This window comes from Pseudorca crassidens, chromosome 19 (genome assembly GCF_039906515.1).
Source record: "Pseudorca crassidens isolate mPseCra1 chromosome 19, mPseCra1.hap1, whole genome shotgun sequence".
Classification (NCBI taxonomy): Eukaryota; Metazoa; Chordata; class Mammalia; order Artiodactyla; family Delphinidae; genus Pseudorca; species Pseudorca crassidens.
This window is the reverse complement of record NC_090314.1, coordinates 26,576,638-26,647,298: the sequence shown is the minus strand read 5'-3', so window position 1 is coordinate 26,647,298 and position 70,661 is coordinate 26,576,638.

Sequence of the window (70,661 nt, the reverse complement as noted above, 5' to 3'; positions counted from 1 at the left end):
ACCTAGGAGGCTAGCGTGGGCACCCTGTTGCCGGCAGGAACACTGAGTAGCCCCAGGCGCACCTGGGTCTGCTAAGCAACATCCAGTCCCGTAGCCCTTTAGAGCCCCTCTGTGCATGCCGAGCATAGGGAAACACACTGCACTCTCTTTTGGAGCGTCTTAATTTCCTCAGCACTCGCGCACGTTCACGAACAACATTCTGGCACATCCCACATGGCGTAGAAGTCTTAGGCGTTGCCCTAGTCTGAGCTGCACTCAGAGTAACCCTCGGCTTCGCATTCCATCCAGGACCTCCTGCCTGAAGTCACCATGCCTCCTAGAGGAAGTCGGCTTGCGTTCTGACTGCAGTTAAAGTACTGTTCTTCCTGTGGCACTGCAGGCTTTTCAATAGCCACAGGCCCAGAGGAGCAGCTACGGCGTTCCTTGGTTGAGGCAGTTCGCTTGATGCAGAACACTCGAATTCGAGAAGCTGATTCAGGGAAGGAAACACAGGGTAACCTGTGTCTCTTTGGACTTGTTAGAAACCACAGTGGGGTATGCTGAGTGTGCCCATGGAAACGGGGGCCTGCTGGAACTAGCCTTGCTTTCCCATTTTGAAGGCTGCATTCATGCTGCCTTGAAGCTGCCTGACATTCCCTGCTCTTGACAGGCCTGTAAACCCTGTAAGAATGCTTCTGGGGAGAAAATGAATTTGCTATCTACACTAGGTGCTTCTGCGCCTGCGGTGTGGTCACCCTGACAAGCTCTAGCGCTAAAAGGAAACTCAACGTGTGAACTTGCCTCCAGTTTAGGCCCTTAGTACCCATGTAGATACGGAGGCATGCAGCTCTTTCCATGAGTTCTTAGTCGCTTCTATGCTTTACTATAAAGGAAGTACACTTCTGAGGACTCCTAGGCCTCTCGGGTATGCATCATTTCCCCTCCAAGTTCACTGAGTCCCTCCAGAGCCCTGTGGGCCGGCTGCGAAACTTCGAGTCCCATTTGTTGATCCCTCGGAGGCCCTCTGTGCGTGCCTAGAGACGGGCAACACACTGTACGTTCCTTGAGGAGAGCTCCATTTCCAGAGACCTCGAACGGCCTCAGGACAACATTGCTGCTGAGTCCCAAGTGCCCAGGAAGACTTTGTCATGGCCCTTGTGTGAGCTGCCATGTGATAACACTCTGTTTTGAATGCCCCGAGGCCCTCGTACCTGGAGTCACTCTGCTCGAGGAGAAAGTCAGCATCTTGCCATGCGGTGTCGCTGACGGCACACCCAGCAGAAACACATGCCTGGAAGTAAGGCCCTGATTTGCCGTGCAGAAGCGGAGGCGTGCAGCAGTTTCCATGAGCCGGTGGCCTGTGCTCTGCGTACCTTTAACGGCAGCACAGTTTTCTGGACACCTAGGAGGCTAGCGTGGGCACCCTGTTGCCGGCAGGAACACTGAGTACCCCCAGGCGCACCTGGGTCTGCTAAGCAACATCCAGTCCCGTAGCCCTTTAGAGCCCCTCTGTGCATGCCGAGCGTAGGGAAACGCACTGCACTCTCCTTTGAAGCGTCTTAGTTTCTTCAGCACTCGCGCACGTTCACGAACACCGTTCTGGCACGTCCCACATGGCGTAGAAGTCTTAGGCGTTGCCCTAGTCTGAGCAGCACTCAGAGTAACCCTCGGCTTCGCATTCCATCCAGGACCTCCTGCCTGAAATCAACGTGCCTCCTAGAGGAAGTCGGCTTGCGTTCTGACTGCAGTTTGAGTCCTGTTCTTCCCGTGGCACTGCAGGCTTTTGAATAGCCACAGACCCAGAGGAGCAGCTACGGCGTTCCTTGGTTGAGGCAGTTCGCTTGATGCAGAACACTCGAATTCGAGAAGCTGATTCAGGGAAGGAAACACAGGGTAACCTGTGTCTCTTTGGACTTGTTAGAAACCACAGTGGGGTATGCTGAGTGTGCCCATGGAAACGGGGGCCTGCTGGAACTAGCCTTGCTTTCCCATTTTGAAGGCTGCATTCATGCTGCCTTGAAGCTGCCTGACATTCCCTGCTCTTGACAGGCCTGTAAACCCTGTAAGAATGCTTCTGGGGAGAAAATGAATTTGCTATCTACACTAGGTGCTTCTGCGCCTGCGGTGTGGTCACCCTGACAAGCTCTAGCGCTAAAAGGAAACTCAACGTGTGAACTTGCCTCCAGTTTAGGCCCTTAGTACCCATGTAGATACGGAGGCATGCAGCTCTTTCCATGAGTTCTTAGTCGCTTCTATGCTTTACTATAAAGGAAGTACACTTCTGAGGACTCCTAGGCCTCTCGGGTATGCATCATTTCCCCTCCAAGTTCACTGAGTCCCTCCAGAGCCCTGTGGGCCGGCTGCGAAACTTCGAGTCCCATTTGTTGATCCCTCGGAGGCCCTCTGTGCGTGCCTAGAGACGGGCAACACACTGTACGTTCCTTGAGGAGAGCTCCATTTCCAGAGACCTCGAACGGCCTCAGGACAACATTGCTGCTGAGTCCCAAGTGCCCAGGAAGACTTTGTCATGGCCCTTGTGTGAGCTGCCATGTGATAACACTCTGTTTTGAATGCCCCGAGGCCCTCGTACCTGGAGTCACTCTGCTCGAGGAGAAAGTCAGCATCTTGCCATGCGGTGTCGCTGACGGCACACCCAGCAGAAACACATGCCTGGAAGTAAGGCCCTGATTTGCCGTGCAGAAGCGGAGGCGTGCAGCAGTTTCCATGAGCCGGTGGCCTGTGCTCTGCGTACCTTTAACGGCAGCACAGTTTTCTGGACACCTAGGAGGCTAGCGTGGGCACCCTGTTGCCGGCAGGAACACTGAGTACCCCCAGGCGCACCTGGGTCTGCTAAGCAACATCCAGTCCCGTAGCCCTTTAGAGCCCCTCTGTGCATGCCGAGCGTAGGGAAACGCACTGCACTCTCCTTTGAAGCGTCTTAGTTTCTTCAGCACTCGCGCACGTTCACGAACACCGTTCTGGCACGTCCCACATGGCGTAGAAGTCTTAGGCGTTGCCCTAGTCTGAGCAGCACTCAGAGTAACCCTCGGCTTCGCATTCCATCCAGGACCTCCTGCCTGAAATCAACGTGCCTCCTAGAGGAAGTCGGCTTGCGTTCTGACTGCAGTTTGAGTCCTGTTCTTCCCGTGGCACTGCAGGCTTTTGAATAGCCACAGACCCAGAGGAGCAGCTACGGCGTTCCTTGGTTGAGGCAGTTCGCTTGATGCAGAACACTCGAATTCGAGAAGCTGATTCAGGGAAGGAAACACAGGGTAACCTGTGTCTCTTTGGACTTGTTAGAAACCACAGTGGGGTATGCTGAGTGTGCCCATGGAAACGGGGGCCTGCTGGAACTAGCCTTGCTTTCCCATTTTGAAGGCTGCATTCATGCTGCCTTGAAGCTGCCTGACATTCCCTGCTCTTGACAGGCCTGTAAACCCTGTAAGAATGCTTCTGGGGAGAAAATGAATTTGCTATCTACACTAGGTGCTTCTGCGCCTGCGGTGTGGTCACCCTGACAAGCTCTAGCGCTAAAAGGAAACTCAACGTGTGAACTTGCCTCCAGTTTAGGCCCTTAGTACCCATGTAGATACGGAGGCATGCAGCTCTTTCCATGAGTTCTTAGTCGCTTCTATGCTTTACTATAAAGGAAGTACACTTCTGAGGACTCCTAGGCCTCTCGGGTATGCATCATTTCCCCTCCAAGTTCACTGAGTCCCTCCAGAGCCCTGTGGGCCGGCTGCGAAACTTCGAGTCCCATTTGTTGATCCCTCGGAGGCCCTCTGTGCGTGCCTAGAGACGGGCAACACACTGTACGTTCCTTGAGGAGAGCTCCATTTCCAGAGACCTCGAACGGCCTCAGGACAACATTGCTGCTGAGTCCCAAGTGCCCAGGAAGACTTTGTCATGGCCCTTGTGTGAGCTGCCATGTGATAACACTCTGTTTTGAATGCTCCGAGGCCCTCGTACCTGGAGTCACTCTGCTCGAGGAGAAAGTCAGCATCTTGCCATGCGGTGTCGCTGACGGCACACCCAGCAGAAACACATGCCTGGAAGTAAGGCCCTGATTTGCCGTGCAGAAGCGGAGGCGTGCAGCAGTTTCCATGAGCCGGTGGCCTGTGCTCTGCGTACCTTTAACGGCAGCACAGTTTTCTGGACACCTAGGAGGCTAGCGTGGGCACCCTGTTGCCGGCAGGAACACTGAGTAGCCCCAGGCGCACCTGGGTCTGCTAAGCAACATCCAGTCCCGTAGCCCTTTAGAGCCCCTCTGTGCATGCCGAGCATAGGGAAACACACTGCACTCTCTTTTGGAGCGTCTTAATTTCCTCAGCACTCGCGCACGTTCACGAACAACATTCTGGCACATCCCACATGGCGTAGAAGTCTTAGGCGTTGCCCTAGTCTGAGCTGCACTCAGAGTAACCCTCGGCTTCGCATTCCATCCAGGACCTCCTGCCTGAAGTCACCATGCCTCCTAGAGGAAGTCGGCTTGCGTTCTGACTGCAGTTAAAGTACTGTTCTTCCTGTGGCACTGCAGGCTTTTCAATAGCCACAGGCCCAGAGGAGCAGCTACGGCGTTCCTTGGTTGAGGCAGTTCGCTTGATGCAGAACACTCGAATTCGAGAAGCTGATTCAGGGAAGGAAACACAGGGTAACCTGTGTCTCTTTGGACTTGTTAGAAACCACAGTGGGGTATGCTGAGTGTGCCCATGGAAACGGGGGCCTGCTGGAACTAGCCTTGCTTTCCCATTTTGAAGGCTGCATTCATGCTGCCTTGAAGCTGCCTGACATTCCCTGCTCTTGACAGGCCTGTAAACCCTGTAAGAATGCTTCTGGGGAGAAAATGAATTTGCTATCTACACTAGGTGCTTCTGCGCCTGCGGTGTGGTCACCCTGACAAGCTCTAGCGCTAAAAGGAAACTCAACGTGTGAACTTGCCTCCAGTTTAGGCCCTTAGTACCCATGTAGATACGGAGGCATGCAGCTCTTTCCATGAGTTCTTAGTCGCTTCTATGCTTTACTATAAAGGAAGTACACTTCTGAGGACTCCTAGGCCTCTCGGGTATGCATCATTTCCCCTCCAAGTTCACTGAGTCCCTCCAGAGCCCTGTGGGCCGGCTGCGAAACTTCGAGTCCCATTTGTTGATTCCCTCGGAGGCCCTCTGTGCGTGCCTAGAGACGGGCAACACACTGTACGTTCCTTGAGGAGAGCTCCATTTCCAGAGACCTCGAACGGCCTCAGGACAACATTGCTGCTGAGTCCCAAGTGCCCAGGAAGACTTTGTCATGGCCCTTGTGTGAGCTGCCATGTGATAACACTCTGTTTTGAATGCTTCGAGGCCCTCGTACCTGGAGTCACTCTGCTCGAGGAGAAAGTCAGCATCTTGCCATGCGGTGTCGCTGACGGCACACCCAGCAGAAACACATGCCTGGAAGTAAGGCCCTGATTTGCCGTGCAGAAGCGGAGGCGTGCAGCAGTTTCCATGAGCCGGTGGCCTGTGCTCTGCGTACCTTTAACGGCAGCACAGTTTTCTGGACACCTAGGAGGCTAGCGTGGGCACCCTGTTGCCGGCAGGAACACTGAGTACCCCCAGGCGCACCTGGGTCTGCTAAGCAACATCCAGTCCCGTAGCCCTTTAGAGCCCCTCTGTGCATGCCGAGCGTAGGGAAACGCACTGCACTCTCCTTTGAAGCGTCTTAGTTTCTTCAGCACTCGCGCACGTTCACGAACACCGTTCTGGCACGTCCCACATGGCGTAGAAGTCTTAGGCGTTGCCCTAGTCTGAGCAGCACTCAGAGTAACCCTCGGCTTCGCATTCCATCCAGGACCTCCTGCCTGAAATCAACGTGCCTCCTAGAGGAAGTCGGCTTGCGTTCTGACTGCAGTTTGAGTCCTGTTCTTCCCGTGGCACTGCAGGCTTTTGAATAGCCACAGACCCAGAGGAGCAGCTACGGCGTTCCTTGGTTGAGGCAGTTCGCTTGATGCAGAACACTCGAATTCGAGAAGCTGATTCAGGGAAAGAAACACAGGGTAACCTGTGTCTCTTTGGACTTGTTAGAAACCACAGTGGGGTATGCTGAGTGTGCCCATGGAAACGGGGGCCTGCTGGAACTAGCCTTGCTTTCCCATTTTGAAGGCTGCATTCATGCTGCCTTGAAGCTGCCTGACATTCCCTGCTCTTGACAGGCCTGTAAACCCTGTAAGAATGCTTCTGGGGAGAAAATGAATTTGCTATCTACACTAGGTGCTTCTGCGCCTGCGGTGTGGTCACCCTGACAAGCTCTAGCGCTAAAAGGAAACTCAACGTGTGAACTTGCCTCCAGTTTAGGCCCTTAGTACCCATGTAGATACGGAGGCATGCAGCTCTTTCCATGAGTTCTTAGTCGCTTCTATGCTTTACTATAAAGGAAGTACACTTCTGAGGACTCCTAGGCCTCTCGGGTATGCATCATTTCCCCTCCAAGTTCACTGAGTCCCTCCAGAGCCCTGTGGGCCGGCTGCGAAACTTCGAGTCCCATTTGTTGATCCCTCGGAGGCCCTCTGTGCGTGCCTAGAGACGGGCAACACACTGTACGTTCCTTGAGGAGAGCTCCATTTCCAGAGACCTCGAACGGCCTCAGGACAACATTGCTGCTGAGTCCCAAGTGCCCAGGAAGACTTTGTCATGGCCCTTGTGTGAGCTGCCATGTGATAACACTCTGTTTTGAATGCCCCGAGGCCCTCGTACCTGGAGTCACTCTGCTCGAGGAGAAAGTCAGCATCTTGCCATGCGGTGTCGCTGACGGCACACCCAGCAGAAACACATGCCTGGAAGTAAGGCCCTGATTTGCCGTGCAGAAGCGGAGGCGTGCAGCAGTTTCCATGAGCCGGTGGCCTGTGCTCTGCGTACCTTTAACGGCAGCACAGTTTTCTGGACACCTAGGAGGCTAGCGTGGGCACCCTGTTGCCGGCAGGAACACTGAGTACCCCCAGGCGCACCTGGGTCTGCTAAGCAACATCCAGTCCCGTAGCCCTTTAGAGCCCCTCTGTGCATGCCGAGCGTAGGGAAACGCACTGCACTCTCCTTTGAAGCGTCTTAGTTTCTTCAGCACTCGCGCACGTTCACGAACACCGTTCTGGCACGTCCCACATGGCGTAGAAGTCTTAGGCGTTGCCCTAGTCTGAGCAGCACTCAGAGTAACCCTCGGCTTCGCATTCCATCCAGGACCTCCTGCCTGAAATCAACGTGCCTCCTAGAGGAAGTCGGCTTGCGTTCTGACTGCAGTTTGAGTCCTGTTCTTCCCGTGGCACTGCAGGCTTTTGAATAGCCACAGACCCAGAGGAGCAGCTACGGCGTTCCTTGGTTGAGGCAGTTCGCTTGATGCAGAACACTCGAATTCGAGAAGCTGATTCAGGGAAGGAAACACAGGGTAACCTGTGTCTCTTTGGACTTGTTAGAAACCACAGTGGGGTATGCTGAGTGTGCCCATGGAAACGGGGGCCTGCTGGAACTAGCCTTGCTTTCCCATTTTGAAGGCTGCATTCATGCTGCCTTGAAGCTGCCTGACATTCCCTGCTCTTGACAGGCCTGTAAACCCTGTAAGAATGCTTCTGGGGAGAAAATGAATTTGCTATCTACACTAGGTGCTTCTGCGCCTGCGGTGTGGTCACACTGACAAGCTCTAGCGCTAAAAGGAAACTCAACGTGTGAACTTGCCTCCAGTTTAGGCCCTTAGTACCCATGTAGATACGGAGGCATGCAGCTCTTTCCATGAGTTCTTAGTCGCTTCTATGCTTTACTATAAAGGAAGTACACTTCTGAGGACTCCTAGGCCTCTCGGGTATGCATCATTTCCCCTCCAAGTTCACTGAGTCCCTCCAGAGCCCTGTGGGCCGGCTGCGAAACTTCGAGTCCCATTTGTTGATCCCTCGGAGGCCCTCTGTGCGTGCCTAGAGACGGGCAACACACTGTACGTTCCTTGAGGAGAGCTCCATTTCCAGAGACCTCGAACGGCCTCAGGACAACATTGCTGCTGAGTCCCAAGTGCCCAGGAAGACTTTGTCATGGCCCTTGTGTGAGCTGCCATGTGATAACACTCTGTTTTGAATGCTCCGAGGCCCTCGTACCTGGAGTCACTCTGCTCGAGGAGAAAGTCAGCATCTTGCCATGCGGTGTCGCTGACGGCACACCCAGCAGAAACACATGCCTGGAAGTAAGGCCCTGATTTGCCGTGCAGAAGCGGAGGCGTGCAGCAGTTTCCATGAGCCGGTGGCCTGTGCTCTGCGTACCTTTAACGGCAGCACAGTTTTCTGGACACCTAGGAGGCTAGCGTGGGCACCCTGTTGCCGGCAGGAACACTGAGTAGCCCCAGGCGCACCTGGGTCTGCTAAGCAACATCCAGTCCCGTAGCCCTTTAGAGCCCCTCTGTGCATGCCGAGCATAGGGAAACACACTGCACTCTCTTTTGGAGCGTCTTAATTTCCTCAGCACTCGCGCACGTTCACGAACAACATTCTGGCACATCCCACATGGCGTAGAAGTCTTAGGCGTTGCCCTAGTCTGAGCTGCACTCAGAGTAACCCTCGGCTTCGCATTCCATCCAGGACCTCCTGCCTGAAGTCACCATGCCTCCTAGAGGAAGTCGGCTTGCGTTCTGACTGCAGTTAAAGTACTGTTCTTCCTGTGGCACTGCAGGCTTTTCAATAGCCACAGGCCCAGAGGAGCAGCTACGGCGTTCCTTGGTTGAGGCAGTTCGCTTGATGCAGAACACTCGAATTCGAGAAGCTGATTCAGGGAAGGAAACACAGGGTAACCTGTGTCTCTTTGGACTTGTTAGAAACCACAGTGGGGTATGCTGAGTGTGCCCATGGAAACGGGGGCCTGCTGGAACTAGCCTTGCTTTCCCATTTTGAAGGCTGCATTCATGCTGCCTTGAAGCTGCCTGACATTCCCTGCTCTTGACAGGCCTGTAAACCCTGTAAGAATGCTTCTGGGGAGAAAATGAATTTGCTATCTACACTAGGTGCTTCTGCGCCTGCGGTGTGGTCACCCTGACAAGCTCTAGCGCTAAAAGGAAACTCAACGTGTGAACTTGCCTCCAGTTTAGGCCCTTAGTACCCATGTAGATATGGAGGCATGCAGCTCTTTCCATGAGTTCTTAGTCGCTTCTATGCTTTACTATAAAGGAAGTACACTTCTGAGGACTCCTAGGCCTCTCGGGTATGCATCATTTCCCCTCCAAGTTCACTGAGTCCCTCCAGAGCCCTGTGGGCCGGCTGCGAAACTTCGAGTCCCATTTGTTGATCCCTCGGAGGCCCTCTGTGCGTGCCTAGAGACGGGCAACACACTGTACGTTCCTTGAGGAGAGCTCCATTTCCAGAGACCTCGAACGGCCTCAGGACAACATTGCTGCTGAGTCCCAAGTGCCCAGGAAGACTTTGTCATGGCCCTTGTGTGAGCTGCCATGTGATAACACTCTGTTTTGAATGCCCCGAGGCCCTCGTACCTGGAGTCACTCTGCTCGAGGAGAAAGTCAGCATCTTGCCATGCGGTGTCGCTGACGGCACACCCAGCAGAAACACATGCCTGGAAGTAAGGCCCTGATTTGCCGTGCAGAAGCGGAGGCGTGCAGCAGTTTCCATGAGCCGGTGGCCTGTGCTCTGCGTACCTTTAACGGCAGCACAGTTTTCTGGACACCTAGGAGGCTAGCGTGGGCACCCTGTTGCCGGCAGGAACACTGAGTACCCCCAGGCGCACCTGGGTCTGCTAAGCAACATCCAGTCCCGTAGCCCTTTAGAGCCCCTCTGTGCATGCCGAGCGTAGGGAAACGCACTGCACTCTCCTTTGAAGCGTCTTAGTTTCTTCAGCACTCGCGCACGTTCACGAACACCGTTCTGGCACGTCCCACATGGCGTAGAAGTCTTAGGCGTTGCCCTAGTCTGAGCAGCACTCAGAGTAACCCTCGGCTTCGCATTCCATCCAGGACCTCCTGCCTGAAATCAACGTGCCTCCTAGAGGAAGTCGGCTTGCGTTCTGACTGCAGTTTGAGTCCTGTTCTTCCCGTGGCACTGCAGGCTTTTGAATAGCCACAGACCCAGAGGAGCAGCTACGGCGTTCCTTGGTTGAGGCAGTTCGCTTGATGCAGAACACTCGAATTCGAGAAGCTGATTCAGGGAAGGAAACACAGGGTAACCTGTGTCTCTTTGGACTTGTTAGAAACCACAGTGGGGTATGCTGAGTGTGCCCATGGAAACGGGGGCCTGCTGGAACTAGCCTTGCTTTCCCATTTTGAAGGCTGCATTCATGCTGCCTTGAAGCTGCCTGACATTCCCTGCTCTTGACAGGCCTGTAAACCCTGTAAGAATGCTTCTGGGGAGAAAATGAATTTGCTATCTACACTAGGTGCTTCTGCGCCTGCGGTGTGGTCACCCTGACAAGCTCTAGCGCTAAAAGGAAACTCAACGTGTGAACTTGCCTCCAGTTTAGGCCCTTAGTACCCATGTAGATACGGAGGCATGCAGCTCTTTCCATGAGTTCTTAGTCGCTTCTATGCTTTACTATAAAGGAAGTACACTTCTGAGGACTCCTAGGCCTCTCGGGTATGCATCATTTCCCCTCCAAGTTCACTGAGTCCCTCCAGAGCCCTGTGGGCCGGCTGCGAAACTTCGAGTCCCATTTGTTGATCCCTCGGAGGCCCTCTGTGCGTGCCTAGAGACGGGCAACACACTGTACGTTCCTTGAGGAGAGCTCCATTTCCAGAGACCTCGAACGGCCTCAGGACAACATTGCTGCTGAGTCCCAAGTGCCCAGGAAGACTTTGTCATGGCCCTTGTGTGAGCTGCCATGTGATAACACTCTGTTTTGAATGCCCCGAGGCCCTCGTACCTGGAGTCACTCTGCTCGAGGAGAAAGTCAGCATCTTGCCATGCGGTGTCGCTGACGGCACACCCAGCAGAAACACATGCCTGGAAGTAAGGCCCTGATTTGCCGTGCAGAAGCGGAGGCGTGCAGCAGTTTCCATGAGCCGGTGGCCTGTGCTCTGCGTACCTTTAACGGCAGCACAGTTTTCTGGACACCTAGGAGGCTAGCGTGGGCACCCTGTTGCCGGCAGGAACACTGAGTACCCCCAGGCGCACCTGGGTCTGCTAAGCAACATCCAGTCCCGTAGCCCTTTAGAGCCCCTCTGTGCATGCCGAGCGTAGGGAAACGCACTGCACTCTCCTTTGAAGCGTCTTAGTTTCTTCAGCACTCGCGCACGTTCACGAACACCGTTCTGGCACGTCCCACATGGCGTAGAAGTCTTAGGCGTTGCCCTAGTCTGAGCAGCACTCAGAGTAACCCTCGGCTTCGCATTCCATCCAGGACCTCCTGCCTGAAATCAACGTGCCTCCTAGAGGAAGTCGGCTTGCGTTCTGACTGCAGTTTGAGTCCTGTTCTTCCCGTGGCACTGCAGGCTTTTGAATAGCCACAGACCCAGAGGAGCAGCTACGGCGTTCCTTGGTTGAGGCAGTTCGCTTGATGCAGAACACTCGAATTCGAGAAGCTGATTCAGGGAAGGAAACACAGGGTAACCTGTGTCTCTTTGGACTTGTTAGAAACCACAGTGGGGTATGCTGAGTGTGCCCATGGAAACGGGGGCCTGCTGGAACTAGCCTTGCTTTCCCATTTTGAAGGCTGCATTCATGCTGCCTTGAAGCTGCCTGACATTCCCTGCTCTTGACAGGCCTGTAAACCCTGTAAGAATGCTTCTGGGGAGAAAATGAATTTGCTATCTACACTAGGTGCTTCTGCGCCTGCGGTGTGGTCACCCTGACAAGCTCTAGCGCTAAAAGGAAACTCAACGTGTGAACTTGCCTCCAGTTTAGGCCCTTAGTACCCATGTAGATACGGAGGCATGCAGCTCTTTCCATGAGTTCTTAGTCGCTTCTATGCTTTACTATAAAGGAAGTACACTTCTGAGGACTCCTAGGCCTCTCGGGTATGCATCATTTCCCCTCCAAGTTCACTGAGTCCCTCCAGAGCCCTGTGGGCCGGCTGCGAAACTTCGAGTCCCATTTGTTGATCCCTCGGAGGCCCTCTGTGCGTGCCTAGAGACGGGCAACACACTGTACGTTCCTTGAGGAGAGCTCCATTTCCAGAGACCTCGAACGGCCTCAGGACAACATTGCTGCTGAGTCCCAAGTGCCCAGGAAGACTTTGTCATGGCCCTTGTGTGAGCTGCCATGTGATAACACTCTGTTTTGAATGCTCCGAGGCCCTCGTACCTGGAGTCACTCTGCTCGAGGAGAAAGTCAGCATCTTGCCATGCGGTGTCGCTGACGGCACACCCAGCAGAAACACATGCCTGGAAGTAAGGCCCTGATTTGCCGTGCAGAAGCGGAGGCGTGCAGCAGTTTCCATGAGCCGGTGGCCTGTGCTCTGCGTACCTTTAACGGCAGCACAGTTTTCTGGACACCTAGGAGGCTAGCGTGGGCACCCTGTTGCCGGCAGGAACACTGAGTAGCCCCAGGCGCACCTGGGTCTGCTAAGCAACATCCAGTCCCGTAGCCCTTTAGAGCCCCTCTGTGCATGCCGAGCATAGGGAAACACACTGCACTCTCTTTTGGAGCGTCTTAATTTCCTCAGCACTCGCGCACGTTCACGAACAACATTCTGGCACATCCCACATGGCGTAGAAGTCTTAGGCGTTGCCCTAGTCTGAGCTGCACTCAGAGTAACCCTCGGCTTCGCATTCCATCCAGGACCTCCTGCCTGAAGTCACCATGCCTCCTAGAGGAAGTCGGCTTGCGTTCTGACTGCAGTTAAAGTACTGTTCTTCCTGTGGCACTGCAGGCTTTTCAATAGCCACAGGCCCAGAGGAGCAGCTACGGCGTTCCTTGGTTGAGGCAGTTCGCTTGATGCAGAACACTCGAATTCGAGAAGCTGATTCAGGGAAGGAAACACAGGGTAACCTGTGTCTCTTTGGACTTGTTAGAAACCACAGTGGGGTATGCTGAGTGTGCCCATGGAAACTGGGGCCTGCTGGAACTAGCCTTGCTTTCCCATTTTGAAGGCTGCATTCATGCTGCCTTGAAGCTGCCTGACATTCCCTGCTCTTGACAGGCCTGTAAACCCTGTAAGAATGCTTCTGGGGAGAAAATGAATTTGCTATCTACACTAGGTGCTTCTGCGCCTGCGGTGTGGTCACCCTGACAAGCTCTAGCGCTAAAAGGAAACTCAACGTGTGAACTTGCCTCCAGTTTAGGCCCTTAGTACCCATGTAGATACGGAGGCATGCAGCTCTTTCCATGAGTTCTTAGTCGCTTCTATGCTTTACTATAAAGGAAGTACACTTCTGAGGACTCCTAGGCCTCTCGGGTATGCATCATTTCCCCTCCAAGTTCACTGAGTCCCTCCAGAGCCCTGTGGGCCGGCTGCGAAACTTCGAGTCCCATTTGTTGATCCCTCGGAGGCCCTCTGTGCGTGCCTAGAGACGGGCAACACACTGTACGTTCCTTGAGGAGAGCTCCATTTCCAGAGACCTCGAACGGCCTCAGGACAACATTGCTGCTGAGTCCCAAGTGCCCAGGAAGACTTTGTCATGGCCCTTGTGTGAGCTGCCATGTGATAACACTCTGTTTTGAATGCCCCGAGGCCCTCGTACCTGGAGTCACTCTGCTCGAGGAGAAAGTCAGCATCTTGCCATGCGGTGTCGCTGACGGCACACCCAGCAGAAACACATGCCTGGAAGTAAGGCCCTGATTTGCCGTGCAGAAGCGGAGGCGTGCAGCAGTTTCCATGAGCCGGTGGCCTGTGCTCTGCGTACCTTTAACGGCAGCACAGTTTTCTGGACACCTAGGAGGCTAGCGTGGGCACCCTGTTGCCGGCAGGAACACTGAGTACCCCCAGGCGCACCTGGGTCTGCTAAGCAACATCCAGTCCCGTAGCCCTTTAGAGCCCCTCTGTGCATGCCGAGCGTAGGGAAACGCACTGCACTCTCCTTTGAAGCGTCTTAGTTTCTTCAGCACTCGCGCACGTTCACGAACACCGTTCTGGCACGTCCCACATGGCGTAGAAGTCTTAGGCGTTGCCCTAGTCTGAGCAGCACTCAGAGTAACCCTCGGCTTCGCATTCCATCCAGGACCTCCTGCCTGAAATCAACGTGCCTCCTAGAGGAAGTCGGCTTGCGTTCTGACTGCAGTTTGAGTCCTGTTCTTCCCGTGGCACTGCAGGCTTTTGAATAGCCACAGACCCAGAGGAGCAGCTACGGCGTTCCTTGGTTGAGGCAGTTCGCTTGATGCAGAACACTCGAATTCGAGAAGCTGATTCAGGGAAGGAAACACAGGGTAACCTGTGTCTCTTTGGACTTGTTAGAAACCACAGTGGGGTATGCTGAGTGTGCCCATGGAAACGGGGGCCTGCTGGAACTAGCCTTGCTTTCCCATTTTGAAGGCTGCATTCATGCTGCCTTGAAGCTGCCTGACATTCCCTGCTCTTGACAGGCCTGTAAACCCTGTAAGAATGCTTCTGGGGAGAAAATGAATTTGCTATCTACACTAGGTGCTTCTGCGCCTGCGGTGTGGTCACCCTGACAAGCTCTAGCGCTAAAAGGAAACTCAACGTGTGAACTTGCCTCCAGTTTAGGCCCTTAGTACCCATGTAGATACGGAGGCATGCAGCTCTTTCCATGAGTTCTTAGTCGCTTCTATGCTTTACTATAAAGGAAGTACACTTCTGAGGACTCCTAGGCCTCTCGGGTATGCATCATTTCCCCTCCAAGTTCACTGAGTCCCTCCAGAGCCCTGTGGGCCGGCTGCGAAACTTCGAGTCCCATTTGTTGATCCCTCGGAGGCCCTCTGTGCGTGCCTAGAGACGGGCAACACACTGTACGTTCCTTGAGGAGAGCTCCATTTCCAGAGACCTCGAACGGCCTCAGGACAACATTGCTGCTGAGTCCCAAGTGCCCAGGAAGACTTTGTCATGGCCCTTGTGTGAGCTGCCATGTGATAACACTCTGTTTTGAATGCTCCGAGGCCCTCGTACCTGGAGTCACTCTGCTCGAGGAGAAAGTCAGCATCTTGCCATGCGGTGTCGCTGACGGCACACCCAGCAGAAACACATGCCTGGAAGTAAGGCCCTGATTTGCCGTGCAGAAGCGGAGGCGTGCAGCAGTTTCCATGAGCCGGTGGCCTGTGCTCTGCGTACCTTTAACGGCAGCACAGTTTTCTGGACACCTAGGAGGCTAGCGTGGGCACCCTGTTGCCGGCAGGAACACTGAGTAGCCCCAGGCGCACCTGGGTCTGCTAAGCAACATCCAGTCCCGTAGCCCTTTAGAGCCCCTCTGTGCATGCCGAGCATAGGGAAACACACTGCACTCTCTTTTGGAGCGTCTTAATTTCCTCAGCACTCGCGCACGTTCACGAACAACATTCTGGCACATCCCACATGGCGTAGAAGTCTTAGGCGTTGCCCTAGTCTGAGCTGCACTCAGAGTAACCCTCGGCTTCGCATTCCATCCAGGACCTCCTGCCTGAAGTCACCATGCCTCCTAGAGGAAGTCGGCTTGCGTTCTGACTGCAGTTAAAGTACTGTTCTTCCTGTGGCACTGCAGGCTTTTCAATAGCCACAGGCCCAGAGGAGCAGCTACGGCGTTCCTTGGTTGAGGCAGTTCGCTTGATGCAGAACACTCGAATTCGAGAAGCTGATTCAGGGAAGGAAACACAGGGTAACCTGTGTCTCTTTGGACTTGTTAGAAACCACAGTGGGGTATGCTGAGTGTGCCCATGGAAACGGGGGCCTGCTGGAACTAGCCTTGCTTTCCCATTTTGAAGGCTGCATTCATGCTGCCTTGAAGCTGCCTGACATTCCCTGCTCTTGACAGGCCTGTAAACCCTGTAAGAATGCTTCTGGGGAGAAAATGAATTTGCTATCTACACTAGGTGCTTCTGCGCCTGCGGTGTGGTCACCCTGACAAGCTCTAGCGCTAAAAGGAAACTCAACGTGTGAACTTGCCTCCAGTTTAGGCCCTTAGTACCCATGTAGATACGGAGGCATGCAGCTCTTTCCATGAGTTCTTAGTCGCTTCTATGCTTTACTATAAAGGAAGTACACTTCTGAGGACTCCTAGGCCTCTCGGGTATGCATCATTTCCCCTCCAAGTTCACTGAGTCCCTCCAGAGCCCTGTGGGCCGGCTGCGAAACTTCGAGTCCCATTTGTTGATCCCTCGGAGGCCCTCTGTGCGTGCCTAGAGACGGGCAACACACTGTACGTTCCTTGAGGAGAGCTCCATTTCCAGAGACCTCGAACGGCCTCAGGACAACATTGCTGCTGAGTCCCAAGTGCCCAGGAAGACTTTGTCATGGCCCTTGTGTGAGCTGCCATGTGATAACACTCTGTTTTGAATGCCCCGAGGCCCTCGTACCTGGAGTCACTCTGCTCGAGGAGAAAGTCAGCATCTTGCCATGCGGTGTCGCTGACGGCACACCCAGCAGAAACACATGCCTGGAAGTAAGGCCCTGATTTGCCGTGCAGAAGCGGAGGCGTGCAGCAGTTTCCATGAGCCGGTGGCCTGTGCTCTGCGTACCTTTAACGGCAGCACAGTTTTCTGGACACCTAGGAGGCTAGCGTGGGCACCCTGTTGCCGGCAGGAACACTGAGTACCCCCAGGCGCACCTGGGTCTGCTAAGCAACATCCAGTCCCGTAGCCCTTTAGAGCCCCTCTGTGCATGCCGAGCGTAGGGAAACGCACTGCACTCTCCTTTGAAGCGTCTTAGTTTCTTCAGCACTCGCGCACGTTCACGAACACCGTTCTGGCACGTCCCACATGGCGTAGAAGTCTTAGGCGTTGCCCTAGTCTGAGCAGCACTCAGAGTAACCCTCGGCTTCGCATTCCATCCAGGACCTCCTGCCTGAAATCAACGTGCCTCCTAGAGGAAGTCGGCTTGCGTTCTGACTGCAGTTTGAGTCCTGTTCTTCCCGTGGCACTGCAGGCTTTTGAATAGCCACAGACCCAGAGGAGCAGCTACGGCGTTCCTTGGTTGAGGCAGTTCGCTTGATGCAGAACACTCGAATTCGAGAAGCTGATTCAGGGAAGGAAACACAGGGTAACCTGTGTCTCTTTGGACTTGTTAGAAACCACAGTGGGGTATGCTGAGTGTGCCCATGGAAACGGGGGCCTGCTGGAACTAGCCTTGCTTTCCCATTTTGAAGGCTGCATTCATGCTGCCTTGAAGCTGCCTGACATTCCCTGCTCTTGACAGGCCTGTAAACCCTGTAAGAATGCTTCTGGGGAGAAAATGAATTTGCTATCTACACTAGGTGCTTCTGCGCCTGCGGTGTGGTCACCCTGACAAGCTCTAGCGCTAAAAGGAAACTCAACGTGTGAACTTGCCTCCAGTTTAGGCCCTTAGTACCCATGTAGATACGGAGGCATGCAGCTCTTTCCATGAGTTCTTAGTCGCTTCTATGCTTTACTATAAAGGAAGTACACTTCTGAGGACTCCTAGGCCTCTCGGGTATGCATCATTTCCCCTCCAAGTTCACTGAGTCCCTCCAGAGCCCTGTGGGCCGGCTGCGAAACTTCGAGTCCCATTTGTTGATCCCTCGGAGGCCCTCTGTGCGTGCCTAGAGACGGGCAACACACTGTACGTTCCTTGAGGAGAGCTCCATTTCCAGAGACCTCGAACGGCCTCAGGACAACATTGCTGCTGAGTCCCAAGTGCCCAGGAAGACTTTGTCATGGCCCTTGTGTGAGCTGCCATGTGATAACACTCTGTTTTGAATGCCCCGAGGCCCTCGTACCTGGAGTCACTCTGCTCGAGGAGAAAGTCAGCATCTTGCCATGCGGTGTCGCTGACGGCACACCCAGCAGAAACACATGCCTGGAAGTAAGGCCCTGATTTGCCGTGCAGAAGCGGAGGCGTGCAGCAGTTTCCATGAGCCGGTGGCCTGTGCTCTGCGTACCTTTAACGGCAGCACAGTTTTCTGGACACCTAGGAGGCTAGCGTGGGCACCCTGTTGCCGGCAGGAACACTGAGTACGCCCAGGCGCACCTGGGTCTGCTAAGCAACATCCAGTCCCGTAGCCCTTTAGAGCCCCTCTGTGCATGCCGAGCGTAGGGAAACGCACTGCACTCTCCTTTGAAGCGTCTTAGTTTCTTCAGCACTCGCGCACGTTCACGAACACCGTTCTGGCACGTCCCACATGGCGTAGAAGTCTTAGGCGTTGCCCTAGTCTGAGCAGCACTCAGAGTAACCCTCGGCTTCGCATTCCATCCAGGACCTCCTGCCTGAAATCAACGTGCCTCCTAGAGGAAGTCGGCTTGCGTTCTGACTGCAGTTTGAGTCCTGTTCTTCCCGTGGCACTGCAGGCTTTTGAATAGCCACAGACCCAGAGGAGCAGCTACGGCGTTCCTTGGTTGAGGCAGTTCGCTTGATGCAGAACACTCGAATTCGAGAAGCTGATTCAGGGAAGGAAACACAGGGTAACCTGTGTCTCTTTGGACTTGTTAGAAACCACAGTGGGGTATGCTGAGTGTGCCCATGGAAACGGGGGCCTGCTGGAACTAGCCTTGCTTTCCCATTTTGAAGGCTGCATTCATGCTGCCTTGAAGCTGCCTGACATTCCCTGCTCTTGACAGGCCTGTAAACCCTGTAAGAATGCTTCTGGGGAGAAAATGAATTTGCTATCTACACTAGGTGCTTCTGCGCCTGCGGTGTGGTCACCCTGACAAGCTCTAGCGCTAAAAGGAAACTCAACGTGTGAACTTGCCTCCAGTTTAGGCCCTTAGTACCCATGTAGATACGGAGGCATGCAGCTCTTTCCATGAGTTCTTAGTCGCTTCTATGCTTTACTATAAAGGAAGTACACTTCTGAGGACTCCTAGGCCTCTCGGGTATGCATCATTTCCCCTCCAAGTTCACTGAGTCCCTCCAGAGCCCTGTGGGCCGGCTGCGAAACTTCGAGTCCCATTTGTTGATCCCTCGGAGGCCCTCTGTGCGTGCCTAGAGACGGGCAACACACTGTACGTTCCTTGAGGAGAGCTCCATTTCCAGAGACCTCGAACGGCCTCAGGACAACATTGCTGCTGAGTCCCAAGTGCCCAGGAAGACTTTGTCATGGCCCTTGTGTGAGCTGCCATGTGATAACACTCTGTTTTGAATGCTCCGAGGCCCTCGTACCTGGAGTCACTCTGCTCGAGGAGAAAGTCAGCATCTTGCCATGCGGTGTCGCTGACGGCACACCCAGCAGAAACACATGCCTGGAAGTAAGGCCCTGATTTGCCGTGCAGAAGCGGAGGCGTGCAGCAGTTTCCATGAGCCGGTGGCCTGTGCTCTGCGTACCTTTAACGGCAGCACAGTTTTCTGGACACCTAGGAGGCTAGCGTGGGCACCCTGTTGCCGGCAGGAACACTGAGTAGCCCCAGGCGCACCTGGGTCTGCTAAGCAACATCCAGTCCCGTAGCCCTTTAGAGCCCCTCTGTGCATGCCGAGCATAGGGAAACACACTGCACTCTCTTTTGGAGCGTCTTAATTTCCTCAGCACTCGCGCACGTTCACGAACAACATTCTGGCACATCCCACATGGCGTAGAAGTCTTAGGCGTTGCCCTAGTCTGAGCTGCACTCAGAGTAACCCTCGGCTTCGCATTCCATCCAGGACCTCCTGCCTGAAGTCACCATGCCTCCTAGAGGAAGTCGGCTTGCGTTCTGACTGCAGTTAAAGTACTGTTCTTCCTGTGGCACTGCAGGCTTTTCAATAGCCACAGGCCCAGAGGAGCAGCTACGGCGTTCCTTGGTTGAGGCAGTTCGCTTGATGCAGAACACTCGAATTCGAGAAGCTGATTCAGGGAAGGAAACACAGGGTAACCTGTGTCTCTTTGGACTTGTTAGAAACCACAGTGGGGTATGCTGAGTGTGCCCATGGAAACTGGGGCCTGCTGGAACTAGCCTTGCTTTCCCATTTTGAAGGCTGCATTCATGCTGCCTTGAAGCTGCCTGACATTCCCTGCTCTTGACAGGCCTGTAAACCCTGTAAGAATGCTTCTGGGGAGAAAATGAATTTGCTATCTACACTAGGTGCTTCTGCGCCTGCGGTGTGGTCACCCTGACAAGCTCTAGCGCTAAAAGGAAACTCAACGTGTGAACTTGCCTCCAGTTTAGGCCCTTAGTACCCATGTAGATACGGAGGCATGCAGCTCTTTCCATGAGTTCTTAGTCGCTTCTATGCTTTACTATAAAGGAAGTACACTTCTGAGGACTCCTAGGCCTCTCGGGTATGCATCATTTCCCCTCCAAGTTCACTGAGTCCCTCCAGAGCCCTGTGGGCCGGCTGCGAAACTTCGAGTCCCATTTGTTGATCCCTCGGAGGCCCTCTGTGCGTGCCTAGAGACGGGCAACACACTGTACGTTCCTTGAGGAGAGCTCCATTTCCAGAGACCTCGAACGGCCTCAGGACAACATTGCTGCTGAGTCCCAAGTGCCCAGGAAGACTTTGTCATGGCCCTTGTGTGAGCTGCCATGTGATAACACTCTGTTTTGAATGCCCCGAGGCCCTCGTACCTGGAGTCACTCTGCTCGAGGAGAAAGTCAGCATCTTGCCATGCGGTGTCGCTGACGGCACACCCAGCAGAAACACATGCCTGGAAGTAAGGCCCTGATTTGCCGTGCAGAAGCGGAGGCGTGCAGCAGTTTCCATGAGCCGGTGGCCTGTGCTCTGCGTACCTTTAACGGCAGCACAGTTTTCTGGACACCTAGGAGGCTAGCGTGGGCACCCTGTTGCCGGCAGGAACACTGAGTACCCCCAGGCGCACCTGGGTCTGCTAAGCAACATCCAGTCCCGTAGCCCTTTAGAGCCCCTCTGTGCATGCCGAGCGTAGGGAAACGCACTGCACTCTCCTTTGAAGCGTCTTAGTTTCTTCAGCACTCGCGCACGTTCACGAACACCGTTCTGGCACGTCCCACATGGCGTAGAAGTCTTAGGCGTTGCCCTAGTCTGAGCAGCACTCAGAGTAACCCTCGGCTTCGCATTCCATCCAGGACCTCCTGCCTGAAATCAACGTGCCTCCTAGAGGAAGTCGGCTTGCGTTCTGACTGCAGTTTGAGTCCTGTTCTTCCCGTGGCACTGCAGGCTTTTGAATAGCCACAGACCCAGAGGAGCAGCTACGGCGTTCCTTGGTTGAGGCAGTTCGCTTGATGCAGAACACTCGAATTCGAGAAGCTGATTCAGGGAAGGAAACACAGGGTAACCTGTGTCTCTTTGGACTTGTTAGAAACCACAGTGGGGTATGCTGAGTGTGCCCATGGAAACGGGGGCCTGCTGGAACTAGCCTTGCTTTCCCATTTTGAAGGCTGCATTCATGCTGCCTTGAAGCTGCCTGACATTCCCTGCTCTTGACAGGCCTGTAAACCCTGTAAGAATGCTTCTGGGGAGAAAATGAATTTGCTATCTACACTAGGTGCTTCTGCGCCTGCGGTGTGGTCACCCTGACAAGCTCTAGCGCTAAAAGGAAACTCAACGTGTGAACTTGCCTCCAGTTTAGGCCCTTAGTACCCATGTAGATACGGAGGCATGCAGCTCTTTCCATGAGTTCTTAGTCGCTTCTATGCTTTACTATAAAGGAAGTACACTTCTGAGGACTCCTAGGCCTCTCGGGTATGCATCATTTCCCCTCCAAGTTCACTGAGTCCCTCCAGAGCCCTGTGGGCCGGCTGCGAAACTTCGAGTCCCATTTGTTGATCCCTCGGAGGCCCTCTGTGCGTGCCTAGAGACGGGCAACACACTGTACGTTCCTTGAGGAGAGCTCCATTTCCAGAGACCTCGAACGGCCTCAGGACAACATTGCTGCTGAGTCCCAAGTGCCCAGGAAGACTTTGTCATGGCCCTTGTGTGAGCTGCCATGTGATAACACTCTGTTTTGAATGCCCCGAGGCCCTCGTACCTGGAGTCACTCTGCTCGAGGAGAAAGTCAGCATCTTGCCATGCGGTGTCGCTGACGGCACACCCAGCAGAAACACATGCCTGGAAGTAAGGCCCTGATTTGCCGTGCAGAAGCGGAGGCGTGCAGCAGTTTCCATGAGCCGGTGGCCTGTGCTCTGCGTACCTTTAACGGCAGCACAGTTTTCTGGACACCTAGGAGGCTAGCGTGGGCACCCTGTTGCCGGCAGGAACACTGAGTACCCCCAGGCGCACCTGGGTCTGCTAAGCAACATCCAGTCCCGTAGCCCTTTAGAGCCCCTCTGTGCATGCCGAGCGTAGGGAAACGCACTGCACTCTCCTTTGAAGCGTCTTAGTTTCTTCAGCACTCGCGCACGTTCACGAACACCGTTCTGGCACGTCCCACATGGCGTAGAAGTCTTAGGCGTTGCCCTAGTCTGAGCAGCACTCAGAGTAACCCTCGGCTTCGCATTCCATCCAGGACCTCCTGCCTGAAATCAACGTGCCTCCTAGAGGAAGTCGGCTTGCGTTCTGACTGCAGTTTGAGTCCTGTTCTTCCCGTGGCACTGCAGGCTTTTGAATAGCCACAGACCCAGAGGAGCAGCTACGGCGTTCCTTGGTTGAGGCAGTTCGCTTGATGCAGAACACTCGAATTCGAGAAGCTGATTCAGGGAAGGAAACACAGGGTAACCTGTGTCTCTTTGGACTTGTTAGAAACCACAGTGGGGTATGCTGAGTGTGCCCATGGAAACGGGGGCCTGCTGGAACTAGCCTTGCTTTCCCATTTTGAAGGCTGCATTCATGCTGCCTTGAAGCTGCCTGACATTCCCTGCTCTTGACAGGCCTGTAAACCCTGTAAGAATGCTTCTGGGGAGAAAATGAATTTGCTATCTACACTAGGTGCTTCTGCGCCTGCGGTGTGGTCACCCTGACAAGCTCTAGCGCTAAAAGGAAACTCAACGTGTGAACTTGCCTCCAGTTTAGGCCCTTAGTACCCATGTAGATACGGAGGCATGCAGCTCTTTCCATGAGTTCTTAGTCGCTTCTATGCTTTACTATAAAGGAAGTACACTTCTGAGGACTCCTAGGCCTCTCGGGTATGCATCATTTCCCCTCCAAGTTCACTGAGTCCCTCCAGAGCCCTGTGGGCCGGCTGCGAAACTTCGAGTCCCATTTGTTGATCCCTCGGAGGCCCTCTGTGCGTGCCTAGAGACGGGCAACACACTGTACGTTCCTTGAGGAGAGCTCCATTTCCAGAGACCTCGAACGGCCTCAGGACAACATTGCTGCTGAGTCCCAAGTGCCCAGGAAGACTTTGTCATGGCCCTTGTGTGAGCTGCCATGTGATAACACTCTGTTTTGAATGCTCCGAGGCCCTCGTACCTGGAGTCACTCTGCTCGAGGAGAAAGTCAGCATCTTGCCATGCGGTGTCGCTGACGGCACACCCAGCAGAAACACATGCCTGGAAGTAAGGCCCTGATTTGCCGTGCAGAAGCGGAGGCGTGCAGCAGTTTCCATGAGCCGGTGGCCTGTGCTCTGCGTACCTTTAACGGCAGCACAGTTTTCTGGACACCTAGGAGGCTAGCGTGGGCACCCTGTTGCCGGCAGGAACACTGAGTAGCCCCAGGCGCACCTGGGTCTGCTAAGCAACATCCAGTCCCGTAGCCCTTTAGAGCCCCTCTGTGCATGCCGAGCATAGGGAAACACACTGCACTCTCTTTTGGAGCGTCTTAATTTCCTCAGCACTCGCGCACGTTCACGAACAACATTCTGGCACATCCCACATGGCGTAGAAGTCTTAGGCGTTGCCCTAGTCTGAGCTGCACTCAGAGTAACCCTCGGCTTCGCATTCCATCCAGGACCTCCTGCCTGAAGTCACCATGCCTCCTAGAGGAAGTCGGCTTGCGTTCTGACTGCAGTTAAAGTACTGTTCTTCCTGTGGCACTGCAGGCTTTTCAATAGCCACAGGCCCAGAGGAGCAGCTACGGCGTTCCTTGGTTGAGGCAGTTCGCTTGATGCAGAACACTCGAATTCGAGAAGCTGATTCAGGGAAGGAAACACAGGGTAACCTGTGTCTCTTTGGACTTGTTAGAAACCACAGTGGGGTATGCTGAGTGTGCCCATGGAAACTGGGGCCTGCTGGAACTAGCCTTGCTTTCCCATTTTGAAGGCTGCATTCATGCTGCCTTGAAGCTGCCTGACATTCCCTGCTCTTGACAGGCCTGTAAACCCTGTAAGAATGCTTCTGGGGAGAAAATGAATTTGCTATCTACACTAGGTGCTTCTGCGCCTGCGGTGTGGTCACCCTGACAAGCTCTAGCGCTAAAAGGAAACTCAACGTGTGAACTTGCCTCCAGTTTAGGCCCTTAGTACCCATGTAGATACGGAGGCATGCAGCTCTTTCCATGAGTTCTTAGTCGCTTCTATGCTTTACTATAAAGGAAGTACACTTCTGAGGACTCCTAGGCCTCTCGGGTATGCATCATTTCCCCTCCAAGTTCACTGAGTCCCTCCAGAGCCCTGTGGGCCGGCTGCGAAACTTCGAGTCCCATTTGTTGATCCCTCGGAGGCCCTCTGTGCGTGCCTAGAGACGGGCAACACACTGTACGTTCCTTGAGGAGAGCTCCATTTCCAGAGACCTCGAACGGCCTCAGGACAACATTGCTGCTGAGTCCCAAGTGCCCAGGAAGACTTTGTCATGGCCCTTGTGTGAGCTGCCATGTGATAACACTCTGTTTTGAATGCCCCGAGGCCCTCGTACCTGGAGTCACTCTGCTCGAGGAGAAAGTCAGCATCTTGCCATGCGGTGTCGCTGACGGCACACCCAGCAGAAACACATGCCTGGAAGTAAGGCCCTGATTTGCCGTGCAGAAGCGGAGGCGTGCAGCAGTTTCCATGAGCCGGTGGCCTGTGCTCTGCGTACCTTTAACGGCAGCACAGTTTTCTGGACACCTAGGAGGCTAGCGTGGGCACCCTGTTGCCGGCAGGAACACTGAGTACGCCCAGGCGCACCTGGGTCTGCTAAGCAACATCCAGTCCCGTAGCCCTTTAGAGCCCCTCTGTGCATGCCGAGCGTAGGGAAACGCACTGCACTCTCCTTTGAAGCGTCTTAGTTTCTTCAGCACTCGCGCACGTTCACGAACACCGTTCTGGCACGTCCCACATGGCGTAGAAGTCTTAGGCGTTGCCCTAGTCTGAGCAGCACTCAGAGTAACCCTCGGCTTCGCATTCCATCCAGGACCTCCTGCCTGAAATCAACGTGCCTCCTAGAGGAAGTCGGCTTGCGTTCTGACTGCAGTTTGAGTCCTGTTCTTCCCGTGGCACTGCAGGCTTTTGAATAGCCACAGACCCAGAGGAGCAGCTACGGCGTTCCTTGGTTGAGGCAGTTCGCTTGATGCAGAACACTCGAATTCGAGAAGCTGATTCAGGGAAGGAAACACAGGGTAACCTGTGTCTCTTTGGACTTGTTAGAAACCACAGTGGGGTATGCTGAGTGTGCCCATGGAAACGGGGGCCTGCTGGAACTAGCCTTGCTTTCCCATTTTGAAGGCTGCATTCATGCTGCCTTGAAGCTGCCTGACATTCCCTGCTCTTGACAGGCCTGTAAACCCTGTAAGAATGCTTCTGGGGAGAAAATGAATTTGCTATCTACACTAGGTGCTTCTGCGCCTGCGGTGTGGTCACCCTGACAAGCTCTAGCGCTAAAAGGAAACTCAACGTGTGAACTTGCCTCCAGTTTAGGCCCTTAGTACCCATGTAGATACGGAGGCATGCAGCTCTTTCCATGAGTTCTTAGTCGCTTCTATGCTTTACTATAAAGGAAGTACACTTCTGAGGACTCCTAGGCCTCTCGGGTATGCATCATTTCCCCTCCAAGTTCACTGAGTCCCTCCAGAGCCCTGTGGGCCGGCTGCGAAACTTCGAGTCCCATTTGTTGATCCCTCGGAGGCCCTCTGTGCGTGCCTAGAGACGGGCAACACACTGTACGTTCCTTGAGGAGAGCTCCATTTCCAGAGACCTCGAACGGCCTCAGGACAACATTGCTGCTGAGTCCCAAGTGCCCAGGAAGACTTTGTCATGGCCCTTGTGTGAGCTGCCATGTGATAACACTCTGTTTTGAATGCCCCGAGGCCCTCGTACCTGGAGTCACTCTGCTCGAGGAGAAAGTCAGCATCTTGCCATGCGGTGTCGCTGACGGCACACCCAGCAGAAACACATGCCTGGAAGTAAGGCCCTGATTTGCCGTGCAGAAGCGGAGGCGTGCAGCAGTTTCCATGAGCCGGTGGCCTGTGCTCTGCGTACCTTTAACGGCAGCACAGTTTTCTGGACACCTAGGAGGCTAGCGTGGGCACCCTGTTGCCGGCAGGAACACTGAGTAGCCCCAGGCGCACCTGGGTCTGCTAAGCAACATCCAGTCCCGTAGCCCTTTAGAGCCCCTCTGTGCATGCCGAGCGTAGGGAAACGCACTGCACTCTCCTTTGAAGCGTCTTAGTTTCTTCAGCACTCGCGCACGTTCACGAACACCGTTCTGGCACGTCCCACATGGCGTAGAAGTCTTAGGCGTTGCCCTAGTCTGAGCAGCACTCAGAGTAACCCTCGGCTTCGCATTCCATCCAGGACCTCCTGCCTGAAATCAACGTGCCTCCTAGAGGAAGTCGGCTTGCGTTCTGACTGCAGTTTGAGTCCTGTTCTTCCCGTGGCACTGCAGGCTTTTGAATAGCCACAGACCCAGAGGAGCAGCTACGGCGTTCCTTGGTTGAGGCAGTTCGCTTGATGCAGAACACTCGAATTCGAGAAGCTGATTCAGGGAAGGAAACACAGGGTAACCTGTGTCTCTTTGGACTTGTTAGAAACCACAGTGGGGTATGCTGAGTGTGCCCATGGAAACGGGGGCCTGCTGGAACTAGCCTTGCTTTCCCATTTTGAAGGCTGCATTCATGCTGCCTTGAAGCTGCCTGACATTCCCTGCTCTTGACAGGCCTGTAAACCCTGTAAGAATGCTTCTGGGGAGAAAATGAATTTGCTATCTACACTAGGTGCTTCTGCGCCTGCGGTGTGGTCACCCTGACAAGCTCTAGCGCTAAAAGGAAACTCAACGTGTGAACTTGCCTCCAGTTTAGGCCCTTAGTACCCATGTAGATACGGAGGCATGCAGCTCTTTCCATGAGTTCTTAGTCGCTTCTATGCTTTACTATAAAGGAAGTACACTTCTGAGGACTCCTAGGCCTCTCGGGTATGCATCATTTCCCCTCCAAGTTCACTGAGTCCCTCCAGAGCCCTGTGGGCCGGCTGCGAAACTTCGAGTCCCATTTGTTGATCCCTCGGAGGCCCTCTGTGCGTGCCTAGAGACGGGCAACACACTGTACGTTCCTTGAGGAGAGCTCCATTTCCAGAGACCTCGAACGGCCTCAGGACAACATTGCTGCTGAGTCCCAAGTGCCCAGGAAGACTTTGTCATGGCCCTTGTGTGAGCTGCCATGTGATAACACTCTGTTTTGAATGCCCCGAGGCCCTCGTACCTGGAGTCACTCTGCTCGAGGAGAAAGTCAGCATCTTGCCATGCGGTGTCGCTGACGGCACACCCAGCAGAAACACATGCCTGGAAGTAAGGCCCTGATTTGCCGTGCAGAAGCGGAGGCGTGCAGCAGTTTCCATGAGCCGGTGGCCTGTGCTCTGCGTACCTTTAACGGCAGCACAGTTTTCTGGACACCTAGGAGGCTAGCGTGGGCACCCTGTTGCCGGCAGGAACACTGAGTACCCCCAGGCGCACCTGGGTCTGCTAAGCAACATCCAGTCCCGTAGCCCTTTAGAGCCCCTCTGTGCATGCCGAGCGTAGGGAAACGCACTGCACTCTCCTTTGAAGCGTCTTAGTTTCTTCAGCACTCGCGCACGTTCACGAACACCGTTCTGGCACGTCCCACATGGCGTAGAAGTCTTAGGCGTTGCCCTAGTCTGAGCAGCACTCAGAGTAACCCTCGGCTTCGCATTCCATCCAGGACCTCCTGCCTGAAATCAACGTGCCTCCTAGAGGAAGTCGGCTTGCGTTCTGACTGCAGTTTGAGTCCTGTTCTTCCCGTGGCACTGCAGGCTTTTGAATAGCCACAGACCCAGAGGAGCAGCTACGGCGTTCCTTGGTTGAGGCAGTTCGCTTGATGCAGAACACTCGAATTCGAGAAGCTGATTCAGGGAAGGAAACACAGGGTAACCTGTGTCTCTTTGGACTTGTTAGAAACCACAGTGGGGTATGCTGAGTGTGCCCATGGAAACGGGGGCCTGCTGGAACTAGCCTTGCTTTCCCATTTTGAAGGCTGCATTCATGCTGCCTTGAAGCTGCCTGACATTCCCTGCTCTTGACAGGCCTGTAAACCCTGTAAGAATGCTTCTGGGGAGAAAATGAATTTGCTATCTACACTAGGTGCTTCTGCGCCTGCGGTGTGGTCACCCTGACAAGCTCTAGCGCTAAAAGGAAACTCAACGTGTGAACTTGCCTCCAGTTTAGGCCCTTAGTACCCATGTAGATACGGAGGCATGCAGCTCTTTCCATGAGTTCTTAGTCGCTTCTATGCTTTACTATAAAGGAAGTACACTTCTGAGGACTCCTAGGCCTCTCGGGTATGCATCATTTCCCCTCCAAGTTCACTGAGTCCCTCCAGAGCCCTGTGGGCCGGCTGCGAAACTTCGAGTCCCATTTGTTGATCCCTCGGAGGCCCTCTGTGCGTGCCTAGAGACGGGCAACACACTGTACGTTCCTTGAGGAGAGCTCCATTTCCAGAGACCTCGAACGGCCTCAGGACAACATTGCTGCTGAGTCCCAAGTGCCCAGGAAGACTTTGTCATGGCCCTTGTGTGAGCTGCCATGTGATAACACTCTGTTTTGAATGCTCCGAGGCCCTCGTACCTGGAGTCACTCTGCTCGAGGAGAAAGTCAGCATCTTGCCATGCGGTGTCGCTGACGGCACACCCAGCAGAAACACATGCCTGGAAGTAAGGCCCTGATTTGCCGTGCAGAAGCGGAGGCGTGCAGCAGTTTCCATGAGCCGGTGGCCTGTGCTCTGCGTACCTTTAACGGCAGCACAGTTTTCTGGACACCTAGGAGGCTAGCGTGGGCACCCTGTTGCCGGCAGGAACACTGAGTAGCCCCAGGCGCACCTGGGTCTGCTAAGCAACATCCAGTCCCGTAGCCCTTTAGAGCCCCTCTGTGCATGCCGAGCATAGGGAAACACACTGCACTCTCTTTTGGAGCGTCTTAATTTCCTCAGCACTCGCGCACGTTCACGAACAACATTCTGGCACATCCCACATGGCGTAGAAGTCTTAGGCGTTGCCCTAGTCTGAGCTGCACTCAGAGTAACCCTCGGCTTCGCATTCCATCCAGGACCTCCTGCCTGAAATCAACGTGCCTCCTAGAGGAAGTCGGCTTGCGTTCTGACTGCAGTTTGAGTCCTGTTCTTCCCGTGGCACTGCAGGCTTTTGAATAGCCACAGACCCAGAGGAGCAGCTACGGCGTTCCTTGGTTGAGGCAGTTCGCTTGATGCAGAACACTCGAATTCGAGAAGCTGATTCAGGGAAGGAAACACAGGGTAACCTGTGTCTCTTTGGACTTGTTAGAAACCACAGTGGGGTATGCTGAGTGTGCCCATGGAAACGGGGGCCTGCTGGAACTAGCCTTGCTTTCCCATTTTGAAGGCTGCATTCATGCTGCCTTGAAGCTGCCTGACATTCCCTGCTCTTGACAGGCCTGTAAACCCTGTAAGAATGCTTCTGGGGAGAAAATGAATTTGCTATCTACACTAGGTGCTTCTGCGCCTGCGGTGTGGTCACCCTGACAAGCTCTAGCGCTAAAAGGAAACTCAACGTGTGAACTTGCCTCCAGTTTAGGCCCTTAGTACCCATGTAGATACGGAGGCATGCAGCTCTTTCCATGAGTTCTTAGTCGCTTCTATGCTTTACTATAAAGGAAGTACACTTCTGAGGACTCCTAGGCCTCTCGGGTATGCATCATTTCCCCTCCAAGTTCACTGAGTCCCTCCAGAGCCCTGTGGGCCGGCTGCGAAACTTCGAGTCCCATTTGTTGATCCCTCGGAGGCCCTCTGTGCGTGCCTAGAGACGGGCAACACACTGTACGTTCCTTGAGGAGAGCTCCATTTCCAGAGACCTCGAACGGCCTCAGGACAACATTGCTGCTGAGTCCCAAGTGCCCAGGAAGACTTTGTCATGGCCCTTGTGTGAGCTGCCATGTCATAACACTCTGTTTTGAATGCTCCGAGGCCCTCGTACCTGGAGTCACTCTGCTCGAGGAGAAAGTCAGCATCTTGCCATGCGGTGTCGCTGACGGCACACCCAGCAGAAACACATGCCTGGAAGTAAGGCCCTGATTTGCCGTGCAGAAGCGGAGGCGTGCAGCAGTTTCCATGAGCCGGTGGCCTGTGCTCTGCGTACCTTTAACGGCAGCACAGTTTTCTGGACACCTAGGAGGCTAGCGTGGGCACCCTGTTGCCGGCAGGAACACTGAGTACCCCCAGGCGCACCTGGGTCTGCTAAGCAACATCCAGTCCCGTAGCCCTTTAGAGCCCCTCTGTGCATGCCGAGCGTAGGGAAACGCACTGCACTCTCCTTTGAAGCGTCTTAGTTTCTTCAGCACTCGCGCACGTTCACGAACACCGTTCTGGCACGTCCCACATGGCGTAGAAGTCTTAGGCGTTGCCCTAGTCTGAGCAGCACTCAGAGTAACCCTCGGCTTCGCATTCCATCCAGGACCTCCTGCCTGAAATCAACGTGCCTCCTAGAAGAAGTCGGCTTGCGTTCTGACTGCAGTTTGAGTCCTGTTCTTCCCGTGGCACTGCAGGCTTTTGAATAGCCACAGACCCAGAGGAGCAGCTACGGCGTTCCTTGGTTGAGGCAGTTCGCTTGATGCAGAACACTCGAATTCGAGAAGCTGATTCAGGGAAGGAAACACAGGGTAACCTGTGTCTCTTTGGACTTGTTAGAAACCACAGTGGGGTATGCTGAGTGTGCCCATGGAAACGGGGGCCTGCTGGAACTAGCCTTGCTTTCCCATTTTGAAGGCTGCATTCATGCTGCCTTGAAGCTGCCTGACATTCCCTGCTCTTGACAGGCCTGTAAACCCTGTAAGAATGCTTCTGGGGAGAAAATGAATTTGCTATCTACACTAGGTGCTTCTGCGCCTGCGGTGTGGTCACCCTGACAAGCTCTAGCGCTAAAAGGAAACTCAACGTGTGAACTTGCCTCCAGTTTAGGCCCTTAGTACCCATGTAGATACGGAGGCATGCAGCTCTTTCCATGAGTTCTTAGTCGCTTCTATGCTTTACTATAAAGGAAGTACACTTCTGAGGACTCCTAGGCCTCTCGGGTATGCATCATTTCCCCTCCAAGTTCACTGAGTCCCTCCAGAGCCCTGTGGGCCGGCTGCGAAACTTCGAGTCCCATTTGTTGATCCCTCGGAGGCCCTCTGTGCGTGCCTAGAGACGGGCAACACACTGTACGTTCCTTGAGGAGAGCTCCATTTCCAGAGACCTCGAACGGCCTCAGGACAACATTGCTGCTGAGTCCCAAGTGCCCAGGAAGACTTTGTCATGGCCCTTGTGTGAGCTGCCATGTCATAACACTCTGTTTTGAATGCCCCGAGGCCCTCGTACCTGGAGTCACTCTGCTCGAGGAGAAAGTCAGCATCTTGCCATGCGGTGTCGCTGACGGCACACCCAGCAGAAACACATGCCTGGAAGTAAGGCCCTGATTTGCCGTGCAGAAGCGGAGGCGTGCAGCAGTTTCCATGAGCCGGTGGCCTGTGCTCTGCGTACCTTTAACGGCAGCACAGTTTTCTGGACACCTAGGAGGCTAGCGTGGGCACCCTGTTGCCGGCAGGAACACTGAGTACCCCCAGGCGCACCTGGGTCTGCTAAGCAACATCCAGTCCCGTAGCCCTTTAGAGCCCCTCTGTGCATGCCGAGCGTAGGGAAACGCACTGCACTCTCCTTTGAAGCGTCTTAGTTTCTTCAGCACTCGCGCACGTTCACGAACACCGTTCTGGCACGTCCCACATGGCGTAGAAGTCTTAGGCGTTGCCCTAGTCTGAGCAGCACTCAGAGTAACCCTCGGCTTCGCATTCCATCCAGGACCTCCTGCCTGAAATCAACGTGCCTCCTAGAGGAAGTCGGCTTGCGTTCTGACTGCAGTTTGAGTCCTGTTCTTCCCGTGGCACTGCAGGCTTTTGAATAGCCACAGACCCAGAGGAGCAGCTACGGCGTTCCTTGGTTGAGGCAGTTCGCTTGATGCAGAACACTCGAATTCGAGAAGCTGATTCAGGGAAGGAAACACAGGGTAACCTGTGTCTCTTTGGACTTGTTAGAAACCACAGTGGGGTATGCTGAGTGTGCCCATGGAAACGGGGGCCTGCTGGAACTAGCCTTGCTTTCCCATTTTGAAGGCTGCATTCATGCTGCCTTGAAGCTGCCTGACATTCCCTGCTCTTGACAGGCCTGTAAACCCTGTAAGAATGCTTCTGGGGAGAAAATGAATTTGCTATCTACACTAGGTGCTTCTGCGCCTGCGGTGTGGTCACCCTGACAAGCTCTAGCGCTAAAAGGAAACTCAACGTGTGAACTTGCCTCCAGTTTAGGCCCTTAGTACCCATGTAGATACGGAGGCATGCAGCTCTTTCCATGAGTTCTTAGTCGCTTCTATGCTTTACTATAAAGGAAGTACACTTCTGAGGACTCCTAGGCCTCTCGGGTATGCATCATTTCCCCTCCAAGTTCACTGAGTCCCTCCAGAGCCCTGTGGGCCGGCTGCGAAACTTCGAGTCCCATTTGTTGATCCCTCGGAGGCCCTCTGTGCGTGCCTAGAGACGGGCAACACACTGTACGTTCCTTGAGGAGAGCTCCATTTCCAGAGACCTCGAACGGCCTCAGGACAACATTGCTGCTGAGTCCCAAGTGCCCAGGAAGACTTTGTCATGGCCCTTGTGTGAGCTGCCATGTGATAACACTCTGTTTTGAATGCCCCGAGGCCCTCGTACCTGGAGTCACTCTGCTCGAGGAGAAAGTCAGCATCTTGCCATGCGGTGTCGCTGACGGCACACCCAGCAGAAACACATGCCTGGAAGTAAGGCCCTGATTTGCCGTGCAGAAGCGGAGGCGTGCAGCAGTTTCCATGAGCCGGTGGCCTGTGCTCTGCGTACCTTTAACGGCAGCACAGTTTTCTGGACACCTAGGAGGCTAGCGTGGGCACCCTGTTGCCGGCAGGAACACTGAGTACCCCCAGGCGCACCTGGGTCTGCTAAGCAACATCCAGTCCCGTAGCCCTTTAGAGCCCCTCTGTGCATGCCGAGCGTAGGGAAACGCACTGCACTCTCCTTTGAAGCGTCTTAGTTTCTTCAGCACTCGCGCACGTTCACGAACACCGTTCTGGCACGTCCCACATGGCGTAGAAGTCTTAGGCGTTGCCCTAGTCTGAGCAGCACTCAGAGTAACCCTCGGCTTCGCATTCCATCCAGGACCTCCTGCCTGAAATCAACGTGCCTCCTAGAGGAAGTCGGCTTGCGTTCTGACTGCAGTTTGAGTCCTGTTCTTCCCGTGGCACTGCAGGCTTTTGAATAGCCACAGACCCAGAGGAGCAGCTACGGCGTTCCTTGGTTGAGGCAGTTCGCTTGATGCAGAACACTCGAATTCGAGAAGCTGATTCAGGGAAGGAAACACAGGGTAACCTGTGTCTCTTTGGACTTGTTAGAAACCACAGTGGGGTATGCTGAGTGTGCCCATGGAAACGGGGGCCTGCTGGAACTAGCCTTGCTTTCCCATTTTGAAGGCTGCATTCATGCTGCCTTGAAGCTGCCTGACATTCCCTGCTCTTGACAGGCCTGTAAACCCTGTAAGAATGCTTCTGGGGAGAAAATGAATTTGCTCTCTACACTAGGTGCTTCTGCGCCTGCGGTGTGGTCACCCTGACAAGCTCTAGCGCTAAAAGGAAACTCAACGTGTGAACTTGCCTCCAGTTTAGGCCCTTAGTACCCATGTAGATACGGAGGCATGCAGCTCTTTCCATGAGTTCTTAGTCGCTTCTATGCTTTACTATAAAGGAAGTACACTTCTGAGGACTCCTAGGCCTCTCGGGTATGCATCATTTCCCCTCCAAGTTCACTGAGTCCCTCCAGAGCCCTGTGGGCCGGCTGCGAAACTTCGAGTCCCATTTGTTGATCCCTCGGAGGCCCTCTGTGCGTGCCTAGAGACGGGCAACACACTGTACGTTCCTTGAGGAGAGCTCCATTTCCAGAGACCTCGAACGGCCTCAGGACAACATTGCTGCTGAGTCCCAAGTGCCCAGGAAGACTTTGTCATGGCCCTTGTGTGAGCTGCCATGTGATAACACTCTGTTTTGAATGCCCCGAGGCCCTCGTACCTGGAGTCACTCTGCTCGAGGAGAAAGTCAGCATCTTGCCATGCGGTGTCGCTGACGGCACACCCAGCAGAAACACATGCCTGGAAGTAAGGCCCTGATTTGCCGTGCAGAAGCGGAGGCGTGCAGCAGTTTCCATGAGCCGGTGGCCTGTGCTCTGCGTACCTTTAACGGCAGCACAGTTTTCTGGACACCTAGGAGGCTAGCGTGGGCACCCTGTTGCCGGCAGGAACACTGAGTACCCCCAGGCGCACCTGGGTCTGCTAAGCAACATCCAGTCCCGTAGCCCTTTAGAGCCCCTCTGTGCATGCCGAGCGTAGGGAAACGCACTGCACTCTCCTTTGAAGCGTCTTAGTTTCTTCAGCACTCGCGCACGTTCACGAACACCGTTCTGGCACGTCCCACATGGCGTAGAAGTCTTAGGCGTTGCCCTAGTCTGAGCAGCACTCAGAGTAACCCTCGGCTTCGCATTCCATCCAGGACCTCCTGCCTGAAATCAACGTGCCTCCTAGAGGAAGTCGGCTTGCGTTCTGACTGCAGTTTGAGTCCTGTTCTTCCCGTGGCACTGCAGGCTTTTGAATAGCCACAGACCCAGAGGAGCAGCTACGGCGTTCCTTGGTTGAGGCAGTTCGCTTGATGCAGAACACTCGAATTCGAGAAGCTGATTCAGGGAAGGAAACACAGGGTAACCTGTGTCTCTTTGGACTTGTTAGAAACCACAGTGGGGTATGCTGAGTGTGCCCATGGAAACGGGGGCCTGCTGGAACTAGCCTTGCTTTCCCATTTTGAAGGCTGCATTCATGCTGCCTTGAAGCTGCCTGACATTCCCTGCTCTTGACAGGCCTGTAAACCCTGTAAGAATGCTTCTGGGGAGAAAATGAATTTGCTATCTACACTAGGTGCTTCTGCGCCTGCGGTGTGGTCACCCTGACAAGCTCTAGCGCTAAAAGGAAACTCAACGTGTGAACTTGCCTCCAGTTTAGGCCCTTAGTACCCATGTAGATACGGAGGCATGCAGCTCTTTCCATGAGTTCTTAGTCGCTTCTATGCTTTACTATAAAGGAAGTACACTTCTGAGGACTCCTAGGCCTCTCGGGTATGCATCATTTCCCCTCCAAGTTCACTGAGTCCCTCCAGAGCCCTGTGGGCCGGCTGCGAAACTTCGAGTCCCATTTGTTGATCCCTCGGAGGCCCTCTGTGCGTGCCTAGAGACGGGCAACACACTGTACGTTCCTTGAGGAGAGCTCCATTTCCAGAGACCTCGAACGGCCTCAGGACAACATTGCTGCTGAGTCCCAAGTGCCCAGGAAGACTTTGTCATGGCCCTTGTGTGAGCTGCCATGTCATAACACTCTGTTTTGAATGCCCCGAGGCCCTCGTACCTGGAGTCACTCTGCTCGAGGAGAAAGTCAGCATCTTGCCATGCGGTGTCGCTGACGGCACACCCAGCAGAAACACATGCCTGGAAGTAAGGCCCTGATTTGCCGTGCAGAAGCGGAGGCGTGCAGCAGTTTCCATGAGCCGGTGGCCTGTGCTCTGCGTACCTTTAACGGCAGCACAGTTTTCTGGACACCTAGGAGGCTAGCGTGGGCACCCTGTTGCCGGCAGGAACACTGAGTACGCCCAGGCGCACCTGGGTCTGCTAAGCAACATCCAGTCCCGTAGCCCTTTAGAGCCCCTCTGTGCATGCCGAGCGTAGGGAAACGCACTGCACTCTCCTTTGAAGCGTCTTAGTTTCTTCAGCACTCGCGCACGTTCACGAACACCGTTCTGGCACGTCCCACATGGCGTAGAAGTCTTAGGCGTTGCCCTAGTCTGAGCAGCACTCAGAGTAACCCTCGGCTTCGCATTCCATCCAGGACCTCCTGCCTGAAATCAACGTGCCTCCTAGAGGAAGTCGGCTTGCGTTCTGACTGCAGTTTGAGTCCTGTTCTTCCCGTGGCACTGCAGGCTTTTGAATAGCCACAGGCCCAGAGGAGCAGCTACGGCGTTCCTTGGTTGAGGCAGTTCACTTGATGCAGAACACCCTACTTCGAGAAGCTGATTCAGGGAAGGAAACACAGGGTAACCTGTGTCTCTTTGGACTTGTTAGAAACCACAGTGGGGTATGCTGAGTGTGCCCATGGAAACGGGGGCCTGCTGGAACTAGCCTTGCTTTCCCATTTTGAAGGCTGCATTCATGCTGCCTTGAAGCTGCCTGACATTCCCTGCTCTTGACAGGCCTGTAAACCCTGTAAGAATGCTTCTGGGGAGAAAATGAATTTGCTATCTACACTAGGTGCTTCTGCGCCTGCGGTGTGGTCACCCTGACAAGCTCTAGCGCTAAAAGGAAACTCAACGTGTGAACTTGCCTCCAGTTTAGGCCCTTAGTACCCATGTAGATACGGAGGCATGCAGCTCTTTCCATGAGTTCTTAGTCGCTTCTATGCTTTACTATAAAGGAAGTACACTTCTGAGGACTCCTAGGCCTCTCGGGTATGCATCATTTCCCCTCCAAGTTCACTGAGTCCCTCCAGAGCCCTGTGGGCCGGCTGCGAAACTTCGAGTCCCATTTGTTGATCCCTCGGAGGCCCTCTGTGCGTGCCTAGAGACGGGCAACACACTGTACGTTCCTTGAGGAGAGCTCCATTTCCAGAGACCTCGAACGGCCTCAGGACAACATTGCTGCTGAGTCCCAAGTGCCCAGGAAGACTTTGTCATGGCCCTTGTGTGAGCTGCCATGTCATAACACTCTGTTTTGAATGCCCCGAGGCCCTCGTACCTGGAGTCACTCTGCTCGAGGAGAAAGTCAGCATCTTGCCATGCGGTGTCGCTGACGGCACACCCAGCAGAAACACATGCCTGGAAGTAAGGCCCTGATTTGCCGTGCAGAAGCGGAGGCGTGCAGCAGTTTCCATGAGCCGGTGGCCTGTGCTCTGCGTACCTTTAACGGCAGCACAGTTTTCTGGACACCTAGGAGGCTAGCGTGGGCACCCTGTTGCCGGCAGGAACACTGAGTACCCCCAGGCGCACCTGGGTCTGCTAAGCAACATCCAGTCCCGTAGCCCTTTAGAGCCCCTCTGTGCATGCCGAGCGTAGGGAAACGCACTGCACTCTCCTTTGAAGCGTCTTAGTTTCTTCAGCACTCGCGCACGTTCACGAACACCGTTCTGGCACGTCCCACATGGCGTAGAAGTCTTAGGCGTTGCCCTAGTCTGAGCAGCACTCAGAGTAACCCTCGGCTTCGCATTCCATCCAGGACCTCCTGCCTGAAATCAACGTGCCTCCTAGAGGAAGTCGGCTTGCGTTCTGACTGCAGTTTGAGTCCTGTTCTTCCCGTGGCACTGCAGGCTTTTGAATAGCCACAGACCCAGAGGAGCAGCTACGGCGTTCCTTGGTTGAGGCAGTTCGCTTGATGCAGAACACTCGAATTCGAGAAGCTGATTCAGGGAAGGAAACACAGGGTAACCTGTGTCTCTTTGGACTTGTTAGAAACCACAGTGGGGTATGCTGAGTGTGCCCATGGAAACGGGGGCCTGCTGGAACTAGCCTTGCTTTCCCATTTTGAAGGCTGCATTCATGCTGCCTTGAAGCTGCCTGACATTCCCTGCTCTTGACAGGCCTGTAAACCCTGTAAGAATGCTTCTGGGGAGAAAATGAATTTGCTCTCTACACTAGGTGCTTCTGCGCCTGCGGTGTGGTCACCCTGACAAGCTCTAGCGCTAAAAGGAAACTCAACGTGTGAACTTGCCTCCAGTTTAGGCCCTTAGTACCCATGTAGATACGGAGGCATGCAGCTCTTTCCATGAGTTCTTAGTCGCTTCTATGCTTTACTATAAAGGAAGTACACTTCTGAGGACTCCTAGGCCTCTCGGGTATGCATCATTTCCCCTCCAAGTTCACTGAGTCCCTCCAGAGCCCTGTGGGCCGGCTGCGAAACTTCGAGTCCCATTTGTTGATCCCTCGGAGGCCCTCTGTGCGTGCCTAGAGACGGGCAACACACTGTACGTTCCTTGAGGAGAGCTCCATTTCCAGAGACCTCGAACGGCCTCAGGACAACATTGCTGCTGAGTCCCAAGTGCCCAGGAAGACTTTGTCATGGCCCTTGTGTGAGCTGCCATGTGATAACACTCTGTTTTGAATGCCCCGAGGCCCTCGTACCTGGAGTCACTCTGCTCGAGGAGAAAGTCAGCATCTTGCCATGCGGTGTCGCTGACGGCACACCCAGCAGAAACACATGCCTGGAAGTAAGGCCCTGATTTGCCGTGCAGAAGCGGAGGCGTGCAGCAGTTTCCATGAGCCGGTGGCCTGTGCTCTGCGTACCTTTAACGGCAGCACAGTTTTCTGGACACCTAGGAGGCTAGCGTGGGCACCCTGTTGCCGGCAGGAACACTGAGTACCCCCAGGCGCACCTGGGTCTGCTAAGCAACATCCAGTCCCGTAGCCCTTTAGAGCCCCTCTGTGCATGCCGAGCGTAGGGAAACGCACTGCACTCTCCTTTGAAGCGTCTTAGTTTCTTCAGCACTCGCGCACGTTCACGAACACCGTTCTGGCACGTCCCACATGGCGTAGAAGTCTTAGGCGTTGCCCTAGTCTGAGCAGCACTCAGAGTAACCCTCGGCTTCGCATTCCATCCAGGACCTCCTGCCTGAAATCAACGTGCCTCCTAGAGGAAGTCGGCTTGCGTTCTGACTGCAGTTTGAGTCCTGTTCTTCCCGTGGCACTGCAGGCTTTTGAATAGCCACAGACCCAGAGGAGCAGCTACGGCGTTCCTTGGTTGAGGCAGTTCGCTTGATGCAGAACACTCGAATTCGAGAAGCTGATTCAGGGAAGGAAACACAGGGTAACCTGTGTCTCTTTGGACTTGTTAGAAACCACAGTGGGGTATGCTGAGTGTGCCCATGGAAACGGGGGCCTGCTGGAACTAGCCTTGCTTTCCCATTTTGAAGGCTGCATTCATGCTGCCTTGAAGCTGCCTGACATTCCCTGCTCTTGACAGGCCTGTAAACCCTGTAAGAATGCTTCTGGGGAGAAAATGAATTTGCTCTCTACACTAGGTGCTTCTGCGCCTGCGGTGTGGTCACCCTGACAAGCTCTAGCGCTAAAAGGAAACTCAACGTGTGAACTTGCCTCCAGTTTAGGCCCTTAGTACCCATGTAGATACGGAGGCATGCAGCTCTTTCCATGAGTTCTTAGTCGCTTCTATGCTTTACTATAAAGGAAGTACACTTCTGAGGACTCCTAGGCCTCTCGGGTATGCATCATTTCCCCTCCAAGTTCACTGAGTCCCTCCAGAGCCCTGTGGGCCGGCTGCGAAACTTCGAGTCCCATTTGTTGATCCCTCGGAGGCCCTCTGTGCGTGCCTAGAGACGGGCAACACACTGTACGTTCCTTGAGGAGAGCTCCATTTCCAGAGACCTCGAACGGCCTCAGGACAACATTGCTGCTGAGTCCCAAGTGCCCAGGAAGACTTTGTCATGGCCCTTGTGTGAGCTGCCATGTGATAACACTCTGTTTTGAATGCCCCGAGGCCCTCGTACCTGGAGTCACTCTGCTCGAGGAGAAAGTCAGCATCTTGCCATGCGGTGTCGCTGACGGCACACCCAGCAGAAACACATGCCTGGAAGTAAGGCCCTGATTTGCCGTGCAGAAGCGGAGGCGTGCAGCAGTTTCCATGAGCCGGTGGCCTGTGCTCTGCGTACCTTTAACGGCAGCACAGTTTTCTGGACACCTAGGAGGCTAGCGTGGGCACCCTGTTGCCGGCAGGAACACTGAGTACCCCCAGGCGCACCTGGGTCTGCTAAGCAACATCCAGTCCCGTAGCCCTTTAGAGCCCCTCTGTGCATGCCGAGCGTAGGGAAACGCACTGCACTCTCCTTTGAAGCGTCTTAGTTTCTTCAGCACTCGCGCACGTTCACGAACACCGTTCTGGCACGTCCCACATGGCGTAGAAGTCTTAGGCGTTGCCCTAGTCTGAGCAGCACTCAGAGTAACCCTCGGCTTCGCATTCCATCCAGGACCTCCTGCCTGAAATCAACGTGCCTCCTAGAGGAAGTCGGCTTGCGTTCTGACTGCAGTTTGAGTCCTGTTCTTCCCGTGGCACTGCAGGCTTTTGAATAGCCACAGACCCAGAGGAGCAGCTACGGCGTTCCTTGGTTGAGGCAGTTCGCTTGATGCAGAACACTCGAATTCGAGAAGCTGATTCAGGGAAGGAAACACAGGGTAACCTGTGTCTCTTTGGACTTGTTAGAAACCACAGTGGGGTATGCTGAGTGTGCCCATGGAAACGGGGGCCTGCTGGAACTAGCCTTGCTTTCCCATTTTGAAGGCTGCATTCATGCTGCCTTGAAGCTGCCTGACATTCCCTGCTCTTGACAGGCCTGTAAACCCTGTAAGAATGCTTCTGGGGAGAAAATGAATTTGCTATCTACACTAGGTGCTTCTGCGCCTGCGGTGTGGTCACCCTGACAAGCTCTAGCGCTAAAAGGAAACTCAACGTGTGAACTTGCCTCCAGTTTAGGCCCTTAGTACCCATGTAGATACGGAGGCATGCAGCTCTTTCCATGAGTTCTTAGTCGCTTCTATGCTTTACTATAAAGGAAGTACACTTCTGAGGACTCCTAGGCCTCTCGGGTATGCATCATTTCCCCTCCAAGTTCACTGAGTCCCTCCAGAGCCCTGTGGGCCGGCTGCGAAACTTCGAGTCCCATTTGTTGATCCCTCGGAGGCCCTCTGTGCGTGCCTAGAGACGGGCAACACACTGTACGTTCCTTGAGGAGAGCTCCATTTCCAGAGACCTCGAACGGCCTCAGGACAACATTGCTGCTGAGTCCCAAGTGCCCAGGAAGACTTTGTCATGGCCCTTGTGTGAGCTGCCATGTCATAACACTCTGTTTTGAATGCCCCGAGGCCCTCGTACCTGGAGTCACTCTGCTCGAGGAGAAAGTCAGCATCTTGCCATGCGGTGTCGCTGACGGCACACCCAGCAGAAACACATGCCTGGAAGTAAGGCCCTGATTTGCCGTGCAGAAGCGGAGGCGTGCAGCAGTTTCCATGAGCCGGTGGCCTGTGCTCTGCGTACCTTTAACGGCAGCACAGTTTTCTGGACACCTAGGAGGCTAGCGTGGGCACCCTGTTGCCGGCAGGAACACTGAGTACCCCCAGGCGCACCTGGGTCTGCTAAGCAACATCCAGTCCCGTAGCCCTTTAGAGCCCCTCTGTGCATGCCGAGCGTAGGGAAACGCACTGCACTCTCCTTTGAAGCGTCTTAGTTTCTTCAGCACTCGCGCACGTTCACGAACACCGTTCTGGCACGTCCCACATGGCGTAGAAGTCTTAGGCGTTGCCCTAGTCTGAGCAGCACTCAGAGTAACCCTCGGCTTCGCATTCCATCCAGGACCTCCTGCCTGAAATCAACGTGCCTCCTAGAGGAAGTCGGCTTGCGTTCTGACTGCAGTTTGAGTCCTGTTCTTCCCGTGGCACTGCAGGCTTTTGAATAGCCACAGGCCCAGAGGAGCAGCTACGGCGTTCCTTGGTTGAGGCAGTTCACTTGATGCAGAACACCCTACTTCGAGAAGCTGATTCAGGGAAGGAAACACAGGGTAACCTGTGTCTCTTTGGACTTGTTAGAAACCACAGTGGGGTATGCTGAGTGTGCCCATGGAAACGGGGGCATGCTGGAACTAGCCTTGCTTTCCCATTTTGAAGGCTGCATTCATGCTGCGTTGAAGCTGCCTGACATTCCCTGCACTTGATAGGCCTGTAAACACTGTAAGAATGCTTCTGGGGAGAAAATGAATTTGCTGTCTAAACCAGGTGCTTCCGTGACTGCGGTATGGTCAGCCTGACAAGCTCTAGCGCTAAAAGGAAACTCAACGTGTGTACTTGCCTCCAGTTTAAGCCCTTAGTAGCCATGTAGATTCGGAAGCATACAGCTCTTTCCATGAGTTCTTAGTCGCTTATATGCTTTACTATAAAGGAAGTACACTTCTGAGGACTCCTAGGCCTCTCGGGTATGCATCATTTCCCCTCCAAGTTCACTGAGTACCTCCAGAACCCTGTGGGCCGGCTGCGAAACTTCGAGTCCCATTTGTTGATCCCTTGGCGGCCCTCTGTGCGTGCCTAGAGACGGGCAACACACTGTACGTTCCTTGAGGAGAGCTCCATTTCCAGAGACCTCGACCGGCCTCAGGACAACATTGCTGCTGAGTCCGAAATGCCGAGGAAGACTTCGTCATGGCCCTTGTGTGAGCTGCCATGTCATAACACTCTGCTTTGAATGCTTCGAGGCCCTCGTACCTGGAGTCACTCTGCTCGAGGAGAAAGTCAGCATCTTGCCATGCGGTGTCGCTGACGGCACACCCAGCAGAAACACATGCCTGGAAGTAAGGCCCTGATTTGCCGTGCAGAAGCGGAGGCGTGCAGCAGTTTCCATGAGCCGGTGGCCTGTGCTCTGCGTACCTTTAACGGCAGCACAGTTTTCTGGACACCTAGGAGGCTAGCGTGGGCACCCTGTTGCCGGCAGGAACACTGAGTAGCCCCAGGCGCACCTGGGTCTGCTAAGCAACATCCAGTCCCGTAGCCCTTTAGAGCCCCTCTGTGCATGCCGAGCATAGGGAAACACACTGCACTCTCTTTTGGAGCGTCTTAATTTCCTCAGCACTCGCGCACGTTCATGAACAACATTCTGGCACATCCCACATGGCATAGAAGTCTTAGGCGTTGCCCTAGTCTGAGCTGCACTCAGAGTAACCCTCGGCTTCGCATTCCATCCAGGACCTCCTGCCTGAAGTCACCATGCCTCCTAGAGGAAGTCGGCTTGCGTTCTGACTGCAGTTAAAGTACTGTTCTTCCTGTGGCACTGCAGGCTTTTCAATAGCCACAGGCCCAGAGGAGCAGCTACGGCGTTCCTTGGTTGAGGCAGTTCGCTTGATGCAGAACACTCGAATTCGAGAAGCTGATTCAGGGAAGGAAACACAGGGTAACCTGTGTCTCTTTGGACTTGTTAGAAACCACAGTGGGGTATGCTGAGTGTGCCCATGGAAACTGGGGCCTGCTGGAACTAGCCTTGCTTTCCCATTTTGAAGGCTGCATTCATGCTGCCTTGAAGCTGCCTGACATTCCCTGCTCTTGACAGGCCTGTAAACCCTGTAAGAATGCTTCTGGGGAGAAAATGAATTTGCTATCTACACTAGGTGCTTCTGCGCCTGCGGTGTGGTCACCCTGACAAGCTCTAGCGCTAAAAGGAAACTCAACGTGTGAACTTGCCTCCAGTTTAGGCCCTTAGTACCCATGTAGATACGGAGGCATGCAGCTCTTTCCATGAGTTCTTAGTCGCTTCTATGCTTTACTATAAAGGAAGTACACTTCTGAGGACTCCTAGGCCTCTCGGGTATGCATCATTTCCCCTCCAAGTTCACTGAGTCCCTCCAGAGCCCTGTGGACCGGCTGCGAAACTTCGAGTCCCATTTGTTGATCCCTCGGAGGCCCTCTGTGCGTGCCTAGAGACGGGCAACACACTGTACGTTCCTTGAGGAGAGCTCCATTTCCAGAGACCTCGAACGGCCTCAGGACAACATTGCTGCTGAGTCCCAAGTGCCCAGGAAGACTTTGTCATGGCCCTTGTGTGAGCTGCCATGTGATAACACTCTGTTTTGAATGCTCCGAGGCCCTCGTACCTGGAGTCACTCTGCTCGAGGAGAAAGTCAGCATCTTGCCATGCGGTGTCGCTGACGGCACACCCAGCAGAAACACATGCCTGGAAGTAAGGCCCTGATTTGCCGTGCAGAAGCGGAGGCGTGCAGCAGTTTCCATGAGCCGGTGGCCTGTGCTCTGCGTACCTTTAACGGCAGCACAGTTTTCTGGACACCTAGGAGGCTAGCGTGGGCACCCTGTTGCCGGCAGGAACACTGAGTACCCCCAGGCGCACCTGGGTCTGCTAAGCAACATCCAGTCCCGTAGCCCTTTAGAGCCCCTCTGTGCATGCCGAGCGTAGGGAAACGCACTGCACTCTCCTTTGAAGCGTCTTAGTTTCTTCAGCACTCGCGCACGTTCACGAACACCGTTCTGGCACGTCCCACATGGCGTAGAAGTCTTAGGCGTTGCCCTAGTCTGAGCAGCACTCAGAGTAACCCTCGGCTTCGCATTCCATCCAGGACCTCCTGCCTGAAATCAACGTGCCTCCTAGAGGAAGTCGGCTTGCGTTCTGACTGCAGTTTGAGTCCTGTTCTTCCCGTGGCACTGCAGGCTTTTGAATAGCCACAGACCCAGAGGAGCAGCTACGGCGTTCCTTGGTTGAGGCAGTTCGCTTGATGCAGAACACTCGAATTCGAGAAGCTGATTCAGGGAAGGAAACACAGGGTAACCTGTGTCTCTTTGGACTTGTTAGAAACCACAGTGGGGTATGCTGAGTGTGCCCATGGAAACGGGGGCCTGCTGGAACTAGCCTTGCTTTCCCATTTTGAAGGCTGCATTCATGCTGCCTTGAAGCTGCCTGACATTCCCTGCTCTTGACAGGCCTGTAAACCCTGTAAGAATGCTTCTGGGGAGAAAATGAATTTGCTATCTACACTAGGTGCTTCTGCGCCTGCGGTGTGGTCACCCTGACAAGCTCTAGCGCTAAAAGGAAACTCAACGTGTGAACTTGCCTCCAGTTTAGGCCCTTAGTACCCATGTAGATACGGAGGCATGCAGCTCTTTCCATGAGTTCTTAGTCGCTTCTATGCTTTACTATAAAGGAAGTACACTTCTGAGGACTCCTAGGCCTCTCGGGTATGCATCATTTCCCCTCCAAGTTCACTGAGTCCCTCCAGAGCCCTGTGGGCCGGCTGCGAAACTTCGAGTCCCATTTGTTGATCCCTCGGAGGCCCTCTGTGCGTGCCTAGAGACGGGCAACACACTGTACGTTCCTTGAGGAGAGCTCCATTTCCAGAGACCTCGAACGGCCTCAGGACAACATTGCTGCTGAGTCCCAAGTGCCCAGGAAGACTTTGTCATGGCCCTTGTGTGAGCTGCCATGTGATAACACTCTGTTTTGAATGCCCCGAGGCCCTCGTACCTGGAGTCACTCTGCTCGAGGAGAAAGTCAGCATCTTGCCATGCGGTGTCGCTGACGGCACACCCAGCAGAAACACATGCCTGGAAGTAAGGCCCTGATTTGCCGTGCAGAAGCGGAGGCGTGCAGCAGTTTCCATGAGCCGGTGGCCTGTGCTCTGCGTACCTTTAACGGCAGCACAGTTTTCTGGACACCTAGGAGGCTAGCGTGGGCACCCTGTTGCCGGCAGGAACACTGAGTACCCCCAGGCGCACCTGGGTCTGCTAAGCAACATCCAGTCCCGTAGCCCTTTAGAGCCCCTCTGTGCATGCCGAGCGTAGGGAAACGCACTGCACTCTCCTTTGAAGCGTCTTAGTTTCTTCAGCACTCGCGCACGTTCACGAACACCGTTCTGGCACGTCCCACATGGCGTAGAAGTCTTAGGCGTTGCCCTAGTCTGAGCAGCACTCAGAGTAACCCTCGGCTTCGCATTCCATCCAGGACCTCCTGCCTGAAATCAACGTGCCTCCTAGAGGAAGTCGGCTTGCGTTCTGACTGCAGTTTGAGTCCTGTTCTTCCCGTGGCACTGCAGGCTTTTGAATAGCCACAGGCCCAGAGGAGCAGCTACGGCGTTCCTTGGTTGAGGCAGTTCACTTGATGCAGAACACCCTACTTCGAGAAGCTGATTCAGGGAAGGAAACACAGGGTAACCTGTGTCTCTTTGGACTTGTTAGAAACCACAGTGGGGTATGCTGAGTGTGCCCATGGAAACGGGGGCATGCTGGAACTAGCCTTGCTTTCCCATTTTGAAGGCTGCATTCATGCTGCGTTGAAGCTGCCTGACATTCCCTGCACTTGATAGGCCTGTAAACACTGTAAGAATGCTTCTGGGGAGAAAATGAATTTGCTGTCTAAACCAGGTGCTTCCGTGACTGCGGTATGGTCAGCCTGACAAGCTCTAGCGCTAAAAGGAAACTCAACGTGTGTACTTGCCTCCAGTTTAAGCCCTTAGTAGCCATGTAGATTCGGAAGCATACAGCTCTTTCCATGAGTTCTTAGTCGCTTATATGCTTTACTATAAAGGAAGTACACTTCTGAGGACTCCTAGGCCTCTCGGGTATGCATCATTTCCCCTCCAAGTTCACTGAGTACCTCCAGAACCCTGTGGGCCGGCTGCGAAACTTCGAGTCCCATTTGTTGATCCCTTGGCGGCCCTCTGTGCGTGCCTAGAGACGGGCAACACACTGTACGTTCCTTGAGGAGAGCTCCATTTCCAGAGACCTCGACCGGCCTCAGGACAACATTGCTGCTGAGTCCGAAATGCCGAGGAAGACTTCGTCATGGCCCTTGTGTGAGCTGCCATGTCATAACACTCTGCTTTGAATGCTTCGAGGCCCTCGTACCTGGAGTCACTCTGCTCGAGGAGAAAGTCAGCATCTTGCCATGCGGTGTCGCTGACGGCACACCCAGCAGAAACACATGCCTGGAAGTAAGGCCCTGATTTGCCGTGCAGAAGCGGAGGCGTGCAGCAGTTTCCATGAGCCGGTGGCCTGTGCTCTGCGTACCTTTAACGGCAGCACAGTTTTCTGGACACCTAGGAGGCTAGCGTGGGCACCCTGTTGCCGGCAGGAACACTGAGTAGCCCCAGGCGCACCTGGGTCTGCTAAGCAACATCCAGTCCCGTAGCCCTTTAGAGCCCCTCTGTGCATGCCGAGCATAGGGAAACACACTGCACTCTCTTTTGGAGCGTCTTAATTTCCTCAGCACTCGCGCACGTTCACGAACAACATTCTGGCACATCCCACATGGCGTATAAGTCTTAGGCGTTGCCCTAGTCTGAGCTGCACTCAGAGTAACCCTCGGCTTCGCATTCCATCCAGGACCTCCTGCCTGAAGTCACCATGCCTCCTAGAGGAAGTCGGCTTGCGTTCTGACTGCAGTTAAAGTACTGTTCTTCCTGTGGCACTGCAGGCTTTTCAATAGCCACAGGCCCAGAGGAGCAGCTACGGCGTTCCTTGGTTGAGGCAGTTCGCTTGATGCAGAACACTCGAATTCGAGAAGCTGATTCAGGGAAGGAAACACAGGGTAACCTGTGTCTCTTTGGACTTGTTAGAAACCACAGTGGGGTATGCTGAGTGTGCCCATGGAAACGGGGGCCTGCTGGAACTAGCCTTGCTTTCCCATTTTGAAGGCTGCATTCATGCTGCCTTGAAGCTGCCTGACATTCCCTGCTCTTGACAGGCCTGTAAACCCTGTAAGAATGCTTCTGGGGAGAAAATGAATTTGCTATCTACACTAGGTGCTTCTGCGCCTGCGGTGTGGTCACCCTGACAAGCTCTAGCGCTAAAAGGAAACTCAACGTGTGAACTTGCCTCCAGTTTAGGCCCTTAGTACCCATGTAGATACGGAGGCATGCAGCTCTTTCCATGAGTTCTTAGTCGCTTCTATGCTTTACTATAAAGGAAGTACACTTCTGAGGACTCCTAGGCCTCTCGGGTATGCATCATTTCCCCTCCAAGTTCACTGAGTCCCTCCAGAGCCCTGTGGGCCGGCTGCGAAACTTCGAGTCCCATTTGTTGATCCCTCGGAGGCCCTCTGTGCGTGCCTAGAGACGGGCAACACACTGTACGTTCCTTGAGGAGAGCTCCATTTCCAGAGACCTCGAACGGCCTCAGGACAACATTGCTGCTGAGTCCCAAGTGCCCAGGAAGACTTTGTCATGGCCCTTGTGTGAGCTGCCATGTCATAACACTCTGTTTTGAATGCCCCGAGGCCCTCGTACCTGGAGTCACTCTGCTCGAGGAGAAAGTCAGCATCTTGCCATGCGGTGTCGCTGACGGCACACCCAGCAGAAACACATGCCTGGAAGTAAGGCCCTGATTTGCCGTGCAGAAGCGGAGGCGTGCAGCAGTTTCCATGAGCCGGTGGCCTGTGCTCTGCGTACCTTTAACGGCAGCACAGTTTTCTGGACACCTAGGAGGCTAGCGTGGGCACCCTGTTGCCGGCAGGAACACTGAGTACCCCCAGGCGCACCTGGGTCTGCTAAGCAACATCCAGTCCCGTAGCCCTTTAGAGCCCCTCTGTGCATGCCGAGCGTAGGGAAACGCACTGCACTCTCCTTTGAAGCGTCTTAGTTTCTTCAGCACTCGCGCACGTTCACGAACACCGTTCTGGCACGTCCCACATGGCGTAGAAGTCTTAGGCGTTGCCCTAGTCTGAGCAGCACTCAGAGTAACCCTCGGCTTCGCATTCCATCCAGGACCTCCTGCCTGAAATCAACGTGCCTCCTAGAGGAAGTCGGCTTGCGTTCTGACTGCAGTTTGAGTCCTGTTCTTCCCGTGGCACTGCAGGCTTTTGAATAGCCACAGGCCCAGAGGAGCAGCTACGGCGTTCCTTGGTTGAGGCAGTTCACTTGATGCAGAACACCCTACTTCGAGAAGCTGATTCAGGGAAGGAAACACAGGGTAACCTGTGTCTCTTTGGACTTGTTAGAAACCACAGTGGGGTATGCTGAGTGTGCCCATGGAAACGGGGGCATGCTGGAACTAGCCTTGCTTTCCCATTTTGAAGGCTGCATTCATGCTGCGTTGAAGCTGCCTGACATTCCCTGCACTTGATAGGCCTGTAAACACTGTAAGAATGCTTCTGGGGAGAAAATGAATTTGCTGTCTAAACCAGGTGCTTCCGTGACTGCGGTATGGTCAGCCTGACAAGCTCTAGCGCTAAAAGGAAACTCAACGTGTGTACTTGCCTCCAGTTTAAGCCCTTAGTAGCCATGTAGATTCGGAAGCATACAGCTCTTTCCATGAGTTCTTAGTCGCTTATATGCTTTACTATAAAGGAAGTACACTTCTGAGGACTCCTAGGCCTCTCGGGTATGCATCATTTCCCCTCCAAGTTCACTGAGTACCTCCAGAACCCTGTGGGCCGGCTGCGAAACTTCGAGTCCCATTTGTTGATCCCTTGGCGGCCCTCTGTGCGTGCCTAGAGACGGGCAACACACTGTACGTTCCTTGAGGAGAGCTCCATTTCCAGAGACCTCGACCGGCCTCAGGACAACATTGCTGCTGAGTCCGAAATGCCGAGGAAGACTTCGTCATGGCCCTTGTGTGAGCTGCCATGTCATAACACTCTGCTTTGAATGCTTCGAGGCCCTCGTACCTGGAGTCACTCTGCTCGAGGAGAAAGTCAGCATCTTGCCATGCGGTGTCGCTGACGGCACACCCAGCAGAAACACATGCCTGGAAGTAAGGCCCTGATTTGCCGTGCAGAAGCGGAGGCGTGCAGCAGTTTCCATGAGCCGGTGGCCTGTGCTCTGCGTACCTTTAACGGCAGCACAGTTTTCTGGACACCTAGGAGGCTAGCGTGGGCACCCTGTTGCCGGCAGGAACACTGAGTAGCCCCAGGCGCACCTGGGTCTGCTAAGCAACATCCAGTCCCGTAGCCCTTTAGAGCCCCTCTGTGCATGCCGAGCATAGGGAAACACACTGCACTCTCTTTTGGAGCGTCTTAATTTCCTCAGCACTCGCGCACGTTCACGAACAACATTCTGGCACATCCCACATGGCATAGAAGTCTTAGGCGTTGCCCTAGTCTGAGCTGCACTCAGAGTAACCCTCGGCTTCGCATTCCATCCAGGACCTCCTGCCTGAAGTCACCATGCCTCCTAGAGGAAGTCGGCTTGCGTTCTGACTGCAGTTAAAGTACTGTTCTTCCTGTGGCACTGCAGGCTTTTCAATAGCCACAGGCCCAGAGGAGCAGCTACGGCGTTCCTTGGTTGAGGCAGTTCGCTTGATGCAGAACACTCGAATTCGAGAAGCTGATTCAGGGAAGGAAACACAGGGTAACCTGTGTCTCTTTGGACTTGTTAGAAACCACAGTGGGGTATGCTGAGTGTGCCCATGGAAACTGGGGCCTGCTGGAACTAGCCTTGCTTTCCCATTTTGAAGGCTGCATTCATGCTGCCTTGAAGCTGCCTGACATTCCCTGCTCTTGACAGGCCTGTAAACCCTGTAAGAATGCTTCTGGGGAGAAAATGAATTTGCTATCTACACTAGGTGCTTCTGCGCCTGCGGTGTGGTCACCCTGACAAGCTCTAGCGCTAAAAGGAAACTCAACGTGTGAACTTGCCTCCAGTTTAGGCCCTTAGTACCCATGTAGATACGGAGGCATGCAGCTCTTTCCATGAGTTCTTAGTCGCTTCTATGCTTTACTATAAAGGAAGTACACTTCTGAGGACTCCTAGGCCTCTCGGGTATGCATCATTTCCCCTCCAAGTTCACTGAGTCCCTCCAGAGCCCTGTGGGCCGGCTGCGAAACTTCGAGTCCCATTTGTTGATCCCTCGGAGGCCCTCTGTGCGTGCCTAGAGACGGGCAACACACTGTACGTTCCTTGAGGAGAGCTCCATTTCCAGAGACCTCGAACGGCCTCAGGACAACATTGCTGCTGAGTCCCAAGTGCCCAGGAAGACTTTGTCATGGCCCTTGTGTGAGCTGCCATGTGATAACACTCTGTTTTGAATGCCCCGAGGCCCTCGTACCTGGAGTCACTCTGCTCGAGGAGAAAGTCAGCATCTTGCCATGCGGTGTCGCTGACGGCACACCCAGCAGAAACACATGCCTGGAAGTAAGGCCCTGATTTGCCGTGCAGAAGCGGAGGCGTGCAGCAGTTTCCATGAGCCGGCGGCCTGTGCTCTGCGTACCTTTAACGGCAGCACAGTTTTCTGGACACCTAGGAGGCTAGCGTGGGCACCCTGTTGCCGGCAGGAACACTGAGTACCCCCAGGCGCACCTGGGTCTGCTAAGCAACATCCAGTCCCGTAGCCCTTTAGAGCCCCTCTGTGCATGCCGAGCGTAGGGAAACGCACTGCACTCTCCTTTGAAGCGTCTTAGTTTCTTCAGCACTCGCGCACGTTCACGAACACCGTTCTGGCACGTCCCACATGGCGTAGAAGTCTTAGGCGTTGCCCTAGTCTGAGCAGCACTCAGAGTAACCCTCGGCTTCGCATTCCATCCAGGACCTCCTGCCTGAAATCAACGTGCCTCCTAGAGGAAGTCGGCTTGCGTTCTGACTGCAGTTTGAGTCCTGTTCTTCCCGTGGCACTGCAGGCTTTTGAATAGCCACAGACCCAGAGGAGCAGCTACGGCGTTCCTTGGTTGAGGCAGTTCGCTTGATGCAGAACACTCGAATTCGAGAAGCTGATTCAGGGAAGGAAACACAGGGTAACCTGTGTCTCTTTGGACTTGTTAGAAACCACAGTGGGGTATGCTGAGTGTGCCCATGGAAACGGGGGCCTGCTGGAACTAGCCTTGCTTTCCCATTTTGAAGGCTGCATTCATGCTGCCTTGAAGCTGCCTGACATTCCCTGCTCTTGACAGGCCTGTAAACCCTGTAAGAATGCTTCTGGGGAGAAAATGAATTTGCTATCTACACTAGGTGCTTCTGCGCCTGCGGTGTGGTCACCCTGACAAGCTCTAGCGCTAAAAGGAAACTCAACGTGTGAACTTGCCTCCAGTTTAGGCCCTTAGTACCCATGTAGATACGGAGGCATGCAGCTCTTTCCATGAGTTCTTAGTCGCTTCTATGCTTTACTATAAAGGAAGTACACTTCTGAGGACTCCTAGGCCTCTCGGGTATGCATCATTTCCCCTCCAAGTTCACTGAGTCCCTCCAGAGCCCTGTGGGCCGGCTGCGAAACTTCGAGTCCCATTTGTTGATCCCTCGGAGGCCCTCTGTGCGTGCCTAGAGACGGGCAACACACTGTACGTTCCTTGAGGAGAGCTCCATTTCCAGAGACCTCGAACGGCCTCAGGACAACATTGCTGCTGAGTCCCAAGTGCCCAGGAAGACTTTGTCATGGCCCTTGTGTGAGCTGCCATGTGATAACACTCTGTTTTGAATGCCCCGAGGCCCTCGTACCTGGAGTCACTCTGCTCGAGGAGAAAGTCAGCATCTTGCCATGCGGTGTCGCTGACGGCACACCCAGCAGAAACACATGCCTGGAAGTAAGGCCCTGATTTGCCGTGCAGAAGCGGAGGCGTGCAGCAGTTTCCATGAGCCGGTGGCCTGTGCTCTGCGTACCTTTAACGGCAGCACAGTTTTCTGGACACCTAGGAGGCTAGCGTGGGCACCCTGTTGCCGGCAGGAACACTGAGTACCCCCAGGCGCACCTGGGTCTGCTAAGCAACATCCAGTCCCGTAGCCCTTTAGAGCCCCTCTGTGCATGCCGAGCGTAGGGAAACGCACTGCACTCTCCTTTGAAGCGTCTTAGTTTCTTCAGCACTCGCGCACGTTCACGAACACCGTTCTGGCACGTCCCACATGGCGTAGAAGTCTTAGGCGTTGCCCTAGTCTGAGCAGCACTCAGAGTAACCCTCGGCTTCGCATTCCATCCAGGACCTCCTGCCTGAAATCAACGTGCCTCCTAGAGGAAGTCGGCTTGCGTTCTGACTGCAGTTTGAGTCCTGTTCTTCCCGTGGCACTGCAGGCTTTTGAATAGCCACAGGCCCAGAGGAGCAGCTACGGCGTTCCTTGGTTGAGGCAGTTCACTTGATGCAGAACACCCTACTTCGAGAAGCTGATTCAGGGAAGGAAACACAGGGTAACCTGTGTCTCTTTGGACTTGTTAGAAACCACAGTGGGGTATGCTGAGTGTGCCCATGGAAACGGGGGCATGCTGGAACTAGCCTTGCTTTCCCATTTTGAAGGCTGCATTCATGCTGCGTTGAAGCTGCCTGACATTCCCTGCACTTGATAGGCCTGTAAACACTGTAAGAATGCTTCTGGGGAGAAAATGAATTTGCTGTCTAAACCAGGTGCTTCCGTGACTGCGGTATGGTCAGCCTGACAAGCTCTAGCGCTAAAAGGAAACTCAACGTGTGTACTTGCCTCCAGTTTAAGCCCTTAGTAGCCATGTAGATTCGGAAGCATACAGCTCTTTCCATGAGTTCTTAGTCGCTTATATGCTTTACTATAAAGGAAGTACACTTCTGAGGACTCCTAGGCCTCTCGGGTATGCATCATTTCCCCTCCAAGTTCACTGAGTACCTCCAGAACCCTGTGGGCCGGCTGCGAAACTTCGAGTCCCATTTGTTGATCCCTTGGCGGCCCTCTGTGCGTGCCTAGAGACGGGCAACACACTGTACGTTCCTTGAGGAGAGCTCCATTTCCAGAGACCTCGACCGGCCTCAGGACAACATTGCTGCTGAGTCCGAAATGCCGAGGAAGACTTCGTCATGGCCCTTGTGTGAGCTGCCATGTCATAACACTCTGCTTTGAATGCTTCGAGGCCCTCGTACCTGGAGTCACTCTGCTCGAGGAGAAAGTCAGCATCTTGCCATGCGGTGTCGCTGACGGCACACCCAGCAGAAACACATGCCTGGAAGTAAGGCCCTGATTTGCCGTGCAGAAGCGGAGGCGTGCAGCAGTTTCCATGAGCCGGTGGCCTGTGCTCTGCGTACCTTTAACGGCAGCACAGTTTTCTGGACACCTAGGAGGCTAGCGTGGGCACCCTGTTGCCGGCAGGAACACTGAGTAGCCCCAGGCGCACCTGGGTCTGCTAAGCAACATCCAGTCCCGTAGCCCTTTAGAGCCCCTCTGTGCATGCCGAGCATAGGGAAACACACTGCACTCTCTTTTGGAGCGTCTTAATTTCCTCAGCACTCGCGCACGTTCACGAACAACATTCTGGCACATCCCACATGGCATAGAAGTCTTAGGCGTTGCCCTAGTCTGAGCTGCACTCAGAGTAACCCTCGGCTTCGCATTCCATCCAGGACCTCCTGCCTGAAGTCACCATGCCTCCTAGAGGAAGTCGGCTTGCGTTCTGACTGCAGTTAAAGTACTGTTCTTCCTGTGGCACTGCAGGCTTTTCAATAGCCACAGGCCCAGAGGAGCAGCTACGGCGTTCCTTGGTTGAGGCAGTTCGCTTGATGCAGAACACTCGAATTCGAGAAGCTGATTCAGGGAAGGAAACACAGGGTAACCTGTGTCTCTTTGGACTTGTTAGAAACCACAGTGGGGTATGCTGAGTGTGCCCATGGAAACTGGGGCCTGCTGGAACTAGCCTTGCTTTCCCATTTTGAAGGCTGCATTCATGCTGCCTTGAAGCTGCCTGACATTCCCTGCTCTTGACAGGCCTGTAAACCCTGTAAGAATGCTTCTGGGGAGAAAATGAATTTGCTATCTACACTAGGTGCTTCTGCGCCTGCGGTGTGGTCACCCTGACAAGCTCTAGCGCTAAAAGGAAACTCAACGTGTGAACTTGCCTCCAGTTTAGGCCCTTAGTACCCATGTAGATACGGAGGCATGCAGCTCTTTCCATGAGTTCTTAGTCGCTTCTATGCTTTACTATAAAGGAAGTACACTTCTGAGGACTCCTAGGCCTCTCGGGTATGCATCATTTCCCCTCCAAGTTCACTGAGTCCCTCCAGAGCCCTGTGGGCCGGCTGCGAAACTTCGAGTCCCATTTGTTGATCCCTCGGAGGCCCTCTGTGCGTGCCTAGAGACGGGCAACACACTGTACGTTCCTTGAGGAGAGCTCCATTTCCAGAGACCTCGAACGGCCTCAGGACAACATTGCTGCTGAGTCCCAAGTGCCCAGGAAGACTTTGTCATGGCCCTTGTGTGAGCTGCCATGTGATAACACTCTGTTTTGAATGCCCCGAGGCCCTCGTACCTGGAGTCACTCTGCTCGAGGAGAAAGTCAGCATCTTGCCATGCGGTGTCGCTGACGGCACACCCAGCAGAAACACATGCCTGGAAGTAAGGCCCTGATTTGCCGTGCAGAAGCGGAGGCGTGCAGCAGTTTCCATGAGCCGGCGGCCTGTGCTCTGCGTACCTTTAACGGCAGCACAGTTTTCTGGACACCTAGGAGGCTAGCGTGGGCACCCTGTTGCCGGCAGGAACACTGAGTACCCCCAGGCGCACCTGGGTCTGCTAAGCAACATCCAGTCCCGTAGCCCTTTAGAGCCCCTCTGTGCATGCCGAGCGTAGGGAAACGCACTGCACTCTCCTTTGAAGCGTCTTAGTTTCTTCAGCACTCGCGCACGTTCACGAACACCGTTCTGGCACGTCCCACATGGCGTAGAAGTCTTAGGCGTTGCCCTAGTCTGAGCAGCACTCAGAGTAACCCTCGGCTTCGCATTCCATCCAGGACCTCCTGCCTGAAATCAACGTGCCTCCTAGAGGAAGTCGGCTTGCGTTCTGACTGCAGTTTGAGTCCTGTTCTTCCCGTGGCACTGCAGGCTTTTGAATAGCCACAGACCCAGAGGAGCAGCTACGGCGTTCCTTGGTTGAGGCAGTTCGCTTGATGCAGAACACTCGAATTCGAGAAGCTGATTCAGGGAAGGAAACACAGGGTAACCTGTGTCTCTTTGGACTTGTTAGAAACCACAGTGGGGTATGCTGAGTGTGCCCATGGAAACGGGGGCCTGCTGGAACTAGCCTTGCTTTCCCATTTTGAAGGCTGCATTCATGCTGCCTTGAAGCTGCCTGACATTCCCTGCTCTTGACAGGCCTGTAAACCCTGTAAGAATGCTTCTGGGGAGAAAATGAATTTGCTATCTACACTAGGTGCTTCTGCGCCTGCGGTGTGGTCACCCTGACAAGCTCTAGCGCTAAAAGGAAACTCAACGTGTGAACTTGCCTCCAGTTTAGGCCCTTAGTACCCATGTAGATACGGAGGCATGCAGCTCTTTCCATGAGTTCTTAGTCGCTTCTATGCTTTACTATAAAGGAAGTACACTTCTGAGGACTCCTAGGCCTCTCGGGTATGCATCATTTCCCCTCCAAGTTCACTGAGTCCCTCCAGAGCCCTGTGGGCCGGCTGCGAAACTTCGAGTCCCATTTGTTGATCCCTCGGAGGCCCTCTGTGCGTGCCTAGAGACGGGCAACACACTGTACGTTCCTTGAGGAGAGCTCCATTTCCAGAGACCTCGAACGGCCTCAGGACAACATTGCTGCTGAGTCCCAAGTGCCCAGGAAGACTTTGTCATGGCCCTTGTGTGAGCTGCCATGTGATAACACTCTGTTTTGAATGCCCCGAGGCCCTCGTACCTGGAGTCACTCTGCTCGAGGAGAAAGTCAGCATCTTGCCATGCGGTGTCGCTGACGGCACACCCAGCAGAAACACATGCCTGGAAGTAAGGCCCTGATTTGCCGTGCAGAAGCGGAGGCGTGCAGCAGTTTCCATGAGCCGGTGGCCTGTGCTCTGCGTACCTTTAACGGCAGCACAGTTTTCTGGACACCTAGGAGGCTAGCGTGGGCACCCTGTTGCCGGCAGGAACACTGAGTACCCCCAGGCGCACCTGGGTCTGCTAAGCAACATCCAGTCCCGTAGCCCTTTAGAGCCCCTCTGTGCATGCCGAGCGTAGGGAAACGCACTGCACTCTCCTTTGAAGCGTCTTAGTTTCTTCAGCACTCGCGCACGTTCACGAACACCGTTCTGGCACGTCCCACATGGCGTAGAAGTCTTAGGCGTTGCCCTAGTCTGAGCAGCACTCAGAGTAACCCTCGGCTTCGCATTCCATCCAGGACCTCCTGCCTGAAATCAACGTGCCTCCTAGAGGAAGTCGGCTTGCGTTCTGACTGCAGTTTGAGTCCTGTTCTTCCCGTGGCACTGCAGGCTTTTGAATAGCCACAGGCCCAGAGGAGCAGCTACGGCGTTCCTTGGTTGAGGCAGTTCACTTGATGCAGAACACCCTACTTCGAGAAGCTGATTCAGGGAAGGAAACACAGGGTAACCTGTGTCTCTTTGGACTTGTTAGAAACCACAGTGGGGTATGCTGAGTGTGCCCATGGAAACGGGGGCATGCTGGAACTAGCCTTGCTTTCCCATTTTGAAGGCTGCATTCATGCTGCGTTGAAGCTGCCTGACATTCCCTGCACTTGATAGGCCTGTAAACACTGTAAGAATGCTTCTGGGGAGAAAATGAATTTGCTGTCTAAACCAGGTGCTTCCGTGACTGCGGTATGGTCAGCCTGACAAGCTCTAGCGCTAAAAGGAAACTCAACGTGTGTACTTGCCTCCAGTTTAAGCCCTTAGTAGCCATGTAGATTCGGAAGCATACAGCTCTTTCCATGAGTTCTTAGTCGCTTATATGCTTTACTATAAAGGAAGTACACTTCTGAGGACTCCTAGGCCTCTCGGGTATGCATCATTTCCCCTCCAAGTTCACTGAGTACCTCCAGAACCCTGTGGGCCGGCTGCGAAACTTCGAGTCCCATTTGTTGATCCCTTGGCGGCCCTCTGTGCGTGCCTAGAGACGGGCAACACACTGTACGTTCCTTGAGGAGAGCTCCATTTCCAGAGACCTCGACCGGCCTCAGGACAACATTGCTGCTGAGTCCGAAATGCCGAGGAAGACTTCGTCATGGCCCTTGTGTGAGCTGCCATGTCATAACACTCTGCTTTGAATGCTTCGAGGCCCTCGTACCTGGAGTCACTCTGCTCGAGGAGAAAGTCAGCATCTTGCCATGCGGTGTCGCTGACGGCACACCCAGCAGAAACACATGCCTGGAAGTAAGGCCCTGATTTGCCGTGCAGAAGCGGAGGCGTGCAGCAGTTTCCATGAGCCGGTGGCCTGTGCTCTGCGTACCTTTAACGGCAGCACAGTTTTCTGGACACCTAGGAGGCTAGCGTGGGCACCCTGTTGCCGGCAGGAACACTGAGTAGCCCCAGGCGCACCTGGGTCTGCTAAGCAACATCCAGTCCCGTAGCCCTTTAGAGCCCCTCTGTGCATGCCGAGCATAGGGAAACACACTGCACTCTCTTTTGGAGCGTCTTAATTTCCTCAGCACTCGCGCACGTTCACGAACAACATTCTGGCACATCCCACATGGCGTATAAGTCTTAGGCGTTGCCCTAGTCTGAGCTGCACTCAGAGTAACCCTCGGCTTCGCATTCCATCCAGGACCTCCTGCCTGAAGTCACCATGCCTCCTAGAGGAAGTCGGCTTGCGTTCTGACTGCAGTTAAAGTACTGTTCTTCCTGTGGCACTGCAGGCTTTTCAATAGCCACAGGCCCAGAGGAGCAGCTACGGCGTTCCTTGGTTGAGGCAGTTCGCTTGATGCAGAACACTCGAATTCGAGAAGCTGATTCAGGGAAGGAAACACAGGGTAACCTGTGTCTCTTTGGACTTGTTAGAAACCACAGTGGGGTATGCTGAGTGTGCCCATGGAAACGGGGGCCTGCTGGAACTAGCCTTGCTTTCCCATTTTGAAGGCTGCATTCATGCTGCCTTGAAGCTGCCTGACATTCCCTGCTCTTGACAGGCCTGTAAACCCTGTAAGAATGCTTCTGGGGAGAAAATGAATTTGCTATCTACACTAGGTGCTTCTGCGCCTGCGGTGTGGTCACCCTGACAAGCTCTAGCGCTAAAAGGAAACTCAACGTGTGAACTTGCCTCCAGTTTAGGCCCTTAGTACCCATGTAGATACGGAGGCATGCAGCTCTTTCCATGAGTTCTTAGTCGCTTCTATGCTTTACTATAAAGGAAGTACACTTCTGAGGACTCCTAGGCCTCTCGGGTATGCATCATTTCCCCTCCAAGTTCACTGAGTCCCTCCAGAGCCCTGTGGGCCGGCTGCGAAACTTCGAGTCCCATTTGTTGATCCCTCGGAGGCCCTCTGTGCGTGCCTAGAGACGGGCAACACACTGTACGTTCCTTGAGGAGAGCTCCATTTCCAGAGACCTCGAACGGCCTCAGGACAACATTGCTGCTGAGTCCCAAGTGCCCAGGAAGACTTTGTCATGGCCCTTGTGTGAGCTGCCATGTGATAACACTCTGTTTTGAATGCCCCGAGGCCCTCGTACCTGGAGTCACTCTGCTCGAGGAGAAAGTCAGCATCTTGCCATGCGGTGTCGCTGACGGCACACCCAGCAGAAACACATGCCTGGAAGTAAGGCCCTGATTTGCCGTGCAGAAGCGGAGGCGTGCAGCAGTTTCCATGAGCCGGCGGCCTGTGCTCTGCGTACCTTTAACGGCAGCACAGTTTTCTGGACACCTAGGAGGCTAGCGTGGGCACCCTGTTGCCGGCAGGAACACTGAGTACCCCCAGGCGCACCTGGGTCTGCTAAGCAACATCCAGTCCCGTAGCCCTTTAGAGCCCCTCTGTGCATGCCGAGCGTAGGGAAACGCACTGCACTCTCCTTTGAAGCGTCTTAGTTTCTTCAGCACTCGCGCACGTTCACGAACACCGTTCTGGCACGTCCCACATGGCGTAGAAGTCTTAGGCGTTGCCCTAGTCTGAGCAGCACTCAGAGTAACCCTCGGCTTCGCATTCCATCCAGGACCTCCTGCCTGAAATCAACGTGCCTCCTAGAGGAAGTCGGCTTGCGTTCTGACTGCAGTTTGAGTCCTGTTCTTCCCGTGGCACTGCAGGCTTTTGAATAGCCACAGACCCAGAGGAGCAGCTACGGCGTTCCTTGGTTGAGGCAGTTCGCTTGATGCAGAACACTCGAATTCGAGAAGCTGATTCAGGGAAGGAAACACAGGGTAACCTGTGTCTCTTTGGACTTGTTAGAAACCACAGTGGGGTATGCTGAGTGTGCCCATGGAAACGGGGGCCTGCTGGAACTAGCCTTGCTTTCCCATTTTGAAGGCTGCATTCATGCTGCCTTGAAGCTGCCTGACATTCCCTGCTCTTGACAGGCCTGTAAACCCTGTAAGAATGCTTCTGGGGAGAAAATGAATTTGCTATCTACACTAGGTGCTTCTGCGCCTGCGGTGTGGTCACCCTGACAAGCTCTAGCGCTAAAAGGAAACTCAACGTGTGAACTTGCCTCCAGTTTAGGCCCTTAGTACCCATGTAGATACGGAGGCATGCAGCTCTTTCCATGAGTTCTTAGTCGCTTCTATGCTTTACTATAAAGGAAGTACACTTCTGAGGACTCCTAGGCCTCTCGGGTATGCATCATTTCCCCTCCAAGTTCACTGAGTCCCTCCAGAGCCCTGTGGGCCGGCTGCGAAACTTCGAGTCCCATTTGTTGATCCCTCGGAGGCCCTCTGTGCGTGCCTAGAGACGGGCAACACACTGTACGTTCCTTGAGGAGAGCTCCATTTCCAGAGACCTCGAACGGCCTCAGGACAACATTGCTGCTGAGTCCCAAGTGCCCAGGAAGACTTTGTCATGGCCCTTGTGTGAGCTGCCATGTCATAACACTCTGTTTTGAATGCCCCGAGGCCCTCGTACCTGGAGTCACTCTGCTCGAGGAGAAAGTCAGCATCTTGCCATGCGGTGTCGCTGACGGCACACCCAGCAGAAACACATGCCTGGAAGTAAGGCCCTGATTTGCCGTGCAGAAGCGGAGGCGTGCAGCAGTTTCCATGAGCCGGTGGCCTGTGCTCTGCGTACCTTTAACGGCAGCACAGTTTTCTGGACACCTAGGAGGCTAGCGTGGGCACCCTGTTGCCGGCAGGAACACTGAGTACCCCCAGGCGCACCTGGGTCTGCTAAGCAACATCCAGTCCCGTAGCCCTTTAGAGCCCCTCTGTGCATGCCGAGCGTAGGGAAACGCACTGTACTCTCCTTTGAAGCGTCTTAGTTTCTTCAGCACTCGCGCACGTTCACGAACACCGTTCTGGCACGTCCCACATGGCGTAGAAGTCTTAGGCGTTGCCCTAGTCTGAGCAGCACTCAGAGTAACCCTCGGCTTCGCATTCCATCCAGGACCTCCTGCCTGAAATCAACGTGCCTCCTAGAGGAAGTCGGCTTGCGTTCTGACTGCAGTTTGAGTCCTGTTCTTCCCGTGGCACTGCAGGCTTTTGAATAGCCACAGACCCAGAGGAGCAGCTACGGCGTTCCTTGGTTGAGGCAGTTCGCTTGATGCAGAACACTCGAATTCGAGAAGCTGATTCAGGGAAGGAAACACAGGGTAACCTGTGTCTCTTTGGACTTGTTAGAAACCACAGTGGGGTATGCTGAGTGTGCCCATGGAAACGGGGGCCTGCTGGAACTAGCCTTGCTTTCCCATTTTGAAGGCTGCATTCATGCTGCCTTGAAGCTGCCTGACATTCCCTGCTCTTGACAGGCCTGTAAACCCTGTAAGAATGCTTCTGGGGAGAAAATGAATTTGCTATCTACACTAGGTGCTTCTGCGCCTGCGGTGTGGTCACCCTGACAAGCTCTAGCGCTAAAAGGAAACTCAACGTGTGAACTTGCCTCCAGTTTAGGCCCTTAGTACCCATGTAGATACGGAGGCATGCAGCTCTTTCCATGAGTTCTTAGTCGCTTCTATGCTTTACTATAAAGGAAGTACACTTCTGAGGACTCCTAGGCCTCTCGGGTATGCATCATTTCCCCTCCAAGTTCACTGAGTCCCTCCAGAGCCCTGTGGGCCGGCTGCGAAACTTCGAGTCCCATTTGTTGATCCCTCGGAGGCCCTCTGTGCGTGCCTAGAGACGGGCAACACACTGTACGTTCCTTGAGGAGAGCTCCATTTCCAGAGACCTCGAACGGCCTCAGGACAACATTGCTGCTGAGTCCCAAGTGCCCAGGAAGACTTTGTCATGGCCCTTGTGTGAGCTGCCATGTCATAACACTCTGTTTTGAATGCCCCGAGGCCCTCGTACCTGGAGTCACTCTGCTCGAGGAGAAAGTCAGCATCTTGCCATGCGGTGTCGCTGACGGCACACCCAGCAGAAACACATGCCTGGAAGTAAGGCCCTGATTTGCCGTGCAGAAGCGGAGGCGTGCAGCAGTTTCCATGAGCCGGTGGCCTGTGCTCTGCGTACCTTTAACGGCAGCACAGTTTTCTGGACACCTAGGAGGCTAGCGTGGGCACCCTGTTGCCGGCAGGAACACTGAGTACCCCCAGGCGCACCTGGGTCTGCTAAGCAACATCCAGTCCCGTAGCCCTTTAGAGCCCCTCTGTGCATGCCGAGCGTAGGGAAACGCACTGCACTCTCCTTTGAAGCGTCTTAGTTTCTTCAGCACTCGCGCACGTTCACGAACACCGTTCTGGCACGTCCCACATGGCGTAGAAGTCTTAGGCGTTGCCCTAGTCTGAGCAGCACTCAGAGTAACCCTCGGCTTCGCATTCCATCCAGGACCTCCTGCCTGAAATCAACGTGCCTCCTAGAGGAAGTCGGCTTGCGTTCTGACTGCAGTTTGAGTCCTGTTCTTCCCGTGGCACTGCAGGCTTTTGAATAGCCACAGACCCAGAGGAGCAGCTACGGCGTTCCTTGGTTGAGGCAGTTCGCTTGATGCAGAACACTCGAATTCGAGAAGCTGATTCAGGGAAGGAAACACAGGGTAACCTGTGTCTCTTTGGACTTGTTAGAAACCACAGTGGGGTATGCTGAGTGTGCCCATGGAAACGGGGGCCTGCTGGAACTAGCCTTGCTTTCCCATTTTGAAGGCTGCATTCATGCTGCCTTGAAGCTGCCTGACATTCCCTGCTCTTGACAGGCCTGTAAACCCTGTAAGAATGCTTCTGGGGAGAAAATGAATTTGCTATCTACACTAGGTGCTTCTGCGCCTGCGGTGTGGTCACCCTGACAAGCTCTAGCGCTAAAAGGAAACTCAACGTGTGAACTTGCCTCCAGTTTAGGCCCTTAGTACCCATGTAGATACGGAGGCATGCAGCTCTTTCCATGAGTTCTTAGTCGCTTCTATGCTTTACTATAAAGGAAGTACACTTCTGAGGACTCCTAGGCCTCTCGGGTATGCATCATTTCCCCTCCAAGTTCACTGAGTCCCTCCAGAGCCCTGTGGGCCGGCTGCGAAACTTCGAGTCCCATTTGTTGATCCCTCGGAGGCCCTCTGTGCGTGCCTAGAGACGGGCAACACACTGTACGTTCCTTGAGGAGAGCTCCATTTCCAGAGACCTCGAACGGCCTCAGGACAACATTGCTGCTGAGTCCCAAGTGCCCAGGAAGACTTTGTCATGGCCCTTGTGTGAGCTGCCATGTCATAACACTCTGTTTTGAATGCCCCGAGGCCCTCGTACCTGGAGTCACTCTGCTCGAGGAGAAAGTCAGCATCTTGCCATGCGGTGTCGCTGACGGCACACCCAGCAGAAACACATGCCTGGAAGTAAGGCCCTGATTTGCCGTGCAGAAGCGGAGGCGTGCAGCAGTTTCCATGAGCCGGTGGCCTGTGCTCTGCGTACCTTTAACGGCAGCACAGTTTTCTGGACACCTAGGAGGCTAGCGTGGGCACCCTGTTGCCGGCAGGAACACTGAGTAGCCCCAGGCGCACCTGGGTCTGCTAAGCAACATCCAGTCCCGTAGCCCTTTAGAGCCCCTCTGTGCATGCCGAGCATAGGGAAACACACTGCACTCTCTTTTGGAGCGTCTTAATTTCCTCAGCACTCGCGCACGTTCACGAACAACATTCTGGCACATCCCACATGGCGTAGAAGTCTTAGGCGTTGCCCTAGTCTGAGCTGCACTCAGAGTAACCCTCGGCTTCGCATTCCATCCAGGACCTCCTGCCTGAAGTCACCATGCCTCCTAGAGGAAGTCGGCTTGCGTTCTGACTGCAGTTAAAGTACTGTTCTTCCTGTGGCACTGCAGGCTTTTCAATAGCCACAGGCCCAGAGGAGCAGCTACGGCGTTCCTTGGTTGAGGCAGTTCGCTTGATGCAGAACACTCGAATTCGAGAAGCTGATTCAGGGAAGGAAACACAGGGTAACCTGTGTCTCTTTGGACTTGTTAGAAACCACAGTGGGGTATGCTGAGTGTGCCCATGGAAACGGGGGCCTGCTGGAACTAGCCTTGCTTTCCCATTTTGAAGGCTGCATTCATGCTGCCTTGAAGCTGCCTGACATTCCCTGCTCTTGACAGGCCTGTAAACCCTGTAAGAATGCTTCTGGGGAGAAAATGAATTTGCTATCTACACTAGGTGCTTCTGCGCCTGCGGTGTGGTCACCCTGACAAGCTCTAGCGCTAAAAGGAAACTCAACGTGTGAACTTGCCTCCAGTTTAGGCCCTTAGTACCCATGTAGATACGGAGGCATGCAGCTCTTTCCATGAGTTCTTAGTCGCTTCTATGCTTTACTATAAAGGAAGTACACTTCTGAGGACTCCTAGGCCTCTCGGGTATGCATCATTTCCCCTCCAAGTTCACTGAGTCCCTCCAGAGCCCTGTGGGCCGGCTGCGAAACTTCGAGTCCCATTTGTTGATCCCTCGGAGGCCCTCTGTGCGTGCCTAGAGACGGGCAACACACTGTACGTTCCTTGAGGAGAGCTCCATTTCCAGAGACCTCGAACGGCCTCAGGACAACATTGCTGCTGAGTCCCAAGTGCCCAGGAAGACTTTGTCATGGCCCTTGTGTGAGCTGCCATGTCATAACACTCTGTTTTGAATGCCCCGAGGCCCTCGTACCTGGAGTCACTCTGCTCGAGGAGAAAGTCAGCATCTTGCCATGCGGTGTCGCTGACGGCACACCCAGCAGAAACACATGCCTGGAAGTAAGGCCCTGATTTGCCGTGCAGAAGCGGAGGCGTGCAGCAGTTTCCATGAGCCGGTGGCCTGTGCTCTGCGTACCTTTAACGGCAGCACAGTTTTCTGGACACCTAGGAGGCTAGCGTGGGCACCCTGTTGCCGGCAGGAACACTGAGTACCCCCAGGCGCACCTGGGTCTGCTAAGCAACATCCAGTCCCGTAGCCCTTTAGAGCCCCTCTGTGCATGCCGAGCGTAGGGAAACGCACTGCACTCTCCTTTGAAGCGTCTTAGTTTCTTCAGCACTCGCGCACGTTCACGAACACCGTTCTGGCACGTCCCACATGGCGTAGAAGTCTTAGGCGTTGCCCTAGTCTGAGCAGCACTCAGAGTAACCCTCGGCTTCGCATTCCATCCAGGACCTCCTGCCTGAAATCAACGTGCCTCCTAGAGGAAGTCGGCTTGCGTTCTGACTGCAGTTTGAGTCCTGTTCTTCCCGTGGCACTGCAGGCTTTTGAATAGCCACAGGCCCAGAGGAGCAGCTACGGCGTTCCTTGGTTGAGGCAGTTCACTTGATGCAGAACACCCTACTTCGAGAAGCTGATTCAGGGAAGGAAACACAGGGTAACCTGTGTCTCTTTGGACTTGTTAGAAACCACAGTGGGGTATGCTGAGTGTGCCCATGGAAACGGGGGCATGCTGGAACTAGCCTTGCTTTCCCATTTTGAAGGCTGCATTCATGCTGCGTTGAAGCTGCCTGACATTCCCTGCACTTGATAGGCCTGTAAACACTGTAAGAATGCTTCTGGGGAGAAAATGAATTTGCTGTCTAAACCAGGTGCTTCCGTGACTGCGGTATGGTCAGCCTGACAAGCTCTAGCGCTAAAAGGAAACTCAACGTGTGTACTTGCCTCCAGTTTAAGCCCTTAGTAGCCATGTAGATTCGGAAGCATACAGCTCTTTCCATGAGTTCTTAGTCGCTTATATGCTTTACTATAAAGGAAGTGCACTTCTGAGGACTCCTAGGCCTCTCGGGTATGCATCATTTCCCCTCCAAGTTCACTGAGTACCTCCAGAACCCTGTGGGCCGGCTGCGAAACTTCGAGTCCCATTTGTTGATCCCTTGGCGGCCCTCTGTGCGTGCCTAGAGACGGGCAACACACTGTACGTTCCTTGAGGAGAGCTCCATTTCCAGAGACCTCGACCGGCCTCAGGACAACATTGCTGCTGAGTCCGAAATGCCGAGGAAGACTTCGTCATGGCCCTTGTGTGAGCTGCCATGTCATAACACTCTGCTTTGAATGCTTCGAGGCCCTCGTACCTGGAGTCACTCTGCTCGAGGAGAAAGTCAGCATCTTGCCATGCGGTGTCGCTGACGGCACACCCAGCAGAAACACATGCCTGGAAGTAAGGCCCTGATTTGCCGTGCAGAAGCGGAGGCGTGCAGCAGTTTCCATGAGCCGGTGGCCTGTGCTCTGCGTACCTTTAACGGCAGCACAGTTTTCTGGACACCTAGGAGGCTAGCGTGGGCACCCTGTTGCCGGCAGGAACACTGAGTAGCCCCAGGCGCACCTGGGTCTGCTAAGCAACATCCAGTCCCGTAGCCCTTTAGAGCCCCTCTGTGCATGCCGAGCATAGGGAAACACACTGCACTCTCTTTTGGAGCGTCTTAATTTCCTCAGCACTCGCGCACGTTCACGAACAACATTCTGGCACATCCCACATGGCATAGAAGTCTTAGGCGTTGCCCTAGTCTGAGCTGCACTCAGAGTAACCCTCGGCTTCGCATTCCATCCAGGACCTCCTGCCTGAAGTCACCATGCCTCCTAGAGGAAGTCGGCTTGCGTTCTGACTGCAGTTAAAGTACTGTTCTTCCTGTGGCACTGCAGGCTTTTCAATAGCCACAGGCCCAGAGGAGCAGCTACGGCGTTCCTTGGTTGAGGCAGTTCGCTTGATGCAGAACACTCGAATTCGAGAAGCTGATTCAGGGAAGGAAACACAGGGTAACCTGTGTCTCTTTGGACTTGTTAGAAACCACAGTGGGGTATGCTGAGTGTGCCCATGGAAACTGGGGCCTGCTGGAACTAGCCTTGCTTTCCCATTTTGAAGGCTGCATTCATGCTGCCTTGAAGCTGCCTGACATTCCCTGCTCTTGACAGGCCTGTAAACCCTGTAAGAATGCTTCTGGGGAGAAAATGAATTTGCTATCTACACTAGGTGCTTCTGCGCCTGCGGTGTGGTCACCCTGACAAGCTCTAGCGCTAAAAGGAAACTCAACGTGTGAACTTGCCTCCAGTTTAGGCCCTTAGTACCCATGTAGATACGGAGGCATGCAGCTCTTTCCATGAGTTCTTAGTCGCTTCTATGCTTTACTATAAAGGAAGTACACTTCTGAGGACTCCTAGGCCTCTCGGGTATGCATCATTTCCCCTCCAAGTTCACTGAGTCCCTCCAGAGCCCTGTGGACCGGCTGCGAAACTTCGAGTCCCATTTGTTGATCCCTCGGAGGCCCTCTGTGCGTGCCTAGAGACGGGCAACACACTGTACGTTCCTTGAGGAGAGCTCCATTTCCAGAGACCTCGAACGGCCTCAGGACAACATTGCTGCTGAGTCCCAAGTGCCCAGGAAGACTTTGTCATGGCCCTTGTGTGAGCTGCCATGTGATAACACTCTGTTTTGAATGCTCCGAGGCCCTCGTACCTGGAGTCACTCTGCTCGAGGAGAAAGTCAGCATCTTGCCATGCGGTGTCGCTGACGGCACACCCAGCAGAAACACATGCCTGGAAGTAAGGCCCTGATTTGCCGTGCAGAAGCGGAGGCGTGCAGCAGTTTCCATGAGCCGGTGGCCTGTGCTCTGCGTACCTTTAACGGCAGCACAGTTTTCTGGACACCTAGGAGGCTAGCGTGGGCACCCTGTTGCCGGCAGGAACACTGAGTACCCCCAGGCGCACCTGGGTCTGCTAAGCAACATCCAGTCCCGTAGCCCTTTAGAGCCCCTCTGTGCATGCCGAGCGTAGGGAAACGCACTGCACTCTCCTTTGAAGCGTCTTAGTTTCTTCAGCACTCGCGCACGTTCACGAACACCGTTCTGGCACGTCCCACATGGCGTAGAAGTCTTAGGCGTTGCCCTAGTCTGAGCAGCACTCAGAGTAACCCTCGGCTTCGCATTCCATCCAGGACCTCCTGCCTGAAATCAACGTGCCTCCTAGAGGAAGTCGGCTTGCGTTCTGACTGCAGTTTGAGTCCTGTTCTTCCCGTGGCACTGCAGGCTTTTGAATAGCCACAGACCCAGAGGAGCAGCTACGGCGTTCCTTGGTTGAGGCAGTTCGCTTGATGCAGAACACTCGAATTCGAGAAGCTGATTCAGGGAAGGAAACACAGGGTAACCTGTGTCTCTTTGGACTTGTTAGAAACCACAGTGGGGTATGCTGAGTGTGCCCATGGAAACGGGGGCCTGCTGGAACTAGCCTTGCTTTCCCATTTTGAAGGCTGCATTCATGCTGCCTTGAAGCTGCCTGACATTCCCTGCTCTTGACAGGCCTGTAAACCCTGTAAGAATGCTTCTGGGGAGAAAATGAATTTGCTATCTACACTAGGTGCTTCTGCGCCTGCGGTGTGGTCACCCTGACAAGCTCTAGCGCTAAAAGGAAACTCAACGTGTGAACTTGCCTCCAGTTTAGGCCCTTAGTACCCATGTAGATACGGAGGCATGCAGCTCTTTCCATGAGTTCTTAGTCGCTTCTATGCTTTACTATAAAGGAAGTACACTTCTGAGGACTCCTAGGCCTCTCGGGTATGCATCATTTCCCCTCCAAGTTCACTGAGTCCCTCCAGAGCCCTGTGGGCCGGCTGCGAAACTTCGAGTCCCATTTGTTGATCCCTCGGAGGCCCTCTGTGCGTGCCTAGAGACGGGCAACACACTGTACGTTCCTTGAGGAGAGCTCCATTTCCAGAGACCTCGAACGGCCTCAGGACAACATTGCTGCTGAGTCCCAAGTGCCCAGGAAGACTTTGTCATGGCCCTTGTGTGAGCTGCCATGTCATAACACTCTGTTTTGAATGCCCCGAGGCCCTCGTACCTGGAGTCACTCTGCTCGAGGAGAAAGTCAGCATCTTGCCATGCGGTGTCGCTGACGGCACACCCAGCAGAAACACATGCCTGGAAGTAAGGCCCTGATTTGCCGTGCAGAAGCGGAGGCGTGCAGCAGTTTCCATGAGCCGGTGGCCTGTGCTCTGCGTACCTTTAACGGCAGCACAGTTTTCTGGACACCTAGGAGGCTAGCGTGGGCACCCTGTTGCCGGCAGGAACACTGAGTACCCCCAGGCGCACCTGGGTCTGCTAAGCAACATCCAGTCCCGTAGCCCTTTAGAGCCCCTCTGTGCATGCCGAGCGTAGGGAAACGCACTGCACTCTCCTTTGAAGCGTCTTAGTTTCTTCAGCACTCGCGCACGTTCACGAACACCGTTCTGGCACGTCCCACATGGCGTAGAAGTCTTAGGCGTTGCCCTAGTCTGAGCAGCACTCAGAGTAACCCTCGGCTTCGCATTCCATCCAGGACCTCCTGCCTGAAATCAACGTGCCTCCTAGAGGAAGTCGGCTTGCGTTCTGACTGCAGTTTGAGTCCTGTTCTTCCCGTGGCACTGCAGGCTTTTGAATAGCCACAGGCCCAGAGGAGCAGCTACGGCGTTCCTTGGTTGAGGCAGTTCACTTGATGCAGAACACCCTACTTCGAGAAGCTGATTCAGGGAAGGAAACACAGGGTAACCTGTGTCTCTTTGGACTTGTTAGAAACCACAGTGGGGTATGCTGAGTGTGCCCATGGAAACGGGGGCATGCTGGAACTAGCCTTGCTTTCCCATTTTGAAGGCTGCATTCATGCTGCGTTGAAGCTGCCTGACATTCCCTGCACTTGATAGGCCTGTAAACACTGTAAGAATGCTTCTGGGGAGAAAATGAATTTGCTGTCTAAACCAGGTGCTTCCGTGACTGCGGTATGGTCAGCCTGACAAGCTCTAGCGCTAAAAGGAAACTCAACGTGTGTACTTGCCTCCAGTTTAAGCCCTTAGTAGCCATGTAGATTCGGAAGCATACAGCTCTTTCCATGAGTTCTTAGTCGCTTATATGCTTTACTATAAAGGAAGTACACTTCTGAGGACTCCTAGGCCTCTCGGGTATGCATCATTTCCCCTCCAAGTTCACTGAGTACCTCCAGAACCCTGTGGGCCGGCTGCGAAACTTCGAGTCCCATTTGTTGATCCCTTGGCGGCCCTCTGTGCGTGCCTAGAGACGGGCAACACACTGTACGTTCCTTGAGGAGAGCTCCATTTCCAGAGACCTCGACCGGCCTCAGGACAACATTGCTGCTGAGTCCGAAATGCCGAGGAAGACTTCGTCATGGCCCTTGTGTGAGCTGCCATGTCATAACACTCTGCTTTGAATGCTTCGAGGCCCTCGTACCTGGAGTCACTCTGCTCGAGGAGAAAGTCAGCATCTTGCCATGCGGTGTCGCTGACGGCACACCCAGCAGAAACACATGCCTGGAAGTAAGGCCCTGATTTGCCGTGCAGAAGCGGAGGCGTGCAGCAGTTTCCATGAGCCGGTGGCCTGTGCTCTGCGTACCTTTAACGGCAGCACAGTTTTCTGGACACCTAGGAGGCTAGCGTGGGCACCCTGTTGCCGGCAGGAACACTGAGTAGCCCCAGGCGCACCTGGGTCTGCTAAGCAACATCCAGTCCCGTAGCCCTTTAGAGCCCCTCTGTGCATGCCGAGCATAGGGAAACACACTGCACTCTCTTTTGGAGCGTCTTAATTTCCTCAGCACTCGCGCACGTTCACGAACAACATTCTGGCACATCCCACATGGCGTATAAGTCTTAGGCGTTGCCCTAGTCTGAGCTGCACTCAGAGTAACCCTCGGCTTCGCATTCCATCCAGGACCTCCTGCCTGAAGTCACCATGCCTCCTAGAGGAAGTCGGC